Source organism: Pseudophryne corroboree, chromosome 7 (genome assembly GCF_028390025.1).
Source record: "Pseudophryne corroboree isolate aPseCor3 chromosome 7, aPseCor3.hap2, whole genome shotgun sequence".
NCBI lineage: Eukaryota > Metazoa > Chordata > Amphibia > Anura > Myobatrachidae > Pseudophryne > Pseudophryne corroboree.
This window is the reverse complement of record NC_086450.1, coordinates 277151259-277223347: the sequence shown is the minus strand read 5'-3', so window position 1 is coordinate 277223347 and position 72089 is coordinate 277151259.

Here is a 72089-nt window from a genome sequence, read left to right as displayed (position 1 = left end):
GTAGGCTGAGGTTCAACGCTCAGAGATATATATATATTTGATATTAAAAGGGTATGCATACAATATAACATATATACAGTATATCATTCAGTTATAACATATATATATATGTAGTTACTGAGTTACAATTACATAAGCAGCAGATAGTTACATAAGGATCAGTTACAGAAAGCATACTTCACCCTATTTGCTCAATGCCCAGTCGTCTCCATCTCAGCAAGCAACCAACAGAGCTTCCTGGGTGAGGGGAAATAACTATATATTGTGTATTGTGGGAGGTACGTGTCTGGGGCTGAGTCTTCTATTATTGGTCCAGGGGAGGGAGGTCTCTCATTCATGATGTGTTATTGGTCAGTTCATATGCAAGCAACGTCCAGTTTGATGATGCAATTATAGGGGTTAGCCACTGGTTTCTTTCTGCACGCATGCTGTCTTTCAGGAAATCCTTTGATTCACTTTAGAATGTGGCTTCATAGTCATACATTTAATCATAACTAATCATTGCAATGTGCTACAATCTACCCATAGCTATCAAATTAACACACACATTCTCCTGTTCATTTTGACACTAAGCATGATATGTTTAACTTGTTCCGTTCCAATAATATATATATATATATATATATATGATGTTACACTCTATTATATAATTTAATACAAAATGATGATTAACATGTTTTGTCTATGTGTTGTATGAATATGTTGTATATGTCTTTGTGGCTTCTCTGTGCGAATGTGTATGCTACCGTATATGAGCAAAATGCACGAACAGAGACCCATCTGTTTGGAGTTTGCATGTGGTGTGTATGTAATATTTTTTGACTTCGACAGTCCACCCTTCGACAGTAGACAATAACTGTCATAACTGTCACACTAAACATAGGGGGTGATTCTGAGTTGTTCGCTCGCTAGCTGCTTTTAGCAGCATTGCACACGCTAAGCTGCCACCCTCTGGGAGTGTATCTTAGCTTAGCAGAATTGCGAAAGAAAGATTAGCAGAATTGCGAATAGAAAATTCTTAGCAGTTTCTGAGTAGCTCGAGACTTACTCACAAATAGCGATCAGTTCAGTCAGTTTCGTTCCTGGTTTGAAGTCACACACACGCCCAGCGTTCGGACAGCCACTCCCCCATTTCTCCAGACACTCTCGCGTTTTTCCCTGGCACGCCTGCGTTTTTCCGCACACTCCCAGAAAACGGACAGTTTCCACCCAGAAACACCCACTTCCTGTCAATCACACTACGATCACTTCAACGATGAAAAATCTTCGTTCGGGCATGAGTATATCTACTAAGTTTTGTGTTAAAATACTAACCGCATGCGCACTGCGAACCATGCGCATGTGCATTTTTGCCTTAATTGCTCCGTTGCGAAAATCGGCAATGAGCGAACAACTCGGAATGACCGCCATAATTACAAAAAATATTTCAAACAATAATCGGTGACCTAGACACACGTATGTATTCATTTCACAAATCAGACATTGACTATATTTGTGGAAGACAGAAAGAAGGACGGGATATCCTCTATATGCACTCGGCGGTCACGGGACCACTGGTTTGGTGTGGGATGACATTCAACCTATAGAGCAGGGGTGGCCAAACAGTCGATCGCGATCGACTGGTCGATCGCGGACATGCGACCAGTCGATCGCGATCCGCCGCCCAGTCACCCGAAGCCGCTCCTCTCCTGCCTGCCGCTCTGCCTCCTCAGTGACGGCAGAGTGTATAGCTCAAATCAGGTGCTGGTTCGTTAGCCAATGAGAGCTCGCGGACCGGCGCCTGATTTGAGCCATACACGCTGCCGTCACCGCCGGAGATTAGACTGAGAAGCAGGGCGGGCGGAAGACAGGAGAAGCGCGCGCTGCGCTCTCCACTCCGGTGAGCTCTACTATGGGGGCATATCTGGCATTGTGGCACATGGCTCAGTGGGGGCATATCTGGCAATGTGGGGCATATCTGGCACTGTGGGGTCATATGTGGCACTGGGGGCATATCTGGCTCTGCGGGCACATGGCACTGTGGGGGCATATCTGGCACTGTGGGGGCATATCTGGCACTGTGGGTACATGGTACTGTGGGGCATATCTGTAATCTGGCACTGTGGGGGCATATCTGGCACTGTGGGCACATGGCATTGTGGGGGCATATCTGTATCTGGCACTGTGGGGGCATATCTGGCACTGTGGGCACATGGCACTGTGGGGCATATCTGTAATCTGGTGCTGTGGGGGCATATCTGGCACTGTGGGCACATGGCACTGTGGGGGCATATCTGTATCTGGCACTGTGGGGGCATATCTGGCACTGTGGGGGCATATCTGTATCTGGCACTGTGGGGGCATATCTGGCACTGTGGGCACATGGCACTGTGGGGGCATGTGTATCTGGCACTGTGGGGGCATATGTGTTTGAGGTTTTTACCTGTGGGGTCCAATGTGTTATTTTGTGTGAGGCAGTCATTACACTCTGTGCAGCAAGGCTACGTCCCTTTTTTTGTTATACCACGCCCACTTTTTGTTATACCATGCCCACTTTTTATACCACGTCCCTTTTCTGCGCGCGCGCCTGCGGCACACGCTATTATTCCTCCTAGGTAGATCGCAAAACCTATTTAGCTTTCAAAGTAGATCGCCAACTCCAAAAGTCTGGCCGCCCCTGCTATAGAGTATGCTGGGACAGTGCTATGGCCTATGATGTCTGATTCGAACGAACGTTGCACACATACATGTACCTACGTCTTTGCACACTGATGTTCAGATTTGATAGAGGTTTTGCTGGGTAGAGGGAGAAAACACAAACAAATCGTGAAAGAGACATATAAAATTTTCATGGTATATATTCTTATCACTCCCTGAACATTGTTTCCATTTCTGGATCGTATGCTAGGTCTGTTTCATCATTGAACAAGGGTTGTTATTTCAGGTAGTGTCCTTTCTAGATAACATAAACCTTCGGAGTTCAGGGAGAGCCACTCATAAACTTTTCTTCCACACATATTAATGAGCTCTTTATCTGCTATGTGTGAATAAACCATTTTCTGATTGTTCCTGATTACCTCCCAATTTCCTGATTTCCTGAAATTGGGGAGATTTAAACATACCAGGGATTTATCTATGGTACTGGTGGATCTTAAGACTAGGGGGTCTAGTTATATTATATTCCTTGTCCACCCCCCACCCCCTCCTCCGTGTAATTCAAGTACCTCAGCTAACTCTAAAGAATATGGCACTAATCCTGCATTATTTTGTCTTAGAGGTACCTGTGAGCACATCCAACATTCTGTTTGGTTTAGGACCTTACCCACTAGTGAGTGGTAATCACTCAAGAGGTGTCTGTCAAATGCTGCCTTATTGCTAGACTGACATCTCTGGATGCACTCACCTTCAATTATGGGGTCACAATAACTACAAAATACAGTATTCCTCAGACAATAGCCTATCACGTTACCTCCGAACTCCGTAACTACTAGACCTTTGATTTTCTCTGGCTTTAACAAAGTGATAGGCTGATCCTGGGATCCTATAAAGACATCACTCCTTTCTCTAGAACCAGTTCCAGTCCCACACTCGACTCCTCATGAAACTTCACAAAAATAGAATGTCCTGAAAAAATATGTTTGTCAATGAGGAAAAAAAAGGATAGAGCAAAACAAATCTTGCTTATAGCAAATCCATTACAACAACTGGTCTTTCTGTAATCCTTTAGTACGCTCAGGTAGTTTTCAACAGTGCCACCTCTCAGTCTTCACGGAACAGACTCTCGGGTGATACTTCTGTGACCTCACTCCATTTACGAGTTCCTTCCGGACTACCAACTTTCCTGCGATGGGAATCGTGGACCCAAGTCTCTCTCTCGGCTACTTTCACTGGGATCATGCTGTCAACAAAACTTGGTATGGTCATTCCCACCTGTCTATTAGGCAACCTGAGCATAAGAACAATCACACAGTCTCTTGGTTCACAATCAAGACAGTTAGTAGTTGGCATATCAGGAATCAACAGTTTCAAGTTCTTTTGTTAAGTTCTCAAATGCTGGCTCATCTCGATAAGGTACTGTACTGTCACATCATTGGTGTATTTCTGATCATGGTGCTGGTCGAACATGACATGAGGTTGTCTTCCAAGAAAAGCAAAAAAAAAAACAAAACAAAAATTTCAAGGAGGGTGATTCATTAAGTGGGGATCTGGGAGTGGTTCCGATGCTACATAACACTAGTGGCAGTGTCTATGACCACAATAGTCCAGTTTCATGCTATCACTTTGCTCCTACTCCTAAGGATACCATATCTACACACAAATTCCTGCACAATTTTCTTTGCGGTAAACACAGCAGTATTTGTGGCGGCAGGAAATGCCTTTACCCAGTTTGAGAAAACATTAGTGCACACCAATACATATTTCAAATTCCTACAGGGTGTTAACTGTACAAAGTCAATTTGTATTACCCGAAAAGGTCCATCTGTAGGAGGGATATGGGATGGCTCTGTTAGTACTACCTTACCAAATGTTCTTCCTCATGCAAGTAAGACAGGTCATTGCTTTCCTGCTTGCCTGAGAAGAGAACCCTGGTGCACGCCAGTAAGCACTTACCAATTTGCACATACCTTCCTTACCCTAGGTGAGTCAGACCATGTGCCGCCTCAGCTAGGCCTGGGAGATACATCCTGGGAGCCTCTTGCTTACCTTGTCCATCTCTCCAGAGTCCGAGGACTCCTGACCATACCCCTTCACCTTCTAGACCTCCTTTTCCTGTAGGAAACACAAATTTGCATCTCAATTTAATTGTTTTGTGTTTGCAATGTAGAGTAAAAACATTTCTAGAGGAGGGAAAAAAATATCAGGTCTGCGTTAACTAACGGGCTGTCACTTATGTCTGGTCTCGTAGTAAAGGTCTGATTCAGATATTCCATACCATCATGCATATCAGTGTCTATACAAAATTTCTCTTCACCAGTATTCTCATCCTCCACTCTTTGTGCATGACAAGGACACTGCAGTAATGTACTGGTGCCATCGTGCTGATGAGACATACCGAGTTCAGGCAGAACTTTGAAGGACCAATACGGCATGTGGTGTATGAACTGTCAAATCATGTACCAGTACTACGTCCTAGGTATTTGACCCTTGTCCTACACAATTGCAGTTTATCCCTTGAGACCTTGTATCTTGTCTGGAAGAGAAGAAACACACATTTTTCATATATGCCAGGGACGACTCAAATGAATCAGCGCACAACAAGTCATCAACATATTGTAACAGCACCGACCCATTCTGAGACTGAAAGGACTGTAATCAGTCATGTAGGGCTTGGGGAAAAATACTCAGGCTGTCACTTGAAACCTTGGGAGAATCGGGTCCATGTATTGTACCCCCTTTGTGAACGCAAAGATGAAGAGGAAACTGTGAAGAAAACAGAATAGATGTTGGTGACAGTAAAGTTTGTAGAGGTGGAGAGGATTTTATTAAAATGACAACTGGATTGGGCACTACGGGGAATTGATTAACTACTTGGTCTACCCCCCTTAAATCCTGTGCTTGCTGTGTCACTACTGGGACTTTCTCAGCCATCAATCCAGAGTCCTGTCCATCCTTAGTTCATAGGGAACCCGGTGTCTGTGAGATAACTTCCTCTACCTGTGATGGACATGAATCTAGAACAGTGGAATGCAACATTAGTCTTTGAGGAGTATCTAACATAGCTTGTACTTCCTGAGCGGGAGTACAATATATGTATTTCACATGTAAATTTACACGACAAAATCTCTGTTGATTAAGTTAGTCAGGGGCCACTGCTGTTAGGAAAAAAAAAGAAAAGGTTTTAGCATCACAGAGGCCCAATCGTAACTTCAGCAGCTTTTGTCAAATGGTAATGTTGCACTTCTCTTGTTACTCCCATTTGCCGAATTAGTGTTTACCAGTGGTCTTATCCTAACAGAGAATTTTCTAGTACTACAAAAGAAAACAAGCTTCTAGGTCATGCGAAGTATTCATTCAATCCTTCTCATCCCGTATTAAGGGTCTGTACATGGTCCAACAAACATTTCTGAGCTTATCTAGACAAGGGCATTCCTAGAAATAGTTAATAAAAAGTACCCTGAGGGTTACCCCATCTCTGTCCACTTTCCTACTGGGAAATACTAATGTGCGGACAGGAAATTCTCCATTTATGACATTACTTTCTTGATTTTTTAATTTTATTTTTGGGTTTTACTATACATGTACTTGAATGGCTCCATACTTACCAGTTCCACTGGTCTCAGCCACTTCCCCTGCAGGCTACAGCTCCTCTTTTACCGGTTGGACAATTCTCCTCTGAGTGCATGAGAAATGGCTGAAACCAGAGTCGGGTCACCTTCTCCTCCTAAATAAAACTTTGACATTCATTAGTACATATATAGGTAACATTCATAATTTTCATATTTTTTATTTTTTTATTATTTTCTATAGTTTGTATACTGGCTGTAACTGCTTCCACATCCACATATGGCGGTGTGCTTGCTTTATCTTTTTACTTATTTATTGTTGCTATGAGTTCAAACAGTTATTATGTTTTCGTTTTTGTCTTATATGACTTTGGTTAAACATACTACCTGCAATACCTCAGGATCAAAACCACCAATTACTGGAAATTATATTGCACCATTCATACGTACTCAATCATTACAAAAAGCCTCCGTGTAGGGACCATACTTCCTACTCATAATATACCGAGCGCACCCTCTTGGTCTCTGCTTCTCAGCCTGAACCCTAGCTCCTGAACGCCTCTCGCATGCCCATTTGGCTCCCATTGTTGTATTTTTTCACAACACACCAAATGGCCCACACGAGACGATGGTGAGAAGTTCCTTACCGGGCACTTTTCACCTGCTCCTGTCTCTGATGGCCAGTACCATGGTCCACTCCAGTAGTGATTGCCCCGCTTACCCAGACTAGGCCCCTACCAGACCCCTCAGCACTGGAAGTATTGAAGTATTAACAGCAATAAATTAATACCCCACCTTTTTAAGTGGAGGTTACAGGCCTCTACTTTTGGGTTTCTATCCACTGAAATTTTGTTGGGTGAGAAACACTTTATCGATCCCCCTTTTGAATGAATGACTAAAAGGATCATCAATAATCATTTTTACCAGTGATTGATTACATCCCCTTAGGGGTATTACACTTTAAACAAAGTATTATAGTAATGTGATTTAAAATCGGATAGTTAATTGTTAAAGTGTGTTTTATCCCACATTAACAATCAATTTCTATTATGCGGCTAACTTCCGCTTGCGTAAAATATGCACTCACGTTTCCCGCCTGTGCGTCCACATGTGTACCCGTGCGTCGCTATATACACGTCCACGTACTATTGTACTATGACACGTGTATACTTGCGAACGCAAATGTGTATAGCTGCGTACCTTTGCACGCAGCTTGCCACAGTCTGTTACCCAACTCTAGTAATACAATAAAAATAAAAATAAACACTATTTGTATTGTATTGTAGTAGTTAGATAAATGCTTCCACGTTCCCTTTGAGCACCGGAAATCCCCTGCCGGAAAGTAAAACTAAACTTTTAGGCAGGAACGGAGCTTCACTAATGAAATGCAAATAGTTTGCGAATTTTCGTTAACAATAACACTTTAACAATCAATTTTAAAACACTTCAATATAATATGGCTATTGACTATAATTTTAATGCTATGTTTCAGACTGGATAGCTATCTTGCAGAACATACACTGATATAAATATACATATATCCATATAATAATATATATTACAGTATATATATATCTATATATCTATACTGTATATATATATATATATATACATTATTTGACTCTCATAAAACCCCCACCAGCACATGTATTAATTAGTGATGTGCACCGGAAAGTTTTCGGGTTTTGTGTTTTGGTTTTGGGTTCGGTTCCGCGGCCGTGTTTTGGATTCGGACGCGTTTTGGCAAAACCTTACCGAAAATTTTTTGTCGGATTCGGGTGTGTTTTGGATTCGGGTGTTTTTTTCAAAAAACCCTCAAAAACAGCTTAAATCATAGAATTTGGGGGTCATTTTGATCCCATAGTATTATTAACCTCAATAACCATAATTTCCACTCATTTCCAGTCTATTCTGAACACCTCACAACTCACAATATTATTTTTAGTCCTAAAATTTCCCCCGAGGTCGCTAGATGGCTAAGCTAAGCGACCCAAGTGGCCGACACAAACACCTGGCCCATCTAGGAGTGGCACTGCAGTGTCAATCAAGACAGGATGGCCCTTCCAAAAAATACTCCCCAAACAGCACATGATGCAAAGAAAAAAAAGAGGCGCACCAAGGTCGCTGTGTGACTAAGCTAAGCAACCCAAGTGGCCGACACAAACACCTGGCCCATCTAGGAGTGGCACTGCAGTGTCAGACAGGATGGCACTTCAAAAAAATAGTCCCCAAACAGCACATGATGCAAAGAAAAAAAGAGGCGGACCAAGGTGGCTGTGTGACTAAGCTAAGCGACACAAGTGGCCGACACAAACACCTGGCCCATCTAGGAGTGGCACTGCAGTGTCAGGCAGGATGGCCCTTCAAAAAAATTGTCCCCAAACAGCACATGATGCAAAGAAAAATGAAAGAAAAAAGAGGTGCAAGATGGAATTGTCCTTGGGCCTTCCCACCCACCCTTATGTTGTATAAACAGGACATGCACACTTTAACGAACCCATCATTTCAGCGACAGGGTCTGCCACACGACTGTGACTGAAATGACTGGTTGGTTTGGGCCCCCACCAAAAAAGAAGCAATCAATCTCTCCTTGCACAAACTGGCTCTACAGAGGCAAGATGTCCACCTCATCATCATCCTCCGATTCCTCACCCCTTTCACTGTGTACATCCCCCTCCTCACAGATTATTAATTCGTCCCCACTGGAATCCACCATCTCAGGTCCCCGTGTACTTTCTGGAGGCAATTGCTGCTGGTGAATGTCTCCACGGAGGAATTGATTATAATTCATTTTAATGAACATCATCTTCTCCACATTTTCTGGAAGTAACCTCGTACGCCCATTGCTGACAAGGTGAGCGGCTGCACTAAACACTCTTTCGGAGTAGACACTGGAGGGAGGGCAACTTAGGTAGAATAAAGCCAGTTTCTGCAAGGGCCTCCAAATTGCCTCTTTTTCCTGCCAGTATACGTACGGACTGTCTGACGTGCCTACTTGGATGCGGTCACTCATATAATCCTCCACCATTCTTTCAATGGTGAGAGCATCATATGCAGTGACAGTAGACGACATGTCAGTAATCGTTGGCAGGTCATTCAGTCCGGACCAGATGTCAGCACTCGCTCCAGACTGCCCTGCATCACCGCCAGCGGGTGGGCTCGGAATTCTTAGCCTTTTCCTCGCACCCCCAATTGCGGGAGAATGTGAAGGAGGAGCTGTTGACGGGTCACGTTCCGCTTGACTTGACAATTTTCTCACCAGCAAGTCTTTGAACCTCTGCAGACTTGTGTCTGCCGGAAAGAGAGATACAACGTAGGTTTTAAATCTACGATCGAGCACGGTGGCCAAAATGTAGTGCTCTGATTTCAACAGATTGACCACCCGTGAATCCTGGTTAAGCGAATTAAGGGCTCCATCCACAAGTCCCACATGCCTAGCGGAATGGCTCTATTTTAGCTCCTCCTTCTATGTCTCCAGCTTCTTCTGCAAAAGCCTGATGAGGGGAATGACCTGACTCAGGCTGGCAGTGTCTGAACTGACTTCACGTGTGGCATGTTCAAAGGGTTGCAGAACCTTGCACAACGTTGAAATCATTCACCACTGCACTTGAGTCAGGTGCATTCCACCTCCTTTGCCTATATCGTGGCCAGATGTATAGGCTTGAATGGCCTTTTGCTGCTCCTCCATCCTCTGAAGCATATAGACGGTTGAATTCCACCTCGTTACCACCTCTTGCTTCAGATGATGGCAGGGCAGGTTCAGGAATATTTGGTGGTGCTCCAGTCTTCGGTACGCGGTGCCTGAACGCCGAAAGTGGATCGCAATTCTTCGGGCCACCGACAGCATCTCTTGCACGCCCCTGTCGTTTATTAAATAATTCTGCACCACCAAATTCAAGGTATGTGCAAAACATGGGACGTGATGGAATTTGCCCAGATGTAATGCACGCACAATATTGCTGGCGTTGTCCGATGTCACAAATCCCCAGGAGAGTCCAATTGGGGTAAGCCATTCTGCGATGATCTTCCTCAGTTGCCGTAAGAGGTTTTCAGCTGTGTGGCTATTCTGGAAAGCGGTGATACAAAGCGTAGCCTGCCTAGGAACGAGTTGGCGTTTGCGAGATGCTGCTACTGGTGCCGCCGCTGCTGTTCTTGCTGCGGGAGGCAATACATCTACCCAGTGGGCTGTCACAGTCATATAGTCCTGAGTCTGCCCTGCTCCACTTGTCCACATGTCCGTGGTTAAGTGGACATTGGGTACAACTGCATTTTTTAGGACACTGGTGAGTCTTTTTCTGAGGTCTGTGTACATTTTCGGTATCGCCTGCCTAGAGAAATGGAACCTAGATGGTATTTGGTACCGGGGACACAGTACCTCAATCAAGTCTCTAGTTGGCTCTGAATTAACGATGGATACCGGAACCACGTTTCTCACCGCCCAGGCTGCCAAGGCCTCAGTTATCCGCTTTGCAGCAGGATGACTGCTGTGATATTTCATCTTCCTCGCAAAGGACTGTTGGACAGTCAATTGGTTACTGGAAGTAGTACAAGTGGTCTTCCGACTTCCCCTCTGGGATCAAGATTGACTCCCAGCAGCAACAACAGCAGCGCCAGCAGCAGTAGGCGTTACACTCAAGGATGCATCGGAGGAATCCCAGGAAGGAGAGGACTCGTCATACTTGACAGTCACATGGCCTGCAGGACTATTGGCTTTCCTGGGTAAGGAGTAAAAATTGACACTGAGGGAGTTGGTGGTGTGGTTTGCAGGAGCTTGGTTACAAGAGGAAGGGATTTAGTGGTCAGTGGACTGCTTCTGCTGTCAGCCAAAGTTTTTGAACTTGTCACTGACTTATGATGAATGCGCTGCAGGTGACGTATAAGGGAGGATGTTCCGAGGTGGTTAACGTCCTTACCCCTACTTATTACAGCTTGACAAAGGCAACACACGGCTTGACACCTGTTGTCTGCATTTGTGTTGAAATAATTCCACACCGAAGAGCTGATTTTTTTAGTATTTTGACCAGGCATGTCAATGGCCATATTCCTCCCACGGACAACAGGTGTCTCCCCGGGTGCCTGACTTAAACAAACCACCTCACCATCAGAATCCTCCTTGTCAATTTCCTCCCCAGCGCCAGCAACACCCATATCCTCATCCTGGTGTACTTCAACAGTGACATCTTCAATTTGACTATCAGGAACTGGACTGCGGGTGCTCCTTCCAGCACTTGCAGGGGGCGTGCAAATGGTGGAAGGCGCAAGCTCTTCCCGTCCAGTGTTGGGAAGGTCAGGCATCGCAACCGACACAATTGGACTCTCCTTGGGGATTTGTGATTTTGAAGAACAGTTCTTTGCTGTGCTTTTGCCAGCTTAAGTCTTTTCTTTTTTTCTAGCGAGAGGATGAGTGCTTCCATCCTCATTTGAAGCTGAACCACTAGCCATGAACATAGGCCAGGGCCTCAGCCGTTCCTTGCCACTCCGTGTCGTAAATGGCATATTGGCAAGTTTACGCTTCTCCTCAGACGCTTTTGATTTAGATTTTTGGGTCATTTTACTGAACTTTTGTGTTTTGGATTTTATATGCTCTCTACTATGACATTGGGCATCGGCCTTGGCAGACGACGTTGATGGCATTTCATCGTCTCGGCCATGACTAGTGGCAGCAGCTTCAGCACGAGGTGGAAGTGGATCTTGATCTTTCCCTTTAACCTCCACATTTTTGTTCTCCATTTTTTAATGTGTGGAATTATATGCCAGTATCTATAGCAATGGCCTACTACTATATTTACTGCGCACAACTAAAAGGCACCACAGGTATACAATGTAGATGGATGGATAGTATACTTAATGGATGACGAGTGACAACACAGAGGTAGGTACACAGCAGTGGCCTACCGTACTGCTATATACAGTATACTGGACCTGGTGGACACTGTCTGCAAACTGCTAAACTAGTCTAAGAAAAAGGCACCACAGGTATACAATGTAGATGGATGGATAGTATACTTAATGGATGACGAGTGACGACACAGAGGTAGGTACACAGCAGTGGCCTACCGGTCTGCTATATACAGTATACTGGACCTGGTGGACACTGTCAGCAAACTGCTAAACTAGTCTAAGAAAAGGCACCACAGGTATACAATGTAGATGGATGGATAGTATACTTAATGGATGACGAGTGACGACACAGAGGTAGGTACACAGCAGTGGCCTACCGTACTGCTATATACAGTATACTGGACCTGGTGGACACTGTCAGCAAACTGCTAAACTAGTCTAAGAAAAAGGCACCACAGGTATACAATGTAGATGGATGGATAGTATACTTAATGGATGACGAGTGACGACACAGAGGTAGGTACACAGCAGTGGCCTACCGTACTGCTATATACAGTATACTGGACATGGTGGACACTGTCAGCAAACTGCTAAACTAGTCTAAAAAAAAAGGCACCACAGGTATACAATGTAGATGGATGGATAGTATACTTAATGGATGACGAGTGACGACACAGAGGTAGGTACACAGCAGTGGCCTACCGGTCTGCTATATACAGTATACTGGACCTGGTGGACACTGTCAACAAACTGCTAAACTAGTCTAAAAAAAAGGCACCACAGGTATACAATGTAGATGGATGGATAGTATACTTAATGGATGACGAGTGACGACACAGAGGTAGGTACAGCAGTGGCCTACGTACTGCTATATACAGTATACTGGACCTGGTGGACACTGTCAGCAAACTGCTAAACTAAAATGCACCATAGGTATAGGAATGTAGATGGATAGTATACTTAATGGATAACGACACAGAGGTAGGTACAGCAGTGCACTCTGCACTGTACTCCTCCTATATAATATTAATTATACTGGTGGTCCCCAGTCCCCACAATAAAGCAGCACACTGTGAGCACAGATATGGAGTGTTTTTCAGGCAGACAAACGTATACTGGTGGTCACTGTCAGCAAAACTCTGCACTGTACTCCTGCTATAGCTGCTCCCCAGTCCCCACAATTAAGCAGTGTGAGCACTCAGCACAGATATATCATGCAGCACACTGAGCACAGATATATGGTATGGAGCGTTTTTTTCAGGCAGAGAATGGATAAAAACTAAACTCTGCACTGTACTCCTCCTAACAGCTGCTCCCCAATCCTCCCCACAATTATAGTCATAAACAAGCACAAGCAATCAAATCAACTGTCTTCTACTAAACGGAGAGGACGCCAGCCACGTCCTCTCCCTATCATCTCCAATGCACGTGTGAAAATGGAGGCGATGCGCGGCTGCTTATAGAATCCGAATCTCGCGTGAATCCGACAGCGGGATGATGACGTTCGGGCGCGCTCGGGTTAACCGAGCCATACGGGAGAATCCGAGTATGGCTCGGACCCGTGTAAAAAAGGTAAAGCTCGGGGGGGTTCGGTTTCTCGGAAACCGAACCCGCTCATCACTAGTATTAATACACACATACTGAATGAATGTAGTTTCTACAGAGCCTCTAATTTGCATCTCAGATGTTCACATGCTTGCTGTTCTAGGGTGGTTGAACAGGTTCATGAACATTTCAATTACCAATCTTGTAGCAAGTAGAGGGTTAACAAATCCTGGAGAAAAAAAACTCTATCAAGCTAAGTGTCATTTTTACATCAAGCTAAGTATTTATCTCACTATTTCTCTCACTAGGCCCAGTTGAAACACTATTTATAATTGACTATGGCATGGGTTAGTTAAATTCATTGGTAGCTTTTAAATGGTGTTGGTTTTGTATATATATTTGTTTATATTGTGACAAAAGCTACAGATTGTTTAACAAACTGAAAGTAAGCTGTTACCTAGGTGGATAGAGAGTGACCTTACATACCTAAAATGCCTAAAATGGCCACTGCTCCTCCCCCCGTCCCAAGCCATGTGCTTGGATAAAATGGTGATCACATCATGCGGCCAGGATGCAAACAAGCTCTTTTGTCACAAATAAATCCCAAGTTATACAAGCACCAGAAGTTTGTTACTTCAGGCCTGCGTTAACAGTATGTGAATAGGCCTCAGCATGCTAACACAGCTATATCCATACTATGCACCAACTTTTAAATGCTCTTTAAATTTACTTAACAGATAAACAATCTAATCTGAATCAAACACAATATGACTTCTTGAACCTCATTTAGCAACAATAAAAATATGCTGTAGCATTTCTAATATTGTGTGTTTTTGTCACACTCACAGCAACAAAGAAATATAATGTCCCTTGATTCATATCAGCACCTTACTGATAACACAAAAAAATGGATGTGGTTCAGCAGCATCTAGATGCGTCCATCCTTAGCTGGTAGACCACAGCAGCATCTGTACTGCGCATCATTAAGTACGTGATATCGCGGACGGAGCCCCCAACTGTAAAGTTAAAATTATTTTTCTTAAATATTTAAAATGCCAGCGTTAATATATGCTGCGGACGCAAGGCGCATCTTATTACCATATACGATAAAAGTGCACTGTACTTCGCAAACACTACATCCCTTAAGAGAAAGCAAGCAGTCGGACACATTGTAGGCTGAGGTTCAATGCTTAGAGATATATATATTTGATATTAAAAGGGTATGCATACAATATAACATTACATATGTACAGTATATCATTTAGTTATAACATATATTATATGGTTACAAAGTTACAATTACATAAGAATTAGATAGTTACATAAGGATCAGTTACAGCCAGCATACTTCACCCTATTTGCTCAATGCACAGTTGTCTTCATCTCAGCAAGCAACCAACAGAGCTTCCTGGGTGAGAAGAAATATCTATATATTGTGTATTGGGGGAGGTACGTGTCTGGGGCTGAGTCTTGTATTATTGGTCCAGGGGAGGGAGGTCTCTCATTCATGATGTGTTATTGGTCAGTTCATATGCAAGCAACATTCAGTTTGATGATGCAATTATAGAGGTTAGCCAGTGGTTTCTTTCTGCACACATGCTGTCTTTCAGGAAATCCTTTGTTCACTTTAGAATGTGGCTTCATAGTCATACATTTAATCATAACTAATCATTGCAATGTGCTACAATCTACCCATAGCTATCAAATTAACACACACATTCTCCTGATCATTTTGACACTAAGCATGATATGTTTAACTTGTTCCTTTCCAATAATACATATATATATATGACCAAAACAAAAAACTGCAACAAACGAGCGCCTAATCATCAAAATAAAAAGTGAAAACCAATACGTGTTTCATAGAATTAAATAATCACAATTTTATGTTCCTGATAGTCTGCGCTTGCCGGAATACTATGTGTAGTATTGTGGTGATAGCATAGAAAAAGAACAAACGGCTGCGCTGAATATCAGGAACGAAACATAATGTACAGAGAGCCAACGTAAAAAATAACAATGTTTATTAATAAAACATATAAAAAGATTAATTATCAAATAACCGCCCCTATCCACACTCAGCTCAGGTGAAATCTTCCAGGTGTTCCTTGGTCCCCGCTGCACCCTCCGTCTACAGCATCCGACATCAGCGGCTTCAGCGCACACGCCGCCACGACCGGGTTGTGAGAGAGACGGTCCATTCCTTTCCGCTGCACAGCGTATATGGGCATTGCAGGACATTGAAGCCGAGGACGCTCGGCTCTTACCAGCCCATTTTGGAAAGGTATTGAATATCAATTTCAACTGAGGGACTTTTAATTCATTAGGATCCTACCAACACACCTGGTATTTATATACTATCTAACAAGTGAATCACGGAACTTTTCACCCCAATAAGCTGAGTTATTACAATATACCACTAGTTCACGTCTAGTGATTGTTCTTATATATATTTATATATATTATTCACCGGTTATTTGATAATTAATCTTTTTATATGTTTTATTAATAAACATTGTTATTTTTTACGTTGGCTCTCTGTACATTATGTTTCGTTCCTGTTATTCAGCGCAGCCGTTTGTTCTTTTTCTATATATATATATGATATTACACTCTATTATATAATTTAATACAAAATTATGCTAAACATGTTTTGTTTATGTGTTGTATGAGTATGTTGTATATGTCTTTGTGGCTTCTCTGTGTGAATGTGTATGCTACCGTATATGTGCAAAACACATGAACAGAGACCCATCTGTTTGGAGTTTGTATGTGGTGTGTATGTAATATTTTTTTACTTCGACACTATTGTGTGGCCATGCCCCTTTTTTGGCACACGTGACTTCCATATTTTAAATATGGGTGGGAACCAGTCCCTTACTTTTATCTAGACCCCTAGATACACCCCTGACCATATGTAATGTACTCCCCATAGTCATTGCTGGATTTTTCAGGGCTGGTGCTAGAGTGTTTGATGTCCCATGCAAACCATTCATTTCTGCCTTCCTCCAAAAGGAGAAGAGCCACCTTTCTCCCCATACCCTACAGGAGCCAAAATACTCTATTAAGGAGAAAAGGAAATCTTCAGATCCCTCTTTGGCTAAAACTAGGGAGGACCCCTTGGATCCCCAAATCCCTGTAGCCAAAACACCTCTTAATGGAAAAGCTCATACAAGATAGCAAGTTTATGCAGCTATCTAGTACATGGGAGTAGATGTGCCAGAAAAAGCATGCTTATGCAGCTACCCATCACATGGGGAAAAGGTAAAAGGAAAAAAGTTAAACACTAGGGGTACTTTATATCACACACAATTAGGATTAGGGAAACTGTATATATTTTTTCTAATTAATAATAATAATAATAATAATAAATGAATGATAAGTATTACAATATACGTGTGTGTGTGTGTGTGTGTGTGTGTGTGTGTGTGTGTGTGTGTGTGTGTGTACAAGACTAAAAGTCAGTGCACTAGTCCGTAATTTATCGCAGTTGGTCACTATCATCAAAGTCTGAGTTGCTTGTATAGTAGTATTTTTCGGCACACTTTCTCCACTGTGGCTCTGTGGATGGCAGCTCAATTCCTCAAAATGCCACTAGGTCAATCGCCAAATTAATCTGTAAATAACTGAGATGGAACAAGCAGTCCAATATTGTAGTAATTCCTGAAACAAAATATTCACACAGTACAGATAGGTAGTCTGCGTAGCAGATGTTCGATTTTCACAGGCACATCAAATGAAAATTTCATCCTCTCCGCTGCCATTAGCCTTAAGTCCCAAGGGTCAAAGGTCACCAGAAAAATATGTAAATAATAGGCATGGAACAAGTGCCTAATAGTGTAGTATTTTAAGAGTTAAGGTAATCACACAGTGTAACATATAGGTAGAGATGCCTGGCTCGAGAGATTGCGTGCCCGGCCCTCGAACGTCACAACAAGCCTGGGAGCATGCAAGAGGCTGAATGTCATCATCCTGCATCGTATTTCTTGCGAGACTCCGAGTCTATAAAGGCTCGACATCCCGCGCCTCTGCGCCATTTTCCTGCTCACTTCTATGCTTCAAGGAGCTCTGTTGTGGGATGCTGTCAGTCTGTCCTTTTCATGGTGGGCTGCCAGAGTCTCTGCTGTCACTGGCCATCAGGGTCTGTCAGGGTCAATCAGGGCTGTGTCAGAAGGGAAACGTCCATCACGGTGCTGTCAGTCAGTGGACATCAGGGTCTGTCAGGGTCAATCAGGCTGTGTCAGTGCATCCATCAAATTGATATCGGGGTGTGTCAGGGTCAATCAGGACTGTGTCAGACGTCCATCACAGCGCTGTCAGTCAGTGGCCATCAGGGTCTGTCAGGGTCAATAAGGCTGTATCAGTGCATCCATCAAATTGATATCGGGGTGTGTCAGGGTCAATCAGGGCTGTGTCAGACGTCCATCACAGCGCTGTCAGTCAGTGGCCATCAGGGTCTGTCAGGGTCAATAAGGCTGTGTCAGTGCATCCATCAAATTGATATCGGGGTGTGTCAGGGTCAATCAGGGCTGTGTCAGAAGGGAAACGTCCATCACGGTGCTGTCAGTCAGTGGCCATCAGGGTCTGTCAAGGTCAATAAGGCTGTGTCAGTGCTTCCATCAAATTGATATCGGGGTGTGTCAGGGTCAATCAGGGCTGTGTCAGAAGGGAAACGTCCATCACAGCGCTGTCAGTCAGTGGCCATCAGGGTCTGTCAGGGTCAATCAGGGCTGTGTCAGTGCATCCCCCCAAAAATAAAACAAAAATCTTTTATTTTTGCTCTTCTTTACATTGTTTGTGGTGTGCACAATAAATGCACACTAGTACACCATAGTTACTTGTATTTAGTACCGTGTGTTTAAGCGGTCTGACTCAACGCAGTGTGGGACAAGCTGCGTCCCCCCAAAAATAAAAATCAATTATTTGCTCTTTACATTGTTTGTTGTGTGCAATATAATGTACACTAGTACACCATATTTACTTGTATTTAGTACCGTGTTTTAAAGCGGTCTGAATCAACACAGTGTGGCACAATCTGCGTCCTCCCCAAAAATAAAACAAATAAAAATAATTTGCTTGCTCATCTTTACATTGGGCCTAATTCAGAGTTGATCGCAGCAGCAAATTTGTTAGCAGTTGGGCAAAACCATGTGCACTGCAGGGGGGGGGGGGGGGGCAGATATAACATGTGCAGAGAGAGTTAGATTTGGGTGGGGTGTGTTCAAACTGAAATCTAAATTGCAGTGTAAAAATAAAGCAGCCAGTATTTACCCTGCACAGAAACAAAATAACCCACCCAAATCTAACTCTCTCTGCAAATGTTTTATCTGCCACACCTGCAGTGCACATGGTTTTGCCCAACTGCTAATCAATTTGCTGCTGGGATCAACTCTGAATTACCGCCATTGTTTGTTGTGTGCACTGCACCCCTGATTTGGGAATTGTGATCTATGAATTAAAAAATGGATACCCAAAATAGAAAGATAAATCCAAAGTTCACAATTAATGTTACAATGGGCAGCCGTCACACAATAGAAAGGGAACACCACATCCCTAGATAAATACCGAACAAAAAATTATATTGTGTGCATAGGTGCCCTTGTGACAAAGATGACAAATGGCATAAAAAATGTTTATGAATAAAAACACAAATTTATTAATACAATAGTGACATAAAAACATGAAATATAAATGTATTGCACTGATCCCAAATGGTTTCTCACCCTCTTTGTAATTTGCGATGGGCAGATGGCTTTTTCAGCAAAAAGCAATCAAGTCCCGGTGGAATTCAGATGGCACCACCGCAAAAAGCTTTTTCTTTAAGAGGCTGAGTAGGGAATCCAGCAGTGCACTCACAAGAGGATAAAAAGAAAATATACTGGCGCCGGCTGTTGGTCAAATAATGAAATTACAATATATAAAATATAACACTTAATTTAATAATACATTAATAAAAATGCAAAATGAAATAAAAACTCCCATTCCTCTAAAAGGGAAAATAGTATAAATATAGCAATTGCTGAGATTCGTGAATCTAAAAATGCAGGATAGCACTATTTTTTGTTATTGGTTATATATAGTGTCCACGGCTTCTGGCTAAGACTCTTATTTCCACATTGCTCACAAGTCATTAAATGATACAATTTGTTACCAGACTTGCTCCCGGATATAAGTCCCCCTAGGTGTGGCACTCTGCAGGACCACTGGCATTGGACACACCTTAATAGATTCCCTGGCGATATATGGACTCTCTGCATCCACTGGATAAGAATCCAAGACAAGTCCATTACAGACCCGGATTTTTCCCTGTTGCCATCTGGATCTTATTTGCACAAGATACCTAGGGGGACTTATATCCGGAAGCAAGTCTGGTAACAAATTGTATCATTTAATGACTTGTGAGCAATGTGGAAATAAGAGTCTTAGCCAGAAGCCGTGGACACTATATATAACCAATAACAAAAAATAGTGCTATCCTGCATTTTTAGATTTACGAATCTCAGCAATTGCTATATTTATACTATTTTCCCTTTTAGAGGAATGGGAGTTTTTTTTTTTTTTTTTTTTAAACACATTTTATTGGATGGATCATAAGATAAGTACAATGATAACATAACAGAACACCCGAACATCTTGGGTGCTTAAAGAACAGACATAATTAGGGTGAATTGTTACAACAACAGAGTAGATCCGATTTTTGTTTTTGTGTTTTCCCATGTTTAGAGATTCAAGTCAGAGCATAAGAGATGGGGAACTCTCGGCAACGGAGTGGCCTTCCGTCATAGAGAGTCAGCAGAAGAGATGAGAGGAGGAAAGTGCTCAGATAGCGAGCAGGAGGGAACAGGAAAGCATAGGAGGCCGGGCTCCTCCAGTTGAAGAGAAGAGGTGGGGGAGTAGAGAAAGGGTGATGGGGTGGAGGGGTAGCCCTCAGGGGCAGGAGGTGAATAGGGCCTTGGCATGTCGTGTCAGGTTATAAATGGAGACGGAGCCTGTTGCAGGATTAGCCACGGGGACCATACTTTATCAAATCGCTTCGAAGTGTTACGAATGACTGCGGTCATGTATTCCATTTTGTGGACATACCATATCCGGGAAATTATCACCGGCATTGGTGAGGGGGTCGGGTTCTTCCAGTCTGTGGCAATTTGGCAAGTCATTGCCGAAACTATGTGTCGGAATAGTTTGTTTTGGTGTCTATTGAGGGTGGGAAGGGTCATGGGGAGCAAGAAGTATTGGGGATCAGGGGAGATGGAGGTGTCAAATAGGCGTGAAAGCAAAGTGATGAGTTCACCCCATATTTTATAGATTTTGGGGCAAGCCCACCATATGTGTAAGAATGAACCACTGTCCGTACAGCCCCTCCAGCATCCATCTGGGGTGCCGGGGAACATAGTATGCAGACGGGACGGGACATAGTACCATCGGTAGAGTAATTTATAGATATTTTCTTTAATTCTCACACATATGGAGCTGGAAGCGGCATTGTCCCATATATCTACCCAGTCTTCATTGTCTATAGTAAGTCCCAGTTCCTTTTCCCATGCTGATTCGTGAGGGGCCCGGGATGTTGTGGGGAGGTCGTCCAGGAGGGCGTAGATATCTGATATGAGGCCTTTAGTGTTGGTGCGTTTCCAGCTAATGTATTCGAAGGGGGATAGATGTCTGTGGAGAAGAGTAGTGGTGGTGGTGGAGTGGAAATGTCTAATTTGCAGATAGCGAAAGAAGTCCGATGAGGGGATTACTGTTCCTTCACGGATATCTGTGAATTGTGGGAAAGTAGCTGTGGAGGTGATATCATTAACATATAGTATACCACTCGAGCGCCAAGATGTATGCGTGGCTCCACTCATACCTGGCGGAAAGGCTGGGTTGTGAAACAACGGGATTAGCGGGGACGGGTATGGGGCCAAGCTGAACCGTCTGTTTGTCAGGTCCCAAGTCGCTAGGGAGCGACTTACTACAGGGTGCGATAGGGCCGCACGGGGATGCCGGTTCCGGTGGAGCCACAATAGAGAAGATAGCGTGGCTAGGCCCGTCTCCTCCGCCTCAATCCCCACCCAGACCTTCCCTGTCCCGCCCTCGTTGCACCATTGTGCACATTGAGCGAGTTGCGCGGCGTAAAAGTATTTCTTAAAGTCCGGGATACCCAGGCCGCCGCCTCTGGAGGGGCGTTGGAGCAGTTTAAGTCTGACTCGTGGGCGTTTGTGGTTCCAAATAAAAAGGGAGGATTGGCGTTGTAGGGTCTTGAAGACGTAGGTAGGGACGTAAATCGGGAGGGTCTGAAATAAGTACAGGAGTCGGGGGAGCACGCTCATCTTAACGGAGTTGATTCTGCCTATCCACGATATAAAATAACTGGACCAATCCACCAAGTCCTCCTTAATTATCTGTAATAAACGGGGATAATTTGCTTGGAAAAGTTGGTGGTGATGATGAGTCAAGTACACACCAAGGTATTTAATTTTCTTGGTATGCCAGTTACAGGGGAGGGTAGTTTGAAGGCCCTGTTTAAGAGCTGCCGGGATATAAAAGTTGAGGGCCTCTGTTTTGTTCACATTTATTTTATAGCCAGAGAGCTGTGAGTATGAATTGATCTCGGATAGAAGAGCAGGGAGAGATTGGGCTGGGTCAGTGAGAGAGATCAGGACGTCGTCGGCATATAGCGCTATCTTGTGTTCGGAAAGGCCTGTGGGTATTCCATGGATTGCACTGTTATTACGGATCCTTGCTGCTAGGGGATCCATGACTAGTGCAAAAATTAAGGGGGAAAGGGGGCATCCCTGCCTGGTACCATTGGTGATTCCGAAACTGGAGGAGGAGACACCGTTAACCATGACCAGGGCTGACGGGGAGCGGTAGAGTGCTTTGATTCCCTCCAGAAAGTTTCCGGAGAATCCCATTTTGTCAAGGACTGCAAAGGCAAAAGACCACGATATGCGGTCAAAGGCCTTCTCCGCGTCGAGAGCCAAAATGAGAGAGGGAAGTTTCCGTTTTTGGATTGAGTATATTAGATCTATTGCCCTTCTGGTGTTGTCAGACGCCTGGCGTCCAGGGATGAAGCCGACCTGGTCCGGGTGGACCAGGCCGGGCATCAAGGGACCCAGACGGTTAGCTAGTATTTTCGCGTATATCTTCAAGTCAACATTCAGTAATGAGATTGGTCTGTAGTTTAAGCAACTAGTCGGGTCTTTGTCAGGCTTTGGGATTACCACTATGTTGGCCCGGGTTGTCTCCGGCAGGAAGGAGGCTCCCTCGAGGATACCGTTAAATAAGGAGGCTAGGTGTGGTGCCAGTTCCTTCGCGAAGAGTTTATAATATTGGGCTGTGAAACCTTCCGGCCCTGGAGCAGCCGACGAGCGCATAGATCGTATGGTGGCTATTGTCTCCTCCTCCGAGATTCGACTGTTAAGGGCTTCCAATTGATTGTCAGATAGGGTTGGGAGGGGGGTATCAGATAAGTATGAGCGCACTCCCCCAGATCCGTCAGGAGACAGCAGGGGCGGGTCAGGTAGGTTATAAAGGGAGCTATAAAACAGGCGAAAATCTTCAGCCATCAGTTCAGGGTCATATGTATAGGTTCCCCTTTGTGACGAGTACAATTTATCTATTGCGCCCAGCGCCTGCTTACGACGGAGTTTGTTGGCTAGTAGGGTATCTATTTTATCCATTTTGTCGTAGAAGCGTTGTTGCAGTTTCCGAAGTATTAGTGCCGCACGGTTGGATAGGAGGGTGTTTAGCTGTCCCCGGAGGGAGTCTATCTGAGTGAGTAAAGAGGGATCGGGGGATACTTTATGTTTGGATAGTAAGGTGGCTATTTCTGATTCCTGTGCAGCTTTTTTCCTAATTGCCGACGATTTTGCTAACAAGGTGCCGCGGATCGTGGCTTTGTGAGCTTCCCAAAGGATATTAAGTGGGATGTCAGGGGACATATTTTCGGTGAAATAGTGTGCGATCGCTAGTCTAGTTTCCTCTAGTGCAGAAGGGTGTTGTAGAAGCGAGTCGTTAAGGCGCCATTTGTATTTCCTATGAGGCGCTCGGTGTATATCTATGAGGAGGTAGACCCCAGCGTGGTCCGTCCAAGTCAGTGGTGTGATGCCCGTATCCGAGATCAATGGCACTAGGGCAGAGGATATGTGGATCATGTCAATCCTGGAGTAGTGTTGATGTGGAGCAGAGAAGTGCGTAAAATCTTTGATGTGGGGGTTTTGGGAACGCCAAGTGTCACAGAGGCCGTGGAGTTTCATGGTGGCGGTGAGTGTGCGGGAAGCCCGGGGGAGAGTCGTTATAGAAGCGTGGGGCGGAGGACTGGATCTATCTAGCAAGGGGTCAATTATGGTATTAAAGTCGCCACCAATGATAATGCTTCCCTGTGCTTCTCGTGATAGGCGTTTAGAGAGAGAGTCAAAAAACAAAGATTGGTCTTGATTGGGGGCGTAGACGGAGACCAACGTGAGAGCCTTAGAACGGAGGGTACCCATTACCATAAGGAACCGTCCATCTGGGTCTATCACTGTCCTGGAATGGATAAACGGGATATTACGATGAACTAAGATGGCTACACCCCGTTTTTTGCAGTCTGCTGAGGCAAAATAGGACTGGGAGAACCATTTGCCCAGAAGCCGGGTGTGGGGACCGGTGAGGTGTGTTTCCTGTAGGAATGCTACGTCAACTTTCTCACGTCTGCAAGCACTCAGGAACACGGTACGCTTCCTAGGGGAGTTCAGGCCATTTACATTGACCGAAAATATTTTAAGAGACATGTTTATTTACGTGGGGGAGTATGGCGTTTTGCCGGGTATAGTCCAGCAAGGTACAATTAATGCCAGGCGAAGGCCACCCCTCCAGGCCAAGCGAGAGAAGGAGCGGGAAGGTCGAGCAGAGGCCACAAGAAAAGAGAGAGAAAGAAGAACATAGAGAAGAAGAAGAAGTACCCCAAATGGGGAAACATCCCTGTGTTTGTGGGTCCCATTCAGGGGCCGCACGGGAAAAGCATCGAATAAGTAACATTATTAACAACAGTAAGGGATTATGGGGGGGTAACTGAGCTACCATGTGGGAGGAAATGAGTCTCCCGGGCCACAAGGGCTGAGGGTGGCTATAACCATTTTACATTTATGGCAGACATAATATAATATAGGACTCTGAGAACTGTGTCCTAGCAACAAAAATGCAAACATAAAAACAAAAATAGGGAGGGGGAGGGGAGGGGGGGGGATTGGGCAAGAGGGAAGGGGGAAGAAAGAGAGAAAAAGAGGGGGGGAGGGGGGGTGAAGGAGAGGGGGGGGGGAATACCACAGGGGTGCAAACAATCATAACTTAATTATAACAGCATTAACCGAGGATAGTTACGATACTGGTATTTGAGCTGAGGTCGAGTTCTCCACTGCTCCCACTCGTTTCGAGTCGTGGAGGCGTTGCATCGTCAGTTCGTGCACTATACACGTCGGGGGGGTTTCCCCAGTTCAGGGAGGATCCTTGTCCACATTGCGCTGTCGGGTCACCCGTGTCCAGTCAGGAAGAGGGGGCTGAGGGTGTGGCGGTTTAGATGCTGAGGCCGCCATGTCATCTTCAGCTGATGTTGGGAGGAGATCTAGCTTTGCCAGCAATTCCTGTCCTTGGGTTAGGGTCTTGACCGAGTGGACAGAGTTATTAACCGAAACGTGTAAATGGAAGGGGAATCCCCATCTATATCTGATCTGGTGTTGTCGTAGGATCCGGGTGACCGGTTGGAGGTCTCGCCGTTTTTGGATGGTGGAGGGTGCCAGGTCCTGAAAAATCTGCAACTGCGTGCCTTTGAACAGGATCTCCGATGAATCTCGAACTGAGGACAACATTTTTTCCTTCGAGCGGAAGTAATGGAAACGGACAATAACATCCCTGGGTGGTTGGGCGGGAGACGGTTTTGCCCGGAGTGCTCTATGTGCCCTGTCGCAGAGACATTCTTCGACCGTAAGGTCCGGTACCAAGTGTGTGAAGAATTCTCTCAAGAATGTTGGTAGCGATGGGCCGAGGACCGATTCTGGAACGCCGCGTATGCGAAGATTATTTCTACGCGAGCGATTTTCTTGGTCCTCTTGTCGCTCCTTGAGGGTCTCCATTTCCTCGTGCAATCTAGCGAGTTCACTGTCAATGCGGTGTTGGGAGCGGCAGAGATCGTCTGTCTTTGTTTCCAATGCGTCCGTCCGGTTACCGAGATCTGTAAGATCCGATTTAAATTCAGCTATAGCGTTCGAGAGTTCCTGTTTGAACGCGGACTGCACTCCCTCCAGTAGGCTCGACATGACCGCCTGTATCTGGGGATCGATACCCGCTTCTGAGAAACACGGGGAGGGGGGGGAGCTTGCGGCCATGGTGGGGTTCTGTGGGCCTTTAGTCTTTGAGCCAAAGAAGTTAGTCGGAGCTTGCGTTGCTTTTTTGTTTTTGGACATAGTGGTATATATCAAAAAAAGGGAGGATAGGAGTGGTGGTAAAAAAGGAAAAAGGGAAGAAAAATTATTGATAGGACACAGGTCAGAGTCCGTTTAATGAGCAAGTAATCTGGTCAGGTCTGATCCTCCAACCGCGGGGCTGGGGGTAGGGTGCCAGAGTGTTATATATGGAGTCCAACCATTTAGCTATGGCACATGTAGTATATTATTATTTTGCGTTAAATCATCTTGCGAGTCGTCTTAACGATAGGTCTGGGATGTATGGATCCGAGTGTCATAACGCTGAGACCGCGTCTTTTCCAGGCGCCAGCTCCGCTGTCGGGGCAGGTCGCAGTCCAACCCCCTATTCAGTGGCCCGGTCACTCATGGTTGGTATTAAAGCACTTCCATAGCCGTCGCCGGAGCCGGCGGTGGTGTAAACAGAATCTGGACTCTTACAGAGGTGAGGAGTGTGTGGTATAGTGCGGCTTTTCTTTACTCTGGCTGGGTGCCAGAAAGTAAAATGGCGACTCTGGGTTCCTGTCGTGGGTTTCTATGGAGCAGGGGTGCAGATAAGAAATAGGTGCTGTGGAGACAGCGGGTACTCACAATATTGCAGGTTGGCTGGATGCTGCAGGCCCTTTTTCTTTTTTTTTTTTTTTTCTTTTTGGCTGTGCTGCAGAGACTTCTAGGACGGCAGGTGTGCACAGCCTTTTCCAGTTAAAGCTCCAGGATTCCAAGATGGCCGCCGCAGCATTTATAGAGCAGCTTCCCTCCTCACTTTCACCCCTTGTGGGGCTGCCTGTGGCACAGAGGCTCCCTGAGGGTGTTGTGGGGCGTCCAGCCACACATATAGTGAAGATCCGAGGTCTCTGGGAGCCCGTCGCGGCCGCGCTCCGCTCCCGGAGCTCACGGCCGGGTCTTCCCCGAACTCTAGGCCCCGGCTTTAGGACGCGTGGTAGGCCGCGGCGGCCGGAGATAGCAGGGGGGCCGCAGGCCCGTTTCAGCTGCCGGACGGCTCCGCCGGAGGATCCACAGAGGGGATATGGCCACCGTAGGCCGTTACCAACGGTCCGGAAGGGGGGAGATGAGCGTCCCAAGTCCCGCGGACGGCTCCGGAGCCCTGGCCCGCGACGTGCCGAAATCGAGGCCCCGGCTTCACGGGAAGGCCGCAATCCGCAAGGGCAGCCAAGGCCACCCTCCGACTCCGCAGCACGTTTCCCCTGGCCGGGTTGATATGAACAGAGGCAGTGGGGTAAGTGCAGGGGACACCAGGGCACCAAAAGGGATATATTTAGGGTTTATATCGGCCAGTTAGCAGGAGCCCATAGAAAATGCCTCCTCTCCCATTGCCAGCTAGGCCACGCCCCCGAGGAATGGGAGTTTTTATTTCATTTTGCATTTTTATGAATGTAATAATAAGTTAAGTGTTATATTTTATATATTGTAATTTCATTATTTGACCAACAGCCGGCGCCAGTATATTTTCTTTTTATCCTGTATATCTGTTTTGGGGAACTGACCTTCCCTATACAGGCTGCCGTTGACAGCGCACTCTTTCATTCTTTCACTCACAAGAGGATATCCATATGATCCAAACGACGCATTTCGGAGCAAAATCTCCTTTTTCAAGCTTGGATGATATGGATCTCCATAAACCAGATATATATACCCTTACTAATTGATACAATTGTTCAATTAGACCACTTTCATTTCCGGATTCGTCGACCGGAAGTGACGTGTGCATTTCATTCAAGTCTTCCGGTTGCGTTCCATTCAATATATCCTCTTAAAATGCATAATGCATATTATCCCTGGTATCCACTCCTTAGATTGCATGGTTCCATTAGTGCTAAAAAAACATTATAAACTCCGGAATCAGGAAAAGCCGAACTTCACTTCCGTTTTCGCTGACCGGAAATGACGTATGCGTTCCACCGCTGCGTTCCATATAGCGGCCATTTTGAAAAGTATTTTCAATTCATTCAGGTAATACAAAATGCGTTCCACTGTAGATATCCATATGATAGTGATCTTATTCAAAATAATATTATTTCCACTGAATTGGATCCATCTTTTACTGTCATATGGGGGTTTCATTCAATATATGGATAATTCTGATGCCATATCTCCTCACCCCTTCTTTGCCGTACTTTGTATTCCGGGCCAGTCCATCCCTAATACCGGGAGATAGGCATCTCGCCATTCCCATATGTATCCTCGCACCAATATTTGGCTCAAAAAGAGGGGAAAGAAATAAACAGTTAGAAAAGGTTCCACATAAAACGTATAGATACTAAAAAATAAAGCATTCAGAATGTGAATAAAATCACAAGGAAGAAAAATCACTCTAAAAACCACTTTAACTCAAAATCAGAGTTATGTCCTTCAGGTTGTAAAGTATTCAGATTAAAAATCCACCTCATTTCGCTCTGTGCAAGTTTCTTTTCTATATTTTTATGTTTCCAATTGCCCCTAATCAATTGGATACCTAGGAATCTTTTGATTCCTTTTTCACATTTGTTATGAACCAGAGAAAAATGCTCAGATAGCAGATGGGTACTAAGACCCTTTTTGATGTTATAAACATGTTCTGCATTTCTCGTTTTAAGGCTTTTAGTAGTCTTGCCTACATATAGTTTACCACAGTTACATTCTATGAGGTAGATTACATTGCGTGAGTGACAAGTAATAAATTCTCTTATTTTGCATTTTTTTCCTTGTATTTCGAATTATGTAGTTTTTCTTTCTATTCCGTTTTTTTGTGGTAGATTTACACATAAGGCACGTTCCACAATGATGGAATCCAACACTTCGTTCACTGGCCCCCTTTTCATTTTTTAGGGCACTTTGTACCAAAATATTCTTTAGAGAAGGTGCCTTTTTGTAAATAAACCTAGGTTGACCAGGTATAATATCACATAAAATGGGGTCATCTTTTAAGATCCTCCAATTTTTCCTTATGATACCATCAACCTTCTTATGATGGGCTCCATATTTCGTAATATAGGCCCATTCATACCGAGTGTCCTTTTCTGTAGGTTTAGATTTTTCTTTTAGGAGTTCTTTTCTGTCTATAGTTTGAACTTTCTGTCTTGCAGTTTCCAAAAGATGTTCTGGATATCCTTTTTGTTGGAAACGTGCAGTCATTTCATTCGTTTGTTCATGTAAAGTGCTTTTATTAGTGCAGTTTCTTTTTAGTCTTTTGAGCAGGCCCAACGGAATATTTTCCAACCATCTTTTATGATGTTCACTTGATACCTCAATTTATGAGTTGGAGTCCGTGGGTTTTCTATGTGTTTTGGTGCATATTTGGCCATCTTCTATATATATGACCAAATCTAAAAAGGCTATGAAATCTGCACTTTTATTAAAAGTCAGTTCAATATTAAACAAATTTTAATTTAGACTCTCACAAAACAAATTTAGTTATTCTTCCCCTCCCTGCCAGATAAAAAAAACGTCATCTATGAACTGCCACCAGCATACCAGGCTTGTCCCCAGAGTGGGTGAATGAATAGTATTCATTTCCCAGTAGGACATAAATAAATTAGCGTAACTGGGGGCAAACCTGGTGCCCATGGCGGTTCCCCTTATTTGAAGGTAATAAGATCCGTTAAAATAAAAATAATTCTTTTTAAGAATAAAATCTATAGACTCTATGATAAAATCTTTAAGATCTTCTTAATAGTCACTAGTATTTAAAAAATGGGTGATCGCTTCTTTACTTTTTTTCCATTCAATGATCGGATATAAACTAGTGACATCAGCACTAACTAAAGTGCAATTTTTATTCCAGGATATGGCTTCCAGCTTTCTTAAAACATCTCATGTGTCTTTTAGAAAGGAGGCTGTTTTAAAAACTAGTGGTTGCAGAAAAAAATCTACCATCGCTGATAGATTGGAGGTGATACTATTCACCCCCGCGATGATAGGTCTCCCTGGCGGTTTCGTGGGATGTTTGTGCACTTTCGGGAGTACGTAAATAATGGGAATAGCTGGATCCTGGATACATACATAGTCCATTTCATTCTTAGATTAAATACCTTTATTACAAGCCTTATTTGTCAGTTCAAAAAGCTGGTTAGTGATATTTGGGGTGGAGTCACTCCTTAATTTTTTATATGTATGCTGGTCTCCCAGTTGTTTATTAATTTCCTGTAGATAATCTACTTTATTCATAATAACAACCCACCCCCCTTATCTGCTGGTTTAATAATGACTTTGTCATTATTCCTTAAAGACTCTATAGCGGTAAATTCCTTCTTAGTAAGATTTTTCTTTTTAACATTAGTGAGTTTTTTAAGCTCTTTAGTAACAATAGAATTAAAACAATCTATATTCCCATTTTTGATGTGTTTAGAATAAAACTTGGATTTTGGTTTGAACGGAGTAAGAGCATCTGTAGTTATACTTTCCTGATTCCCATTACCTTTTTGTTTAAAAAAACTTTTTTATACTAACCTTCCGAACAAATTTCTGCAGATCTAAAAACATCTTAAATTAATTAATCTGAGATGAGGGAGCAAACTTGAGTCCCTTTTCTAAAACTAATCGTTTGTCCTCTGTTAGAGGGTAATTACTCAAATTAAAAACCTTACCCTTTCCTTTCTTCCCCTCTGTTTCAATATGTTTTTTTTTTCTTTTTGTAAGTTTTTTTACCTCCTCTTTTTCCCCTATGGGTCTTAAAGACCACATTAGGGGTTCCTACTCTCTCCTTGGTGTCCAAGGATCCCAGTTTAAAAAAGAAGAGGAATTCGAACCTTGTTTCATATGTGGCAGGTCTTTCCTTAGGAGATTAAACCTATTTCTAATGGGTACATTGAAGTCCCTTTCTCTATCTTCAAATCTTGGATTTCTCTTCCACGTGGATTGGTTTCCTCCTCTCTGTCTAAGATGATTACCCCCATGTTCATTAGATTCTCTTTGATGGTAATTTGTTCTTGGATACACATTGGGGGTTCTCACAGGCTCTCGTCTGGAATACCTTGTATTATTTTGGAGCCTGTAGGAGTTATTTGTTTGATAGGGGTGAGAATGTTTAAAATTCTTTCTAACATTCTTAATCACCTTATAGGTTACGGGGGTAGTACTTAAAATTTCCTCCACTTCTTTATGTTCACCCTTTACCTCTTTAAGGATCTCTAAGTCCCTTTGGAATTTCTTTTATTTTTTGATTTTTAGATCTCTAGAACTTCTCTCTAGCTTGGTTATAATTTCCTTATCTTTTTGTTTGACCTCCTCTAAATCTACAAAAGGCTCAATATAAGTTTTCAATTTCTCTATGTCGTAATTTATATCCTTATATCTTTTTGTCTTTCTTTTAGAATGAGTTCTATTAAGGATAAAGAACAATTGTGTAATATCCTACACCATTCATCTTTAAAATCCCTTGTGGCTGTTTCAAAGGAGGCAACCTTCTGTATTTGAAGGTCCTTAGGAATAATTTTATTTTTATAGTAGTGTTCCAAGCTAGCAACCTCCCACCACAAACGTTTTTCTTTCAACATCAATTTTTCAAGCTTATTTAATATGGTACTGAGATCCTCATCCTCTATATCTATGTCATTAGATTCTTGAGAGGACAGGAAATTCATAACCATATTCTTCCTTTGATCTCTATATGCGAACATCTTTGCTGCACTTTGATAAATAATTGGTGTAATAAGCGTATACCCAAAATAGAAAGATAAATCCAAAGTGCGCAATTAATGGTTTTTAGTGGTTTCTAGAGTGATTTTTATTCCTTGAGATTTTATTTGAACCTTTTCTAACTGTTTATTTCTTTCCCCTCTTTTTTAGCCAAATATTGGTGCGAGGATACATATGGGAATGCCGAGATGCCTATCTCCCGGTATTAGGGATGGACTGGCCCGGAATACAAAGTACGGCAAAGAAGGGGTGAGGAGATATGGCATCAGAATTATCCATATATTGAATGAAACCCCCATATGACAGTAAAAGATGGATCCAATTAAGTGGAAATAATATCATTTTGAATAAGATCACTATCATATGGATATCTACAGTGGAACGCATGTTGTATTTCCTGAATTAATTGAAAAGACTTTTCAAAATGGTCGCTATATGGAACGCAGCGGTGGAACGCATACGTCATTTCCGGTCAGCGAAAATGGAAGTGAAGTTCGGCTTTTCCTGATTCCGGAGTTTATAATGTTTTTTTGCACTAATGGAACCATGCAATCTAAGGAGTGGATACCAGGGATAATATGCATTATGCATTTTAAGAGGATATATTGAATGGAACGCAACCGGAAGACTTGAATGAAATGCACACGTCACTTCCGGTCGACGAATCCGGAAATGAAAGTGGTCTAATTGAACAATTGTATCAATTAGTAAGGGTATATATATCTGGTTTATGGAGATCCATATCATCCAAGCTTGAAAAAGGATGATATGGATATCCTCTTGTGAGTGCACTGCTGGATTCCCTACTCAGCCTCTTAAAGAAAAAGCTATTTGCGGTGGTGCCATCTGAATTCCACCGGGACTTGATTGCTTTTTGTTGAAAAAGCCATCTGCCCACCGCAAATTACAAAGAGGGTGAGAAACCATTTGGGATCAGTGCAATACATTTATATTTCATGTTTTTATGTCACCTTTGTATTAATAAATTTGTGTTTTTATTCATAAACATTTTTTATGCCATTTGTCATCTTTGTCACAAGGGCGCCTATGCACACAGTATAATTTTTTGTTCAATTAAAAAATGAATAACAATAAGTTTACCGAACCAAATACTAGAGCTCCAGATGCTTCCACCAGTCATGATGCCGTTTTAGTGTCATCTAGTACTAAAGCTGATGCTCAAGGGCATAGACAGTTTACACAACTGGTAATGAAAAAAGACCTCAAGCAGTAAGAAAAAGAAAGTTGGTTCATGCAGAAAAACTTAAAATTGCCAACATGCCATTCACATCACGCAGTGGCAAGGAAAGGCTCAGGGCTTGGCCTATATTTATGATTCTGCAACTGTTAGGCATCTTCTGCCTCTCGTGATAATAAAAGTCTTTATCACTCAGACTTTAGAGGTGGAAAAAAACTTAAAACAACTAAGACAGCAAATCAAACTGTGCGAACTTCATAAACAGAAATTTAAAAAAATCCATGAGGAGACTCCAATTGCATCCCCAAATCCTATGTGTGAGCCTAAACTCTCAGAGAAGCTGCCTTCCACCACTACTACTCCCTCTGTATGTGTGGAGATGAGCAGCATAAGTATTGCTGGTGACCTAGTTGTTGAAGATGCCACTGTGGAGATACAGAGGATGAGGGGAATATTTGTGTAGCAGACAATGGCACTAATGAGGATGCCATCATCTTTAAGGATGAGAATGAGGATGTTGTGTGCATAAGTCAGGCACAAGTGGAAGCATCTGTTGGCCATGATAAGACAGCCATTGTAATGCCTGGGCATTGGACACACAAACCCACCTCCTATGTGTGGAATTATTTTCACCCAAATCCTGACAATATTTACCAAGCCATCTGTAGCCTTTGTGAAAACAAAAAAATTAGAGGTAGGGATGTTAAGCATTTAGGAACCTCCACCCTATTATGTCATCAGCAGCGAGCTCATGGCAGGTGTAGGGTGTCAGAAACTGATGCTAAGAAAATAACAACAAGCAGTCCAGCAGAAAATGTCTCCCTTCTCTCTACTAGAACCCACACCTGCGATCTCCACCACCAACACCTTCATCCTCAACCTCAATATACTCAGTTTTGACCAAAGATGGTTGTGAAACCAATTTGTTAATACTAGGTGAGTCCTCCCCTTTCCAGGATTCCGCAGAAGAATCCTTAAGCACAAGGCCTGCTGATGCAGGTTCTGCTGCTGCTGCTGTTGGGGGTAGTTCATCATCCCAGAAGTGGACCAAGAAAACTGCTAGTACTAGTAGTATTTACCAAAAACAATTGACTGTTCAGCAATGCTTGGCAAGGATAATCAAGTATGTCAGTTCTCACCCAGTCGCACAGTGTATCACTAATGCCATGACTGCTTGGATAGTAACAGATCTGCGCCCAATATCTGCCATCAATTCAGTAGGATTTATTCAGTTAATGGACGCCGCATGTCCACGGTACCAAATTCCATCTCGGTTCCATTTCACCAGAAAGGTCATTCCTCGGCTGTACTAGGATGTTAAGAAAAACCTCATTTTCACCTAAAAAAATGCCATTGTAGCCAATGTCCACCTAACCACAGATATGTGGACAAGTGGGAGTGGGCAAACTAAAGATTATATGAGTGTGACAGCCCACTGGGTGGTTGAATCACCTTTAGCAGCAGCAGTACTATCTAGCAAACATTGCCAGCTCATTTAAAGACAGGCTACTCTGTGTATCACTGGCTTTACTAAGAGGCATACCACTGACAAACTCTTAGAGAAACTAAGGGATGTGATAGCGACATGGCTTAACCCACTTGGACTCTCCTCAGGATTTGTAATTTTGGATAATGCCAATAATATCGTAAAAGCATTACAGCTGGGTGAACTCCAACACATCCCCTGTTTTGCAAACACGATAAACTGGTGGTTCAGCGCTTTTAAAAAAATGACATGGGCATGCAAGAAATGCTGTCTGTGGCCCAAAAGATTTTGGAGCATTTTTGTCATTCTGCAGCAGCATGCAGGAGATTGCAGCAGCTACAAAAAGAGTTGAATATGCTCTTCCATCAACTGAAGCAAGAGGTGGTGACAAGGTGGCATTCCACCCTTCAAATGCTTCAGCGGATGGAGGAGCAGCATAAAGCTATTCATAGCTGTACAACAAGCCATGACTTTGGTAGAGGATGGGGTGGTATGTTCCTCAGCCCAGCACACTAGAAATTACTTTCTGTCTTGTGCAAGGTGCTCAAACGCTTAGAAGTAGCCACCTGGGAAGACAGATCAAACACTGCTAGCTTAAGCCAGGTGGTTCCCCTAATTAGGGTTTTGGATAATCAACTGGAGAAATTGAAGGAGGAGATAAAACAAGGCGAATCTGCAAAATATGCCAGACTTGTACATCAAGAACTTTTTCCGCTAAGCAAGGATACAAGGGTTGACAATATCTTGTTGTCTTTCTTTCCAAATGACACAGATCTTAAGAGATGTAAAGAGCTCCTGGTGAGCAAGTTGGCAGCTGAAGTGATGTCTCCTCCTTCAATTTCTTCCGAAACAGCCAGGAAAAAACTACATTTTCCCAAAAGACCTAGTGGGGATGCAGAGCAGTCCAAAGACCATTTTGACATCTGGTTGGGTCTAGATTAATTTCTCAGTAGTGACACCTCTACCGTAACTCCATCTGAAATGGTCACCGTCTAAAGAATGGTGGAGGATTACTTTCACGACCCGTAAAAGCAGACATGTCACAGAGTCCCTTGGTGTACTGGAAGGAAAAAAAACTCAATATGGAGGCCCTTGTACAAACTGACTTTGAATTCCTTAAGCTGCCCACCCTCCAGTGTGTACTCGGAGAGAGTTTTCAGCACAGCTGGGAACCTTGTGAGTTAAATATGTAGAAGGCTACTTCATCAAAATGTGGAAAAGATGATGTTCATCAAAATTAACTGGAAATTCCACTCGGAAGACTTGTCCCAGCAATGACATCGAAATACAGAGACATCTGTAATGGGGGGTTCCAGCGGGGAGGAATTAATATTGTATAATGATGATGAGGAGGATGTACACACTGATGAGGATGGCAGTGGCAATTACATCTTGTAGACACTTTAGAGCTGTTGCTTTAAGGCAATTGGTAGCTTGTTTTTTTGGGCCCAAAAAAAAAACAATAATTTCAGCCACAAGTGTGGCAGTCCTTGTCCCTGAAATGATTGGTTTGTTAAAGTGTGCATGTCCTGTTTAATATCCAATGTAAGGGAGGGTGGAAGGGCCCAAGGACAATTCCATCTTGCAGCACCATTCATTTATCCCACTGCTGTGTGGCAGTGTTTCATAGATATGCTACAAACTGACGTCTGTTTGTGCCACTGCTCTGTCACCTAGTAGTAAGTAAACCAGCCAGCTGGCTGCAGACTTTGACCTAAAGTGTCTGAAAACAACATTGGAGGTCATTCCGAGTTGTTCGCTCGGTAAAAATCTTCGCATCGCAGCGATTTTCCGCTTAATGCGCATGCGCAATGTCCGCACTGCGACTGCGCCAAGTAAATTTGCTATGCAGTTAGGATTTTTACTCACGGCTTTTTCATCGTTCTGGCGATCGTAATGTGATTGACAGGAAATGGGTGTTACTGGGCGGAAACAGGCCGTTTTATGGGCGTGTGGGAAAAAACGCTACAATTTCCGGAAAAAACGCAGGAGTGGCCGGAGAAACGGAGGAGTGTCTGGGCGAACGCTGGGTGTGTTTGTGACGTCAAACCAGGAACGACAAGCAGTGAAATGAACGCAGATGCCGAGTAAGTCTGGAGCTACTCAGAAACTGCTACGAGGTGTGTAATCGCAATATTGCGAATACATCGTTCGCAATTTTAAGATGCTAAGATTCACTCCCAGTAGGCGGCGGCTTAGCATGAGCAAATCTGCTAAAATCCGCTTGCGAGCGAACAACTCGGAATGAGGGCCATTGTGAGCATTAAGGTGGTCAAAATTGTCTGCAAATGCCTGGAAATTAATGTTATTGAGGTTAATAATACTCTAGGGCCAAAAGATACGCACAAATTATGTGATTTTGCCCTTTTTTGTAAATTTTGCAAAAAAATCCAAATCCCATCACGGCAGTTTGCTAAATCCAAATCCAAATCCCGCCGATTAATCCAAATCCAAATCTTCGGGGCCGTCACACATCTCTACGTATAGGTAATCTGCATACCAGATACTAGATTTTCACAGACACATCAAAATGGGATTCTCGTCCTCTCTGTCCTCATTAGCCTCAGGTCACAAAAGTCAGAGGGTCTTAAAATCTGTCTGCATCTCACTAATCCTAAAAGTTTATGACACAGATGTGGCTGCTCTCATCATACCCACAAACCGTTCCTATGAGCAGCTGTAATGCAATTGTGATTAGCTGTAGCCCATTCGCAGGAGTGTAAGCACCATGTAATCCTACAGATCGCATGTGCTTGTACAGTGCATGTGCACACCCTCGGCCACTCTATTCACTGTAAACAAGTCATGAGTAAGATCAGAAATGAAACATAAGAAGGCTAGAATTAACTAATCAGTGAAGGAGAAGAAGATGAGACAGAACAGAGAATGCAGCTGGCCAGTGAGCATAGATCATGAAGGGACGGGAGGAGAGGTACCTCAGCCTACCTATCATACAGTATGACAGGAGTGGTTGTAGGCAAAGTGGTGAAAATGCCTTTCCAGCCCGGCACCCCCCCCCCCCTGTAATGTGTTCTAATGCTACTGGGGCTGTACATACAAGTCTGTCATTTTTGGACAGAGTTTGTGTGATGAGGGTGCATAACTAATGGTAGCTCCAAACCATATGCATCTCAGTGACATCTCCACTTGCATCTGAATGGGTGTAACTTTGTGCTCACACTTAGGCTATGTTTTGTGAGGTTGTGTCTAGAGCATGTGGACAGAATTGCAAGCTACTGTATGCTAGGTTGTGCACATGAAGAGATCTTCCTGTTTTTAGATGAATCTCCTGTACCAAGGGTCTTGTTATGATTGCTGTCAATATTGATACCATTGAAAGTGAAAATGTCAACAACATCATATGGTCAGGAGAATGCCATGGAGGTAGTGTTATTTAAGGCATTTTATCTGTGTTGGCATTATAACTGGGCAGTACGGATGGTGTAATGGTTAACATTACTGCCTCACAGCACTAAGGTTATGGCTTCGATTACCACCATGGCTGTAACAGAGTTTTGTGTATTTGCGTGGGTTCTCTCCAGGTACTCTGGTTTCCTCCCACAATCCAAAAATATACTGGTAGGTTAGTTGGCTCCCAACAAAATTAACCCTACGGTGAATGTGCATGCATGTACATGTGATAGGGAGTATAGTTTGTAAACTCCACTGGGGCAGGGACTGATGGGAATGGCTAAAAAATTATCTGCAAAGTGCTACTATATATATAACTGGCAATATATAAAGAAATAAATAAATAAAATAACTTTAAACATGATGGTAAAGTATCATGTTTAAAGTTATAATGCAAAAATAACAGTAAGTTAAACAGCCATTTTCTATTACGAGCTCTTTTAAAAGAAAGTGAATAATAATCTTCTTTTTGGGTATTACAGTATCACACTATGGAATGTTTTTCTGTTTTTTTGAGCACTGTTGCAGAACCATAGTTACCGGAAGGACCAGATCCTAATAATCATTGTAACTAGAGATGAGTGGGTTTGGTTCATCGAGATCTGAACCCCCCTGAACTTTACGTGATTTACACGGGTCCGAGGCAGCCTCGGTTCTTCCCGCCTAAGACGCAAAACCCTAACGGGGGAAAATGTCATCATCCCGCTGTCGGATTCTTGTGAGATTCAGATTCCATATAAAGAGACGCACGTCGCCGCCATTTTCACTCGTGCATTGTTGATTGAGCGGAGAGGACGTGGCTACGTTCTCTGCCTGAAAAGCTCAATATCTGTGCTCAGTGTGCTGCATTGTGGTGACCACCAGTACATAGTAGTACAGTACAGTAGGCCATTGCTGTATCTTGAAGCTCCGTGTCAGACTCAGTTCTAGTATCCTGATCAGTGCTCAATCTGTGCTGCATTGTTGTGACCAGTATATAGTAGTACAGAGCTGCATTGTGGTGACCACCAGTATATAGTAGTATAGTACAGTAGTCCATTGCTGTATCTTGCAGCTCCGTGTCAGACTCAGTTCTATTCTCCTGATCAGTGCTCAATAGCAGTATATAGTAGTACAGTGCTGCATTGTGGTGACCATCAGTATATAGTAGTACAGTACAGTAGGCCGTTGCTGTATCTTGCTGCTCTGTGTCACTTCTATTCTGATCAGTGCTCAATATCTGTGGTAACCACCAGTATATAGTAATACAGTATAGTAGTCCATTGCTGTATCTTGCAGCTCCGTGTCATACTCAGTTCTATTCTACTGATCAGTGCTCAATATCTTGCTGATCTGTGTCACTTCTATTCTGAAATGTGCTCAATATCTGTGCTGCATTGTGGTGACCACCAGTAAATAGTAGTACAGTGCTGCATTGTGGTGACCACCAGTATATAGTAGTACAGTACAGTAGTCCATTGCTGTATCTTGCAGCTCCGTGTCAGACTCAGTTCTGTTTTCCTGATCAGTGCTCAATATCTGCTGCATTGTTGTGAGCAGTATATAGTAGTACAGTGCTGCATTGTGGTGACCACCAGTATATAGTAGTATAGTACAGTAGTCCATTGCTGTATCTTGCAGCTCCGTGTCAGACTCAGTTCTATTCTCCTGATCAGTGCTCAATATCTGCTGTATTGTTGTGAGCAGTATATAGTAGTACAGTGCTGCATTGTGGTGACCATCAGTATACAGTAGTACAGTACAGTAGTCCATTGATGTTTCTTGAAGCTCCGTGTCAGACTTAATTCTGTTCTCCTGATCAGTGCTCAATATCTGCTGCATTGTTGTGACCAGTATATAGTAGTACAGTGCTGCATTGTGGTGACCACCAGTATATAGTAATACAGTATAGTAGTCCATTGCTGTATCTTGCAGCTCCGTGTCAGACTCAGTTCTATTCTCCTGATCAGTGCTCAATATCTGCTGCATTGTTGTGACCAGTATATAGCAGTACAGTGCTGCATTGTGGTGACCACCAGTATATAGTAGTACAGTACAGTAGGCCATTGCTGTATCTTGCTGATCTGTGTCACTTCTATTCTGAAATGTGCTCAATATCTGTGCTGCATTGTGGTGACCACCAGTAAATAGTAGTACAGTGCTGCATTGTGGTGACCACCAGTATATAGTAGTACAGTACAGTAGTCCATTGCTGTATCTTGCAGCTCCGTGTCAGACTCAGTTCTGTTTTCCTGATCAGTGCTCAATATCTGCTGCATTGTTGTGAGCAGTATATAGTAGTACAGTGCTGCATTGTGGTGACCACCAGTATATAGTAGTATAGTACAGTAGTCCATTGCTGTATCTTGCAGCTCCGTGTCAGACTCAGTTCTATTCTCCTGATCAGTGCTCAATATCTGCTGTATTGTTGTGAGCAGTATATAGTAGTACAGTGCTGCATTGTGGTGACCATCTGTATATAGTAGTACAGTACAGTAGTCCATTGATGTTTCTTGAAGCTCCGTGTCAGACTTAATTCTGTTCTCCTGATCAGTGCTCAATATCTGCTGCACTGTTGTGACCAGTATATAGTAGTACAGTGCTGCATTGTGGTGACCACCAGTATATAGTAGTACAGTACAGTAGTCCATTGCTGTATCTTGCAGCTCCGTGTCAGACTCAGTTCTATTCTCCTGATATTTGCTCAATATCTGTGCTGCATTGTGGTGACCACCACTATATAGTAGTACAGTGTTGCATTGTGGTGACCACCAGTATATAGTAATACAGTAGTCCATTGCTGTATCTTACAGTTCCGTGTCAGACTCAGTTCTATTCTCCTGATCAGTGCTCAATATCTGCTGCAATGTTGTGAGCAGTATATAGTAATACAGTGCTGCACTGTGGTGACCACCAATATATAGTAGTACAGTACAGTAGTCCATTACTGTATCTTACAGTTCCGTGTCAGACTCAGTTCTATTCTCCTGATCAGTGCTCAATATCTGCTGCAATGTTGTGAGCAGTATATAGTAGTACAGTGCTGCATTGTGGTGACCACCAATATATAGTAGTACCGTACAGTAGTCCATTACTGTATCTTACAGTTCCGTGTCAGACTCAGTTCTATTCTCCTGATCAGTGCTCAATATCTGCTGCATTGTTGTGACCAGTATATAGTAGTACAGTGCTGCATTGTGGTGACCACCAGTATATCGTAGTACAGTACAGTAGGCCATTGCAGTATCTTGCTGCTCTGTGTCACTTCTATTCTGATCAGTGCTCAATATCTGCTGCATTGTTGTGACCAGTATATAGTAGTACAGTGCTGCATTGTGGTGACTACCAATATATAGTAGTACAGTACAGTAGTCCATTGCTGTATCTTGCAGCTTGTATCCTGAACAGTGCTTAATATCTGTGCTCAGTGTCAGTGCTGCATTGTGGTGACTAAAGTATAGTGTCTTGTGCTGCATCTTGCTACTGTAGGGTGCTGTGGTAGTGTCCTGTCACTGTGCATAGGTCATCACCATTCCAGTTACAGTGGTATCTAGTATCTATCTAGTGGTATCTAATTCCAGACATTACTGACATCTAATTCCAGATATATTACTGGCATATAATTCCACACATTAAAAAATGGAGAACAAAAATGTGGAGGGTAAAACAAGGAAAGATCAAGATCCACTTCCACCTAGTGCTGAAGCTGCTGCCACTAGTCATGGCAGAGATGATGAAATGCCATCAACATCGTCTGCCAAGGCCAATGCCCAATGTAATAGTAGAGAGCACGTGAAATCCAAAAAACAAAAGTTCAGTAAAATGACCCAAAAATCTAAATTAAAAGCGTCTGAGGAGAAGCGTAAACTTGCCAATATGCCATTTACGACACGGTGTGGCAAGGAACGGCTAAGGCCCTCTCCTATGTTCCTCATGACTAGTGGTTCAGCTTCACATGAGGATGGAAGCACTCATCCTCCTGCTATAAAAATTAAAAGAGTTAAGCTGGCAAAAGCACAGCAAAGAACCGTGCATTCTTCTAAATCACAAATCCCCAAAGAGAGTCCAATTGTGTTGGTTGCGATGCCTGACCTTCCCAACACTGGACAGGAAGAGGTGGCTCCTTCCACCATTTACATGCCCCCTGCAAGTGCTGGAAGGAGCACCCACAGTACAGTTCCTGGTATTCAAATTGAAGATGTCACTGTTGAAGTACACCAGGATGAGGATATGGGTGTTGCTGGCGCTGAAGGGGAAATTGACCAGGAGCATTCTGATGGAGAGGTGGTTTGTTTAAGTCAGGCACCCGGGGAGACACCTGTTGTCCATGGGATGAATAAGGCCATTGACATGCCTGGTCAAAATACCAAAAAAATCACCTCTTCGGTGTGAAATTATTTCAACAGAAATGCGGACAACTGGTGTCAAGCCGTGTGTTGCCTTTGTCAAGTTGTAATAAGTAGGGGTAAGGACGTTAACCACCTAGGAACATCCTCCCTTATACATCACCTGGAGCGCATTCATCAGAAATCATTGACAAGTTCAAAAACTTTGGGTGATGGCGGAAGCAGTCCACTGACAACTAAATCCTGATAATGTCGATTTTATCTTTAAACATAAAGCTATACCTTTAAATACACTTTTCCCATGGAGCCGCTGCGGCCGCTAGACTTAATATGCACTCTACGTACCTTTTACGCTATTTGCGTAAATGAGTCCCGTACCATGTACGGACTTTGAGTACAAACACCGCACTGACGGTACAAAGCACTTGCAGCGCGTACACACCCAATTAATATGCTTTTACACCTTATACAGTTAGGCAATGCAATACACTTTAAACCTTAGCAGGGAAAATAGGACACAACTCCGATTTGTAGTTAATCACTGGGTTCCGACACCACAGAGTAATATTTCTGAAAGGGGGTTAACAATACAAATTATGCACTACAATAAAACAGAGTAAATGGCTACAGTCAATGTACATACGTGAGAATATTTGCGTGCGCTTCCCGGTCCAGTCCTCCGCTATCAGGTTGATAGCGTTGAGAGTCTTGTCCCCGGCCAGGCTGCAACAGGCTTTATTTATACAATTCTTCCAAAAGCAATACAATGGATACTGTAATCTCTTTGTCCATTGGACACAGGAATGCACCTTTACAGTACAGGAGAGGTCATAGGTCGATTTGAAAAGGTAGGCAATGTCTTTCCCAACTGCTCTTCTGGGTGGTCTCCTCTGGATTCCCGCCGCATACATAATATACAGTAAATACAGTTTATATCTATATTCTGCTTCTGCACCTAACTATCCGCAGGAACATGCGATCTTCCGCAAACCAACACCGGAATGTTACCCTTAAAATACCCTACATTTGGATACCAAACACCACCTTATAACCTTAGTCTGTCTCCTCTTATCCTGTAAAGGTGAATCCCCTTGTTCTGGAATCATTTAAACTGTTGATACTTTCTGATGTGGTGCAGGGGGACTATGTGTACAATGTGCACTATTTGGATTAAATATGTAATGTTTTGATAGCTCTCCATGCGTTCACAAACTCTGCCGTAAATACCCACACCACGCGCAGGACCGCGGGAGCGACCATACGCAAATTGCGGATATGTGCACGCACGGCAGAACAAGTACACGCGCAGTGGGCATGTGTGTTCAGTTTATACGTGCTGTGTGTTCTTCAATATTTTTCGACTTTGACAGTCCACCCTTTGGCAGTCAACAGTAACTGCCACTATCGAATCACTAAACAGAAAAATATCAATACAATATCTACAGACGATTGGATGGTCGGAGGAGAGTTGTAAGCGGGAAATGTATGACCTAGTGGGATAGTAAAAAGCATGTATGTATGAATCCATGTCTGAGGGGCATGTATCATCGTGCCATATATGTTCTAGATAAGCTTTGAGGTATTGCGAAGTATACATTAAATCCTTCTTATCCCGTATTAAGGGTCTGTAAGTGGGCCAACAAACACTACCGAGCTCTTTCCGGCTTCTTGTTCCAACAAATGGGGTGCACATTTAGTTGATGATACATGGATGGGGAACATATGTGAGTGCTAGTACATGTGGATATCACCTGTCGACTATGTGTGTCATTAACTAAAGGTTGTAGAGATGAAGATAAGACACATATCTAAAATACATTCACATAACATTTTCATAAACATTCTTGGGTATGGTCGATGTCTTTTCTGGATGGGTGTATCTGGGCAGAGGAGGAAACAAAGGAAAAACGGGTGAAAGAAACAGGCCATGGAATTCATTTGCAATCCTTATCCAAACACTGTCTCTATGGATGCGTCGTAAATTAAATCTGCTGCTGTAACAGCGCCCCCCCTCCTTAGACTCATCAATTTTGTGCCGTGCATGCGCCGCGTTAGAATTCGAACACACCTAAATATCAAGCCAATAATTATGACGACTCCCAGGATACAAAGGAGAAACTTCCCTAAACTCATAATAACATTTTGAGCCCACTCTCCTAATCCTGAGAACCAATTTCGTGGGTTCAACCATGAGACCCAGCGGTCAGCTCATTACCCACAGCGGTCAGGGTAAGGTTGTGTCTCCTCCGGAACTCCCACTTCAACTGCAATATATCATCCATCTTTTGATCGATAATCTCTGTGGGGTTGTCAGTGCTGTTTGTAATATACGTACAGCACTTCACACCATACTGAGTTGCCAAAGTGACACAGTACCCACCCGTCACGGCTGTGATATAATTGAGGACCATCCTGTGCTGGATCAGTTCTGTCTTGTAAGCTTGTAACTCCCTTCCCGTATACCTGAAGGTGTCGTCATACATCTCAGTGATATTATCTATCAAGTTCGCTAGCGCATGGATATACCTATAATTTATAATTCCTCTGGCAGTACGGGTGATGTCTAATGCGAGAAGGAATTGAATCCCGGTGGATTCGTGGATCAAATCAGAGGCTACGTGCTCAGTCCTCTCTATGAGGTGTTCTTGACGATGTGTTCATAGTGAGTATGAGTATAAGGAGCCTGAGCACTGCGGTGAACCTCTTTCATCTTATCAAGGGTTATGGTCATGACCTCTGGCAACACTCTTCCAATATAACACAATCCTTCTGAGCTCGGGGCAAGCCACTTGTACGCCTTCCTCCCACATATGAAATAGGCATCATCGGGGAGAACATAGGGGACAGAATATGACATTACCATATTACAAACTTTCCAAGTGAAAAACCCAATCCCTAGTTCTCCCATCTGCTCAGTACAAGTATCGGGCTGGATGATATGAGCACAGTACCCTGGTGATACTTCTCCAACCCACATGGTCTTGCTTCCTCGAGTATACCTATGCCGAAAATACCTTCCACTGTTGGCTATTTGGCGTACAAGTTGCGAGTCTATGGGTATCCTATCAGCTCTGTGTGAAAAGGTCATTGTCTGGTTATTCCACGTCACTTCACAATTTTCCGGTTTTCGGTAATTGGAAATATTGAAACATAATAAGGATCTATCTACATGATACTGGTGGAGCTTCAAGCTAGGGGGCCTAGAAATATTAAATTTCTTGTCCACCGGTCTCCCACCCCGTAATTCGAGTACCTCATCTATTGCTAAAGGGTACGGTACTAATCCTGATTTGCTCTGACCTTGAGGTACTTGTGAGCACACCCAGAATTCTGTCTGGTTCAAGACCTCACCCACTAGTGAGTGGTAATCACTCAATGGAGGACGGTCCATGTTGATATTAAAGCTGGACTGACATCTTTGGATGCACCCATCCTCGACTATATTCTCACAATTCCTACAAATGCAATGTTTCTCAGACAATAACCCTTCACAGTGCCTCCGAGCTCCTTGACTACCAGAGCACTTTCTGATACTCGCCTTTGCTCGATTAGTGTGTTGCTCTTGAGATTCTACAAATCCATCTTCGCCATCAGAACCCATTCCAGATCCTTTCTCAACCTCTCTGGGACCCTCACCGAAACAGACTGTCCTGGTCAACAACAGGATTAACAGGAAAACCCGGAACGCAGTCTCTTGGGGTAAGTCCATCTTGTTAAGGGAAGAGAAGGGAAACAAGAAGGGGGAGAAAGAGAAGGAGAGAAGGAGGGTAGTGGGAGATGGAGAAAATAATTTAAAAAAATTGGTGCGACAACCGCCTCTGGTCTTGTTGTTCTCCACGCTCAGGTGCCGTCTCAACAGTCCTGCCTCTCAACCTTCCCGGAACAGACACTCCAGTGATACGATGTTCTCTACACTCTGCTCTTTGTCACGGGTTCTTTCCGGGTCAGCGACCTTCTTACAGTGGGGCGAGTGGACCCAAATCTCTCTTTCGGCAACCTTTAATGCTGTCGTGCTGGTTAGCAAGACTTGGTACGGTCCTTCCCACCTGTCAATGAGGCAACCTGAGCGTAGAAAATTTCAATTCATTACATAATCCCCAGGTTCAATGTCATGACAATTACTGTTCGGTAGGTCAGGAATCACTAGCTTTAGATTTCTATTTTGACTCCTCAGCTGCTGGCTCATCTTAACCAAATATTTTACAGTCACTTCGTTATTGCATTTCAAATCATCCTGGGGGTCTATCATTACATGAGGTTGTCGGCCTAAAAGAATCTCAAAGGGTGATAGGTTAAGGGGGGACCTGGGAGTGGTTCTGATGCTGTACAATACTAGTGGCAAAGCTTCTGGCCACCACAAACCAGTCTCAACCATCACTTTGCTCAGCTTGTTCTTAATAGTGCTGTTCACTCTCTCCACCTTCGCACTCGCTTGTGGTCGGTACGGAGTATGCAGCTTGCTATTAATTCCCATCAGTTTGCACATTACCTGAAAGACTTCACCTGTAAAATGGGTACCCCTATCGCTTTCAATTATTCTAGGGATACCATATCTACACACAAATTCCTGCACAATTTTCTTTGCAATGAACGTAGCAGTATTTGTGGCAGCAGGGAACGCTTCTACCCAATTTGAAAACACATCAATACAGACTAACACATATTTTAAATTCCTACAGGGTGGTAACTGTATGAAATCAATTTGTATTACCTGAAAAGGGCCGTCTGTCGGAGGGATGTGGGATGGTTCTGTTGGTATTGACTTTCCAATATTCTTCCTCAAGCAAGTAAGACATGTCATTGCTCTCTTACCCGCATGAGAAGAGAATCCTGGCACACACCAGTAGGCTCTCACCAACTTACACATACCCTCTTTACCCAGATGAGTCAGACCGTGTGCCGCCTCAGCTAAGCTTGGAAGATATACTCTGGGGGCCACTGGCTTACCCTGTCCACCTGCCCAGAGTCCTGAGGACTCCTGGCCATACCCTTTTGACCTCCAGACCGCCTTTTCCTGTGGAGAACACAAATTTTGCATTTCACTTAATTTTTGTGTGTTGATTGTGTTGAATGTCATCAATGATGTGATATTCGTTTGTATGGGGGTGCTGGCTGCTGATTTAGCAGCTTCGTCTGCCCGGCTGTAACCAAGTGAAATTGGGTCTTGGTTGTAAGTGTGTGCTTTGCACTTGATGACAGCCACTCTGTCTGATTCTTGTATCACTGTTAGAAGCCTTTTTATGTGGGACGCATGCGCTACAGGTGTGCTAGCTGCCGTCATGAAATTTCTGAGGTGCCATAGTGCCCCGAAATCATGCACTACTCCAATGGCATACCTAGAATCTGTGTATATATTGGCTGACTTACCCTTGGCCAATTCACACGCTCTGGTTAGGGCGACCAGCTCAGCAACTTGAGCTGAGTGCGGTGGGCCAGGGGCTCAGCTTCTATGATACTTATGTCGTCTACAACTGCGTACCCAGTGCACAAGTCTCCCGAGTCCGTCTGTCTGTGGCAACTACCGTCAGTGTAAAAAGTAAAATCTACGCCTTCCAGTGGGTTGTCACTAATGTCAGGTCTTGCAGTGAAAGTCTGGTTCAGGTATTCCATACAATCATGCGTATCAGTGTCTGCACTTAATCCTCCTTCACCATCATTCTCATCCTCCACCCTTTGTGCCTGTCCAGGCACACTAGGCAGATAAGTTGCAGGATTTAGTGCGCTGCATCTCTTTATGGTGATGTTTACAGGGGCCATTAGTGCTAATTCCCACTTTGTAAACTGTGCCGATGAGACATGTCTGGTTTGGGCGGAGTTCAGTAAGGTTGATACTGCATGAGTTGTATGGATTGTCAGGTTGTGTCCTAACACTACGTCTTCGCTTTTACTTACTAGCAAAGCTATCGCTGCAACACTTCGCAAGCATGTGGGGAGAGACCGCGCTACGTTGTCCAACTGTGCACTGTAGTAAGCTAACGGCCTGCTGGCATCACCATGTCTCTGGGTTAGGGCACCTGCCGCACACCCAGCACTTTCCGTACCGTACAATTCAAAGGGTTTCCCATAATCTGGCATGCCTAATGCAGGTGCGTGTGATAGGCAGTGTTTGAGTCTCTCAAATGCCAATTCGGACTCATCTGTGTGCGAGATCCAATCTGGTTTGTTCGAAGAGACCATCTCTTGCAAAGGTAAAGCCAGTATGGAGAACCCTGGGATCCAGTTTCGGCAGTACCCACACATTCCAAGAAAGGTGCTGACCCCCAGGGCCACGGCATGTCAACCTGAACCCTGGTTGGACGTCCCTTACTTGAGCAACTGGCCCCCATAATTTGCAGGTATTGCCCTTTCGGCTAATCCCACAAAAAAACCAAAATACTCAATATAAGGCAACGGTGAAAGTTCTCCGAGTGCTTTCACCCACTCACGCCCACGTTGGCCAGTACTACCATACACTGTTGATAGCGAAGGCAATGTACCCAACCTAGGGCCCCTATGTAACCTCTATTTACTGGAAGTTTCTGGGAATAACTTACCCTTTCCAGTAAATATAGGCCGTTGGAGAATTCCTGAGAGAGGCCAGCGAAAACTCCCTATACCTTTATTATACACAAATCACGCTTGCGTATGCTATATACAGCGCTAATGATACCGCGAATTTACGCAAAGCTCGTAAGACAGGTATCATATTGCGCTAAATATTGTACCCACAAACGGGCGGTCCAATCGCCCAGCGTATAGGTACTGGTTACTTATCTGCCATGCGACCACTGGAATCGAATCACAAGCTGCGAAACCTCAGCTGGAGCGTATCAAAAACTAAATGGGTAAACCTCGCTGACCCCCTGGGCCGCGGTACTCTAACACAATTGCCTACCTTGCTCCTTTGTACTAAAATCTATATTAACATGAGTCAGCTGCCTCACACCACCAAGTCTCCACTCACTTGATGTACCACTCGACGGGATCCCGAATTCCCGGGGTTCATTACGTTCACTGTTACGTTCACCCACTCACGTTCGCTCACTCAAATACACTTTGGTTTTTCTGTACAGAAAATTATCTTTCATTCAGATAAACAGCTTTACTCCCAGAGGCAATACAGTAAAAAAGGTTTTATTTAAACTAAATCTTGGAAACCGAGCAATTTGTGCTAATGTAGCGTGACTACTGTCCCGCCCCTAAACTAAACGATACTATTGTGTAAATTGTACTAAGCGTTCGTACCCTTACGCACGTTGCGTAAACACGCGACCGTGCGTATGTCTTTATGTTGCGTACGCAGTCCCGTACTTTGTCCGAGACACGTGTACAAAAACCGTACGTCCGCAATAGTACAAATCCCACACTACCTATAATCGCTCACTTATCACAACACACTTTCTTTCTGTATAAACCTTTTTAACTAGACCAGACTGTGTTTGTGTTTTACGTTTACTTCCTTAATATTTATTCTATATTTTAACTAAATAGCAACAAATTTCTCCGTTTTTTTTTACACAGGTCTAAATGAATCTAGTAATCAGTACTTATGGCAACAATGTGAGTGGGTATACAGAGTACAGGTGTACGCTTGTGTTGTGTGTGCATTTCTCGCCAAACAGAAATTCACAGACTTTTTTAAATAGCTTTGCATATTTACTTTACGGGTCCCACCAGCATCCCTACAAATCATGCAGAGCAGACGCCATCTAATCAGCAATAAAATAGGGTTTCCAGTGTATCCACCGGCCAGAAAAAGGTTTACGTAGGATACCTGTCCGCCCTTTGCTGATAGATAAAGTCTGCTTTAACCTGCTAGGCTGCGGGTATGTGGAAAAACCGGACGATGCCACCAACTGATAATGTCAATTTTATCTTTAAACATAAAGCTGTACCTTTAAACATACTTTTACCATGGAGCCACTGCGGCCGCTAGACTCAATATGCACTCTACGTACCTTTTACACTATTTGCGTAAATGAGTCCCGTACCATGTACGGACTCTGCGTACAAACACCGCACTGACGGTACAAAGCACTCGCAGCGCGTACACACCCAATTAATACGCTTTTAAACCTTATATAGTTAGGCAATGCAATACACTTTAAACCTTAGCAGGGAAAAGAGGACACAACACCGATTTGTAGTTAATCACTGGGTTCCGACACCACAGAGTAATATTTCTGAAAGGGGGTTAACAATACAAATTATGCACTACAATACAACAGAGTAAATGGCTACAGTCAATGTACATACGTGAGAATATTCGCGTGCGCTTCCCGGTCCGGTCCTTCCGCTATCAGGTTGATAGCGTTGAGAGTCTTGTCCCCGGCCAGGCTGCAACAGGCTTTATTTATACAATTCTTCCAAAAGCAATACAATGGATACTGTAATCCCTTTGTCCATTGGACACAGGAATGCACCTTTACAGTACAGGAGAAGTCATAGGTCGATTTGAAAAGGTAGGCGATGTCTTTCCCAACTGCTCTTGTGGGTGGTCTCTGGATTCCCGCCGCATACATAATATACAGTAAATACAGTTTATATCTATATTCTGCTTCTGCACCTAACTATCCGCAGGAACACGTGATCTTCCGATAACCAACACCGGAATGTTACCCTTAAAATACCCTACAGCTGGATACCAAACACCACCTTATAACCTTAGTCTGTCCCCTCTTATCCTGTAAAGGTGAATCCCCTTGTTCTGGAATCATTTAAACTGTTGATACTTTCTGATGTGGTGCAGGGGGACTATGTGTACAATGTGCACTATTTTAATTAAATATGTAATGTTTTGATAGCTCTCCATGCATTCACAAACTCTGCCGTAAATACCCACACCACGCGCAGGACCGCGGGAGCGACCATACGCAAATTGCGGATATGTGCACGCACTGCAGAACAAGTGCACGCGCAGTGGGCATGTGTGTGCAGTTTATACGTGCTGTGTGTTCTTCAATATTTTTCGACTTTGACAATCCCTTCCTCCTCTTGTACCCAAGTTCCTGCAAACCACACCACCAGCTCCCTCAGTGTCAATTTTCTCCTTTGACAGGAATGCCAATAGTCCTGCAGGCCATGTCACTGGCAAGTCTGACGAGTCCTCTCCTGAATGGGATTCCTCCGATGGATCCTTGAGTGTAACACCTACTGCTGCTGGCGCTGCTGTTGTTGCTGCTGGAAGTCGATCATCATCCCAGAGGGGAAGTCGGAAGACCACTTGTACTACTTCCAGTAAGCAATTGACTGTCCAACAGTCCTTTGCGAGGAAGATGAAATATCACAGCAGTCATCCTGCTGCAAAGCAGATAACTCAGGCCTTGACAGCTGTGTTGGTGTTAGTCATGCGTCTGGTATCCACCATTAGTTCACAGGGACTTAGAGAATTTCTTGAGGTAGTGTGTCCCCGGTACCAAATACCATCTAGGTTCCACTTCTCTAGGCAGGCGATACCAAGAATGTACACAGACGTCAGAAAAAGAGTCACCAGTGTCCTAAAAAATGCAGTTGTACCCAATGTCCACTTAACCACGGACATGTGGACAAGTGGAGCAGGGCAGACTAAGGACTATATGACTGTGACAGCCCACTGGGTTGATGTATTGCCTCCCACAGCAAGAACAGCAGTGGCGGCACCAGTAGCAGCATCTCACAGACGCCAACTCATTCCTAGGCAGGCTACGCTTTGTATCACCGCTTTCCATAAGAGGCACACAGCTGACAACCTCTTACGGAAACTGAGGAACATCATCGCAGATTGGCTTACCCCAATTGGACTCTCCTGTGGATTTGTGACATCGGACAATGCCACCTATATTGTGCATGCATTACATGTGGGCATATTCCAGCACGTCCCATGTTTTGCACATACAATTAATTTGGTGGTGCAGTGTTTTTAAAAAAATGTCAGGGGCGTGCAAGAGATGCTGTCGGTTGCCAAAAGAATTGCAGGCCACTTTCGGCATTCAGCCACCGCGAGCCGAAGACTGGAGCACCAGCAAACACTCCTGAACATTCCCCGCCATCAGCTGAAGCAAGAGGTGGTAACGAGGTGGAATTCAACCCTCTATATGGTTCAGAGGATGGAGGAGCAGCAAAAGGTCATTCAAACCTATACATCTGCCTACGATATAGGCAAAGGAGGGAGAATGCACCTGACTCAAGTGCAGTGGAGAATGATTTCAACGTTGTGCAAGGTTCTGCAACCCTTTGAACTTGCCACACGTGAAGTCAGTTCAGACACTGCCAGCCTGAGTCAGGTCATTCCCCTCTTCAGGCTTTTGCAGAAGCAGCTGGAGAGATTGAAGGAGGAGCTAGAATGGAGCAATTCCGCTAGACATGTGGGACTTGTGGATGGAGCCCTTCATTCGCTTAACCAGGGTTCACGGGTGGTCAATCTTTTGAAATCAGAGCACTACATTTTGGCCACCGTGCTCGATCCTAGGTTTAAAGCCTACGTTGTATCTCTCTTTCCGGCAGACACAAGTGTGCAGATGTTCAAAGACCTGCTGGTGAGACACTTGTCAAGTCAAGCGGAACGTGACCCGCCAACAACTCCTCCTTCATTTTCTACTGCCACTGGAGCTGCCAGAAAAAGGATCAAATTTCCAAAACCACCCACTGGCGGTGATGCAGGGCAGTCAGAAGTGAAAACTGACATCTGGTCCAGACTGAAGGACCTGCCAACGATTACTGACATGTCGTCTACTGTCACTGCATATGATTCTGTCACAATTGAAAGAATGATGGAGGATTATATGAGTGACAGCATCCAAGTAGGCACGTCAGACAGTCCGTAAGTATACTGGCAGGAAAAAGAGGCAATTTGGAGGCCCTTGCACAAACTGGCTTTATTTTACCTAAGTTGTCCCCCCTCCAGTGTGTACTCCGAAAGAGTGTTTAGTGCAGCTGGTCACCTTGTCAGCGATCGGCGTACGAGGTTATTTCCACAAAATGTGGAGAAGATGATGTTCATCAAAATGAATTATTATCAATTCCTCCGTGAAGACATTTACCAGCAATTGCCTCCAGAAAGTACACAGGGACCTGTGATGGTGGATTCCAGTGGGGACAAATTAATACTCTGTGAGGAGGGCGATGTACACAGTGAAAGGGGTGAGGAATTGGAGGATGATGATGAGGTCGACATCTTGCCTCTGTAGAGCCAGTTTGTGCAAGGAGAGATTGATTGCTTCTTTTTTGGTGGGGTCCCAAACCAACCAGTCATTTCAGCCACAGTCATGTGGCAGACCCTGTCGCTGAAATGATGGGTTCGTTAAAGTGTGCATGTCCTGTTTATACAACATAAGGGTGGGTGGGAGAGCCCAAGGACAATTCCATCTTGCACCTCTTTTTTATTATTTATCTCTGCATCATGTGATGTTTGGGGCCAATTTTTTTAAGTGCCATCCTGTCTGACACTGCAGTGCCACTCCCAGATGGCCCAGGTGTTTGTGCCGGCCACTTGGGTCGCTTAGCTTAGTCATCCAGCGACCTCAGTGCAAATTTTAGGACTATAAATAATATTGTGAGGTGTGAGGTGTTCATAATAGACTGGAAATGAGTGGAAATTATTGTTATTGATGCTAATAATACTATGGGATCAAAATTACCCCCAAATTCGATGATTTAGGCGGTTTTTGAGAGGTTTTTGAAAAAAAACACCCGAATCCAAAACACACCTGAATCCGACAAAAAATTTTAAGGGAGGATTTGCTAAAACACGTCCGAATCCAAAACACGGCCGCGGAACCGAATCTAAAACCAAAACACAAAACCCGAAAAATTTCCGGTGCACATCTCTAATTGTAACCATTGGAGATTCCTGTTTATTGGTCCTTTTTATTGGTTACTATTAGCACCTGTAGATCCATTGGTGATTTTACTGCCTCACGTACCAAGTATAGCGCAGGTACAGTTAAGCACTGATAGTGAGGTCAGCTAGAAACCATGCATATGTTGTGGCTATATAGATGTGTAAATCTCAACATATAGGCAAATTTATGCATTTATTTCTATGTGGATATTGTAAAAAGGAAAGCCAGGGGTAAAGTTTAACTATACTTTGTTTTGTAAATTGGATTAAGTATTCCAACCAATCAAAATACTTATTCAGTACAGTCCAAGGGGTAGATGTATGAAGGGTTGGTATTGGGGGAAAGAGGTATCAGTGCACATAATGGGTCTAATTCAGACAATTCAGACCTGATTGGTGCTGTCCATTTTCGCACAGCAGCCGATAAGCTCTGAACTGCGCATGCATCGGCATCGCAGTGCACCAGCACATGTAAGACAGCCGACGGCTGTCTCAGCCCTGTGATCGCCTCTGCCTGATTGACAGGCAAAGGCAGTCCCTTGGCTGGAGGGGACGGGTCGGTGGCATTTGACCTACTTTTAGGGGGTGCGGTCCGGGCAACACAGGCGTGCTCGGACCGTGCGGGGGGGGGGCAGGCCGTGGCAGCTGCTTGACATCACACGCAGCCACTGCAACCCTCACAGCAATGGGTAGCTCCCTGCCAGTGAGCAGGAGCTGCGCTGGTGGGGAGCTACTCTTCAAGTACAAAAGCATCACCGCCGTGCAATGCTTTTGTACATATGCGATAGAGCAGGGCCTGACATGCTGGGCGGACAAGCCCTGTGCTGGGCGTCCCGCCCCCTGCCCCTACCCCCCCCCCCCCGCCACATGTCAGGGCTAAATTTAGAACATCTACGATCAAGTCTGAATTAGGCCCAATGTGCGCTGATACTGCTTCCCTCCCATGTATTTTCCTGGCAGACAAGATGGTAATAAATCTTGTCGATGTTCCTTCCTACTTCGTCTCTGTAATGATCAATACTGCTATTATACATCTCCCCCAATGTCCCAACTATTACAAATTAAAGAGCTGATAGCTGTTTTTTTTATTTTCTCTTATGTCCTAGAGGATGCTGGGGTCCACATTAGTACCATGGAGGTATAGACGGGTCCACCAGGAGCCACTGGCACTTTAAGAGTTTGAGTGTGGGCTGTCTCCTCCCTCTATGCCCCTCCCACCAGACTCAGTTTAGAAAATGTGCCCGGAGGAGCCAGTCACAGCAAGGGAGCTCTCCTGAGCTTTTCTGGTAAAAGTTATTTTTAGAGTTTTTTTATTTTTACAGGAGGCTATTGCTAACAGCCTGCCTGCAGCGAGGGACTAAGGGGGGGATCAGTGTCCACCCTGTGGGGTCTGAGCCACTGAGTCTGCTGACTGGACACTGAGCTCCAGAGGGGTCTGATCATTTTCTGCCACAGGGGACCGCTCGCCCCAGCAGCATGCCACCAACCCCTTACAGAGCTGAAGAAGTGGTGAGTTAGTCACCGACCTGCCTAGCAAGCGGGGGACCGGTGTGAAGATGGCGGCAATGGGGCGGGAGAACAATATTTACTGCGCTCCTGTGAAGGTTCAGAGGCACATAGTGCGGTGCTGTGAGGGGCGCCCTGAGCCAGCGCTTACCCCCACACTGGTCCACAAGTCTGTCGGGGCCCGCAGATCTCAGCGAGCAAGTTTTACCTCAGGCCAGTATAATCTATGAAGAGCAGGCAGACAGCACCATTAAGGGCAGAGCTTCTCCTCAGAGCAGACCCAGCAGCATTCCAGCACCATTTTCCTGCCTGCACAGTGCTGCATGGAAGAACAGGTCCTTCCACAGCAGTTCCAACTGTCAGTACACGGTACCAGGGGGATTCCTCAGCTGCTGGCTCATCTTAACCAAATATTTTACAGTCACTTCGTTGTTGCATTTCAAATCATCCTGGGGGTCTATCATTACATGAGGTTGTCGGCCTAAAAGAATCTCAAAGGGTGATAGGTTAAGGGGGGACCTGGGAGTGGTTCTAATGCTGTACAATACTAGTGGCAAAGCTTCTGGCCACCACAAACCAGTCTCAACCATCACTTTGCTCAGCTTGTTCTTAATAGTGCTGTTCACTCTCTCCACCTTCGCACTCGCTTGTGGTCGGTACGGAGTATGCAGCTTGCTATTAATTCCCATCAGTTTGCACATTACCTGAAAGACTTCACCTGTAAAATGGGTACCCCTATCGCTTTCAATTATTCTAGGGATACCATATCTACACACAAATTCCTGCACAATTTTCTTTGCAATGAACGTAGCAGTATTTGTGGCAGCAGGGAACGCTTCTACCCAATTTGAAAACACATCAATACAGACTAACACATATTTTAAATTCCTACAGGGTGGTAACTGTATGAAATCAATTTGTATTACCTGAAAAGGGCCGTCTGTCGGAGGGATGTGGGATGGTTCTGTTGGTATTGACTTTCCAATATTCTTCCTCAAGCAAGTAAGACATGTCATTGCTCTCTTACCCGCATGAGAAGAGAATCCTGGCACACACCAGTAGGCTCTCACCAGCTTACACATACCCTCTTTACCCAGATGAGTCAGACCGTATGCCGCCTCAGCTAATCTTGGAAGATATGCTCTGGGGGCCACTGGCTTACCCTGTCCACCTGCCCAGAGTCCTGAGGACTCCTGGCCATACCCTTTTGACCTCCAGACCGCCTTTTCCTGTGGAGAACTCAAATTTTGCATTTCACTTAATTTTTGTGTGTTGATTGTGTTGAATGTCATCAATGATGTGATATTCGTTTGTATGGGGGTGCTGGCTGCTGATTTAGCAGCTTCGTCTGCCCGGCTGTAACCAAGTGAAATTGGGTCTTGGTTGTAAGTGTGTGCTTTGCACTTGATGACAGCCACTCTGTCTGATTCTTGTATCACTGTTAGAAGCCTTTTTATGTGGGACGCATGAGCTACAGGTGTGCCAGCTGCCGTCATGAAATTTCTGAGGTGCCATAGTGCCCCAAAATCATGCACTACTCCAATGGCATACCTAGAATCTGTGTATATATTGGCTGACTTACCCTTGGCCAATTCACACGCTCTGGTTAGGGCGACCAGCTCAGCAACTTGAGCTGAGTGCGGTGGGCCCAGGGGCTCAGCTTCTATGATACTTCTGTCGTCTACAACTGCGTACCCAGTGCACAAGTCTCCCGAGTCCGTCTGTCTGTGGCAACTACCGTCAGTGTAAAAAGTAAAATCTACGCCTTCCAGTGGGTTGTCACTAATGTCAGGTCTTGCAGTGAAAGTCTGGTTCAGGTATTCCATACAATCATGCGTATCAGTGTCTGCACTTAATCCTCCTTCACCATCATTCTCATCCTCCACCCTTTGTGCCTGTCCAGGCACACTTGGCAGATAAATTGCAGGATTTAGTGCGCTGCATCTCTTTATGGTGATGTTTACAGGGGCCATTAGTGCTAATTCCCACTTTGTAAACTGTGCCGATGAGACATGTCTGGTTTGGGCGGAGTTCAGTAAGGTTGATACTGCATGAGGTGTATGGATTGTCAGGTTGTGTCCTAACACTACGTCTTCGCTTTTACTTACTAGCAAAGCTATCGCTGCAACACTTCGCAAGCATGTGGGGAGAGACCGCGCTACGTTGTCCAACTGTGCACTGTAGTAAGCTACCGGCCTGCTGGCATCACCATGTCTCTGGATTAGGGCACCTGCCGCACACCCAGCACTTTCCGTACCGTACAATTCAAAGGGTTTCCTATAATCTGGCATGCCTAATGCAGGTGCGTGTGATAGGCAGTGTTTGAGTCTCTCAAATGCCAATTCGGACTCATCTGTGTGCGAGATCCAATCTGGTTTGTTCGAAGAGACCATCTCTTGGAAAGGTAAAGCCAGTATGGAGAACCCTGGGATCCAGTTTCGGCAGTACCCACACATTCCAAGAAAGGTGCTGACCCCCAGGGCCACGGCATGTCAACCTGAACCCTGGTTGGACGTCCCTTACTTGAGCAACTGGCCCCCATAATTTGCAGGTATTGCCCTTTCGGCTAATCCCACAAAAAACCAAAATACTCAATATAAGGCAACGGTGAAAGTTCTCCGAGTGCTTTCACCCACTCACGCCCACGTTGGCCAGTACTACCATACACTGTTGATAGCGAAGGCAATGTACCCAACCTAGGGCCCCTATGTAACCTCTATTTACTGGAAGTTTCTGGGAATAACTTACCCTTTCCAGTAAATATAGGCCGTTGGAGAATTCCTGAGAGAGGCCAGCGAAAACTCCCTATACCTTTATTATACACAAATCACGCTTGCGTATGCTATATACAGCGCTAATGATACCGCGAATTTACGCAAAGCTCGTAAGACAGGTATCATATTGCGCTAAATATTGTACCCACAAACGGGCAGTCCAATCGCACAGCGTATAGGTACTGGTTACTTATCTGCCATGCGACCACTGGAATCGAATCACAAGCTGCGAAACCTCAGCTGGAGCGTATCAAAAACTAAATGGGTAAACCTCGCTGACCCCCTGGGCCGCGGTACTCTAACACAATTGCCTACCTTGCTCCTTTGTACTAAAATCTATATTAACATGAGTCAGCTGCCTCACACCACCAAGTCTCCACTCACTTGATGTACCACTCGACGGGATCCCGAATTCCCGGGGTTCATTACGTTCACTGTTACGTTCACCCACTCACGTTCGCTCACTCAAATACACTTTGGTTTTTCTGTACAGAAAATTATCTTTCATTCAGATAAACAGCTTTACTCCCAGAGGCAATACAGTAAAAAAGGTTTTATTTAAACTAAATCTTGGAAACCGAGCAATTTGTGCTAATGTAGCGTGACTACTGTCCCGCCCCTAAACTAAACGATACTATTGTGTAAATTGTACTTAGCGTTCGTACCCTTACGCACGTTGCGTAAACACGCGACTGTGCATATGTCTTCACGTTGCGTACGCAGTCCCGTACTTTGTCCGAGACACGTGTACAAAAACCGTACGTCCGCAATAGTACAAATCCCACACTACCTATAATCGCTCACTTATCACAACACACTTTCTTTCTGTATAAACCTTTTTAACTAGGCCAGACTGTGTTTGTGTTTTACGTTTACTACCTTAATATTTATTCTATATTTTAACTAAATAGCAACAAATTTCTCCGTTTTTTTTTTACACAGGTCAAAATGAATCTAGTAATCAGTACTTATGGCAACAATGTGAGTGGGTATACAGAGTACAGGTGTACGCTTGTGTTGTGTGCGCATTTCTCATCAAACAGAAATTCACAGACTTTTTTAAATAGCTTTGCATATTTACTTTACGGGTCCCACCAGCATCCCTACAAATCATGCAGAGCAGACGCCATCTAATCAGCAATAAAATAGGGTTTCCAGTGTATCCACCGGCCAGAAAAAGGTTTACGTAGGATACCTGTCCGCCCTTTGCTGATAGATAAAGTCTGCTTTAACCTGCTAGGCTGCGGGTATGTGGAAAAACCGGACGATGCCACCAATTGATAATGTCAATTTTATCTTTAAACATAAAGCTATACCTTTAAACATACTTTTACCATGGAGCCACTGCGGCCGCTAGACTCAATATGCACTCTACGTACCTTTTACACTATATGCGTAAATGAGTCCCGTACCATGTACGGACTCTGCGTACAAACACCGCACTGACGGTACAAAGCACTCGCAGCGCGTACACACCCAATTAATACGCTTTTAAACCTTATATAGTTAGGCAATGCAATACACTTTAAACCTTAGCAGGGAAAAGAGGACACAACACCGATTTGTAGTTAATCACTGGGTTCCGACACCACAGAGTAATATTTCTGAAAGGGGGTTAACAATACAAATTATGCACTACAATACAACAGAGTAAATGGCTACAGTCAATGTACATACGTGAGAATATTCGCGTGCGCTTCCCGGTCCGGTCCTTCCGCTATCAGGTTGATAGCGTTGAGAGTCTTGTCCCCGGCCAGGCTGCAACAGGCTTTATTTATACAATTCTTCCAAAAGCAATACAATGGATACTGTAATCCCTTTGTCCATTGGACACAGGAATGCACCTTTACAGTACAGGAGAAGTCATAGGTCGATTTGAAAAGGTAGGCGATGTCTTTCCCAACTGCTCTTGTGGGTGGTCTCTGGATTCCCGCCGCATACATAATATACAGTAAATACAGTTTATATCTATATTCTGCTTCTGCACCTAACTATCCGCAGGAACACGTGATCTTCCGATAACCAACACCGGAATGTTACCCTTAAAATACCCTACAGCTGGATACCAAACACCACCTTATAACCTTAGTCTGTCCCCTCTTATCCTGTAAAGGTGAATCCCCTTGTTCTGGAATCATTTAAACTGTTGATACTTTCTGATGTGGTGCAGGGGGACTATGTGTACAATGTGCACTATTTGGATTAAATATGTAATGTTTTGATAGCTCTCCATGCATTCACAAACTCTGCCGTAAATACCCACACCACGCGCAGGACCGCGGGAGCGACCATACGCAAATTGCGGATATGTGCACGCACTGCAGAACAAGTGCACGCGCAGTGGGCATGTGTGTGCAGTTTATACGTGCTGTGTGTTCTTCAATATTTTTCGACTTTGACAATCCCTTCCTCCTCTTGTACCCAAGCTCCTGCAAACCACACCACCAGCTCCCTCAGTGTCAATTTTCTCCTTTGACAGGAATGCCAATAGTCCTGCAGGCCATGTCACTGGCAAGTCTGACGAGTCCTCTCCTGAATGGGATTCCTCCGATGGATCCTTGAGTGTAACACCTACTGCTGCTGGCGCTGCTGTTGTTGCTGCTAGAAGTCGATCATCATCCCAGAGGGGAAGTCGGAAGACCACTTGTACTACTTCCAGTAAGCAATTGACTGTCCAACAGTCCTTTGCGAGGAAGATGAAATATCACAGCAGTCATCCTGTTGCAAAGCAGATAACTCAGGCCTTGACAGCTGTGTTGGTGTTAGTCATGCGTCTGGTATCCGCCATTAGTTCACAGGGACTTAGAGAATTTCTTGAGGTAGTGTGTCCCCGGTACCAAATACCATCTAGGTTCCACTTCTCTAGGCAGGCGATACCAAGAATGTACACAGACGTCAGAAAAAGAGTCACCAGTGTCCTAAAAAATGCAGTTGTACCCAATGTCCACTTAACCACGGACAAGTGGAGCAGGGCAGACTAAGGACTATATGACTGTGACAGCCCACTGGGTTGATGTATTGCCTCCCACAGCAAGAACAGCAGTGGCGGCACCAGTAGCAGCATCTCACAAACGCCAACTCATTCCTAGGCAGGCTACGCTTTGTATCACCGCTTTCCATAAGAGGCACACAGCTGACAACCTCTTACGGAAACTGAGGAACATCATCGCAGATTGGCTTACCCCAATTGGACTCTCCTGTGGATTTGTGACATCGGACAATGCCACCTATATTGTGCATGCATTACATGTGGGCATATTCCAGCACGTCCCATGTTTTGCACATACAATTAATTTGGTGGTGCAGTGTTTTTAAAAAAATGTCAGGGGCGTGCAAGAGATGCTGTCGGTTGCCCGAAGAATTGCAGGCCACTTTCGGCATTCAGCCACCGCGAGCCGAAGACTGGAGCACCAGCAAACACTCCTGAACATTCCCCGCCATCAGCTGAAGCAAGAGGTGGTAACGAGGTGGAATTCAACCCTCTATATGGTTCAGAGGATGGAGGAGCAGCAAAAGGTCATTCAAACCTATACATCTGCCTACGATATAGGCAAAGGAGGGAGAATGCCCCTGACTCAAGCGCAGTAGAGAATGATTTCAACGTTGTGCAAGGTTCTGCAACCCTTTGAACTTGCCACACGTGAAGTCAGTTCAGACACTGCCAGCCTGAGTCAGGTCATTCCCCTCTTCAGGCTTTTGCAGAAGCAGCTGGAGAGATTGAAGGAGGAGCTAAAATGGAGCAATTCCGCTAGACATGTGGGACTTGTGGATGGAGCCCTTCATTCGCTTAACCAGGGTTCACGGGTGGTCAATCTTTTGAAATCAGAGCACTACATTTTGGCCACCGTGCTCGATCCTAGGTTTAAAGCCTACGTTGTATCTCTCTTTCCGGCAGACACAAGTGTGCAGATGTTCAAAGACCTGCTGGTGAGACACTTGTCAAGTCAAGCGGAACGTGACCCGCCAACAACTCCTCCTTCATTTTCTACTGCCACTGGAGCTGCCAGAAAAAGGATCAAATTTCCAAAACCACCCACTGGCGGTGATGCAGGGCAGTCAGAAGTGAAAACTGACATCTGGTCCGGACTGAAGGACCTGCCAACGATTACTGACATGTCGTCTACTGTCACTGCATATGATTCTGTCACAATTGAAAGAATGATGGAGGATTATATGAGTGACAGCATCCAAGTAGGCACGTCAGACAGTCCGTAAGTATACTGGAAGGAAAAAGAGGCAATTTGGAGGCCCTTGCACAAACTGGCTTTATTTTACCTAAGTTGTCCCCCCTCCAGTGTGTACTCCGAAAGAGTGTTTAGTGCAGCTGGTCACCTTGTCAGCGATCGGCGTGCGAGGTTACTTCCACAAAATGTGGAGAAGATGATGTTCATCAAAATGAATTATTATCAATTCCTCCGTGAAGACATTTACCAGCAATTGCCTCCAGAAAGTACACAGGGACCTGTGATGGTGGATTCCAGTGGGGACAAATTAATACTCTGTGAGGAGGGCGATGTACACAGTGAAAGGGGTGAGGAATTGGAGGATGATGATGAGGTCGACATCTTGCCTCTGTAGAGCCAGTTTGTGCAAGGAGAGATTGATTGCTTCTTTTTTGGTGGGGTCCCAAACCAACTAGTCATTTCAGCCACAGTCATGTGGCAGACCCTGTCGCTGAAATGATGGGTTCGTTAAAGTGTGCATGTCCTGTTTATACAACATAAGGGTGGGTGGGAGAGCCCAAGGACAATTCCATCTTGCACCTCTTTTTTATTATTTATCTCTGCATCATGTGATGTTTGGGGCCAATTTTTTTAAGTGCCATCCTGTCTGACACTGCAGTGCCACTCCCAGATGGCCCAGGTGTTTGTGCCGGCCACTTGGGTCGCTTAGCTTAGTCATCCAGCGACCTCAGTGCAAATTTTAGGACTATAAATAATATTGTGAGGTGTGAGGTGTTCATAATAGACTGGAAATGAGTGGAAATTATTGTTATTGAGGTTAATAATACTATGGGATCAAAATTACCCCCAAATTCGATGATTTAGGCGGTTTTTGAGAGGTTTTTGAAAAAAAACACCCGAATCCAAAACACACCTGAATCCGACAAAAAATTTTAAGGGAGGATTTGCTAAAACACGTCCGAATCCAAAACACGGCCGCGGAACCGAATCTAAAACCAAAACACAAAACCCGAAAAATTTCCGGTGCACATCTCTAATTGTAACCATTGGAGATTCCTGTTTATTGGTCCTTTTTATTGGTTACTATTAGCACCTGTAGATCCATTGGTGATTTTACTGCCTCACGTACCAAGTATAGCGCAGGTACAGTTAAGCACTGATAGTGAGGTCAGCTAGAAACCATGCATATGTTGTGGCTATATAGATGTGTAAATCTCAACATATAGGCAAATTTATGCATTTATTTCTATGTGGATATTGTAAAAAGGAAAGCCAGGGGTAAAGTTTAACTATACTTTGTTTTGTAAATTGGATAAAGTATTCCAACCAATCAAAATACTTATTCAGTTACAGTCCAAGGGGTAGATGTATGAAGGGTTGGTATTGGGGGAAAGAGGTATCAGTGCACATAATGGGTCTAATTCAGACAATTCAGACCTGATTGGTGCTGTCCATTTTCGCACAGCAGCCGATAAGCTCTGAACTGCGCATGCATCGGCATCGCAGTGCACCAGCACATGTAAGACAGCCGACGGCTGTCTCAGCCCTGTGATCGCCTCTGCCTGATTGACAGGCAAAGGTAGTCCCTTAACCACCTCAATCTTAAAAAGCGCTATGCTTTTGAGTGTGTCAGCTGTGTAGCTCCTTATAAATACACCTCCTCTCAATTGTGCACTGCTGCTTTCAGTAATGGGTTTGTTGAATCCCCATAGTTTTAAATATAAATCAAGAAAGAGAGTTGAAAGCGCTGTCCACAATAAAAGAGTTTTTTTTTATTTAAAAAAAAAATTATAAAATCACTAATCACAAATAACCTTTATCGATACTGGATTATAGGTTAACACATTAAAACATGTTACAGACCATAGCTGTTTTCAGTGGTACCTCTTAGTGAAACAGTTTTAAACACAGTGAGTAACTTGCATTAGATTGATACACTCTGTAATACAATTATATTAGATGTCATATGCTAATCCCCTCAGTGTTCATTCCTTTTAAATGGTTCACTCCTTTAGGCAGCCTCCTATAAACGTTGCTAGAAGGGTTAATTACTGACAGTCCCAGACTTATCCGGAGAGATATGATCACCACAGTTTTAGATATAAATTATAAATATCCTCCCGCTGGGACAATTATTCACCCAAATCACGAATTGAGGGCACGCCAATGTCAAATTAGGAGATATAGTAGCTACTTTTGCTTATTACAGTCCCTTAATGACGGCTAGTAATGCTGATTAGATTGCCGTTCTGACGGGCGTCCCCGTCTACTATTAAGGTTACTTAGGACAGTAAAAACTCCTATTTGTTAGGTATGCTCCACAGTTCATTCATAAATGGAGGCCGTATGCACGGCTGATCTCACCCCTGTTCTTTAGCGGCTATTGCTCCCTTGGCTGGAGGGGACGGGTCGGTGGCATTTGACCTACTTTTAGGGGGTGCGGTCCGGGCAACACAGGCGTGCTCGGACCGTGCGGGGGGGGGGGGGGCAGGTTGTGGCAGCTGCGTGACATCACACGCAGCCACTGCAACCCTCACAGCAATGGGTAGCTCCCTGCCAGTGCGCAGGAGCTGCGCTGGTGGGGAGCTACTCTTCAAGTACAAAAGCATCACCGCCGTGCAATGCTTTTGTACATATGCGATGGAGCAGGGCCTGACATGCTGGGCGGACAAGCCCTGTGCTGGGCGTCCCGCCCCCTGCCCCTACCCCCCCCCCCCCCCCCCGCCACATGTCAGGGCTAAATTTAGAACATCTACGATCAAGTCTGAATTAGGCCCAATGTGCGCTGATACTGCTTCCCTCCCATGTATTTTCCTGGCAGACAAGATGGTAATAAATCTTGTCGATGTTCCTTCGTACTTCGTCTCTGTAATGATCAATACTGCTATTATACATCTCCCCCAATGTCCCAACTATTACAAATTAAAGAGCTGATAGCTGTTTTTTTTATTTTCTCTTATGTCCTAGAGGATGCTGGGGTCCACATTAGTACCATGGAGGTATAGACGGGTCCACCAGGAGCCCCTGGCACTTTAAGAGTTTGAGTGTGGGCTGTCTCCTCCCTCTATGCCCCGCCCACCAGACTCAGTTTAATAAATGTGCCCGGAGGAGCCAGTCACAGCTAGGGGAGCTCTCCTGAGCTTTTCTGGTAAAAGTTATTTTTAGAGTTTTTTTATTTTTACAGGAGGCTATTGCTAACAGCCTGCCTGCAGCGAGGGACTAAGGGGGGGATCAGTGTCCACCCTGTGGGGTCTGAGCCACTGTGTCTGCTGACTGGACACTGAGCTCCAGAGGGGTCTGATCATTTTCTGCCACAGGGGACCGCTCGCCCCAGCAGCATGCCACCAACCCCTTACAGAGCTGAAGAAGTGGTGAGTTAGTCACCGACCTGCCTAGCAAGCGGGGGACCGGTGTGAAGATGGCGGCAATGGGGCGGGAGAACAATATTTACTGCGCTCCTGTGAAGGTTCAGAGGCACATAGTGCGGTGCTGTGAGGGGCGCCCTGAGCCAGCGCTTACCCCCACACTGGTCCACAAGTCTGTCGGGGCCCGCAGATCTCAGCGAGCAAGTTTTACCTCAGGCCAGTATAATCTATGAAGAGCAGGAAGACAGCACCATTAAGGGCAGAGCTTCTCCTCAGAGCAGACCCAGCAGCATTCCAGCACCATTTTCCTGCCTGCACAGTGCTGGATGGAAGAACAGGTCCTTCCACAGCAGTTCCAACTGTCAGTACACGGTACCAGGGGGCTGTAGAAGGGGGAGGGGAGGAAGTAAACCGACTGTGTCTCCTATTAAGGTACACAGTCTGTGCTAACAAGGGGTCTCCCTTTGCTGAAAGCGCTGTGTGTGGGTTGGCTCCGATCTCTGTGTCTCTTGCCGTTCTTGGGGGGGAAACTCTGTCTGCCCCCACCTGTGTGTGTGTGTGTGTGTGTGTGTGTGTGTGGAGTGTTTGATGGTCTCCTTTAGCTATGTCCAGGGACACTGTGTCATATGCTGCAGAGGATTTATCCTCCCAGGATGATCCCATTCCATGTATCTAGGAAACCAGAGTGGTTTTCCTCTAGCAAATCTTGGATTTCTCAGATTTCTTATAGGGTTGCAAGTAATGAATCTGCAACCCAGGTAATACAGAGCTCTATGGCAGTATGGCCTGGTTCTGGTACCTCAGGACGCCCTGTTATATACCCCCACAAACGTGCGCTTGTGCATGTCACACAAGACGACACGGATACCGATTCTGACACTACAGATGGTGATGGGGATGTGTTGCGGGGGTCCACATCTATTGCAAAGGGGGTGCAATTGTTGATAGAGGCTATCAGGGATGTGTTAAATGTTAATGATACCACACCTGAGCAGGTTGAGGAGGCTTTTTTCACTGAGAATAAAAAAGCCTTGCTAACCTTCCCTGCGTCAAAGGAATTGAATGCTATATTTGAAAAAGCTTGGGTAAACCCTGAAAAAAAAATCCAGATCCCTAAAAGGGTCCAGGTGGCATTTCCTTTCCTGAGGAGGATAGGAAAAAATGGGAAAACCCGCCAATTGTTGACGCCTCTGTGTCCAGACTCTCAAAGAAGGTGGTTTTACCTGTTCCAGGATCTACCGCCTTAAAGGAGCCGGCTGATAGGAAAATTGATAACACGCTTAAATTAATGTATACTGCTTCAGGGGCCATATTACATCCCACTATTGCTACTGCATGGATTGCAAAGGCTATAGTAAAGTGGTCGGCTACCTTACTTGAGCATTTGGATACGATGGATAGAGATGACGTTGCATTGTATTTACGCAACATACAGCAGGTTTTATGGTAGAATCCATGAAAGGCCTGGGTTCCATGGCTGCAGGAATATCTTCCATGTCTGTTTCAGCTCATCGGGGACTGTGGCTGCGCCAGTGGACTGCCAACGTGGAATCCAGAAGAAGTGTGTAGTCCCTACCCTATACAGGTCAGGCTCTCTTCGGGGGAACCTCTAGATGAGTGGATATCCCCCGCTACACCGGGTAAGTCTCTGTTTCTTCCCTCAGCAGCACCTGCTCCGAAGAAATCTTTCTCTTCATCTGCAACACAGTCCTTTCGGCCTAACAAGCCTAGAAAGGCCTGGACTTCCAATACTTTCTTTAGGGGAGGTCGGGTTAAGTCCAAGAAACCTGCTGCTGCAGGTTCCCAGGAACAAAAGCCTGCTTCGGGTATGCCAAAGTCCTCCGCATGACAGTGGACTGCACGCCCCGGTGGTGGGGCCAGTGGGAGCGAGACTCAGACACTTCAGTCATGTCTAGGTATCGTCCGGTCTGGATCCCTGGGTGGTAGATGTTGTGTATCAGGGATACAGGCTGGAATTTCAAAGTCTCCCTCCTCATCACTTTTTCAAGTCAGGCTTGCCAACTCTGTTGGAGGACAGCACTGTACTACAAGACGCTGTCCAAAAGCTGGTAGAGGTACAGGTCATTGTGCCAGTACCACCTCACATGCTGAACAATGGTTACTGTTCGAACCTTTTCGTGGTACCAAAACCGGATGGTTCGGTCAGGCCCATTCTGAACCTAAAATAATTGAACCCCTTTCTAAAGGAGTTTAAGATAGAGTCTCTCAGAGTTGTGATATCCGGCCTGGAAGAAGGGGATTTCCTGGTAACCCTGGATATCAAGGATGCGTACCTCCACATTCCGATCTGGCTGCTGCATCAGGCTGATCTCCGCTTCGCATTGCTGGACTGTCATTTCCACTTCCAGGCACTGCCATTTGGCCTCTCCACAACACCAAGGGTGTTTACCAAGGTGATGGCGGAAATTATGATTCTCCTCCGCAAGCAGGGTGTTAACATCATTCCATATCTGGACGACCTGCTGATAAAGGCATCGTCCAAGGAGAGGCTGCGGCAGTCCATTGTCCTCACAACGTGACTGCTCCAGAGTCACGGATGGATTCTGAACCTTCCAAAGTCACATTTGGAACCAACTCAAAAGTTGTCATTTCTGGGAATAATCCTGGATACGGAAGTGCAGAGGGTGTTTCTTCTGCAGGAAAAGGCGTTGGTGATACAAGCCATGGTCCAGGATGTCCAGAAGCCACCTCGGGTGTCGGTTCATCAATGCATTTGCCTATTTGGAAAAATGGTGGCCTCTTATAAGGCTCTCCGGTATGGGAGGTTCCACGCTCGGACCATCCAACTGGATCTCCTGGACAAGTGATCGGGATCTCACCTCCACATGCACCAGAGAATTTTTCTGTCACCAAAGGCCAGGATTTCACTCCACTGGTGGCTCCAATTGCCTCACCTTCTGGAGGAACGCAGGTTCAGGATTCAGGGCTGGGTCCTTCTAACCATGGATGCGAGCCTTCAGGGCTGGGTAGCAGTCACTCAAGGAGTAACCTTCCAAGGATGGTGGTCAAGCCTGGAAGCCAGCCTGCCCATAAACATCCTGGAACTAAGAGCCATCTACAACGGTCTTCTTCACGCAGCCCCTCTTCTGAGAAATTGGGCCATTCAAGTACAGTCGGACAACTTAACAACAGTGGCTTACATAAACTGACAAGGTGGAACGAAGAGCAGAGGAGCAATGTCAGAGGTGACAAGAATACTCCTCTGGACAGAAAAGCACGCGTTAGCGCTGTCAGCCATCTTCATTCCGGGAGTAGACAACAGGGAAGCAGACTTCCTCAGCAGACACGATCTCCATCCAGGAGAGTGGGGACTCCATCCGGAGGTGTTCAAGGAAATAACAGATCTGTGGGGTTTACCCCAAATAGACATGATGGCCTCTCATCTCAACAAGAAGCTTCAACGTTATTGTTCCTGGTCGAGGGACCCATAGGCAGTGGCAGTGGTCGCCCTGGTGTCTCCGTGGGTGTTCCAGTCAGTGTACGTTTCCACCACTCCCACTCATCCCAAGAATCCTAAAGCTCATAAGGAGAACAAGGGTTCAAATTATCCTCATTGCCCCAGACTGGCCAAGAAGGGCTTGGTATGCGTACCTTCTGAATCTACTGCAAGAAGAGATGAGGCCTCTTCCTCTTCGGGAGGACCTGCTGTAGCAGGGGTCGTTCACCTATCAAGACTTACCGCGGCTACGTTTGATGGCATGGAAGTTGACCGACTGATTCTTGCTCGGAAGGGCATTCCGAAGAAGGTTTTTCCTACCCTCATACAGGCTAGGAAAGGGGTAACGTCTAAACATTACCATCGTATTTGGAAGAAATATGTCTCTTGGTGTGAGTCCAAGAAATTTCCTATGGTGGAGTTTTAACTGGGACGTTTCCACCTCTTCCTGCAAGCAGGAGTGGATATGGGCCTGAGTTTGCATTCTGTGAAGGTCCAGATTTCAGCCCTATCCATTTTCTTTCAGAAACAATTGGCTGCCCTCCCTGAGGTTCAAACTTTTTTGAAGGAGGTTCTGCATATCCAACCTCCCTTTGTACCGCCTTGGGACCCTAACGTGGTGTTACAGTTCCTCCAGTCGGATTGGTTTGAACCTCTACAGGAGGTAGAGGTCAAATTTCTTACATGGAAGGCAGTCATTTTGTTGGCCTTGGCTTCTGCTAGACATGTGTCCGAGCTGGGGTCTTTATCCTGTAATAGCCCTTACTTGATCTTCCATGAAGATAGAGCTGAGCTCCGGAATCGTCAGCAGTTTCTTCCAAAGATTGTGTCAGCATTTTATATCAACCAAACTATTGTGGTGCCAGTGGCTACTGACTCCTCAATTACATCAAAGTCCTTGGATGTCGTAAGGGCTCTGAAGATATATGTGAAGAGAACTTCTCGTCACAGAAAGTCGGACTCTCTGTTTGTCCTCTATGAGCCCAAGAAAATTGGGTGTCCTTCTTCTAAGCAGACTATTTCTCGCTGGATTAGGTTCACTATCCAGCACGCTTATTCTACGGCAGGGCTGCCGTGTCCAAAATCTGTTAAGGCCCACTCTACTCGTAAGGTGGGGTCTTCCTGGGCGGCGGCCCGGGGTGTCTCGGCAGTGCAACTTTGCCGAGCTGCAACTTGGTCTGGGTCGAACACGTTTGCAAAGTTTTACAAGTTCGATACTTTGGCCTCTGATGATCTGAAGTTCAGTCAATCAGTTCTGCAGGAGCCTCAGCGTTCTCCCTCCCATTCTGGGAGCTTTGGTACATCCCCATGGTACTAATTTGGACCCCAGCATCCTCTAGGACGTAAGAGAAAATAGGATTTTGTTACCTACCAGTAAATCCTTGTCTCGTAGTCCGTAGAGGATGCTGGGCGCCCACCCAGCGCTTCGTTTTCCTGCAAATGTTATTTGGTTCAGTACAACTTTATTGTAGTTGAGTACTGCATTGTTACTTGGTAAGTAATGTTTCAGCAGTTGCTGAGTAGTTCAAGCTAGTTGACTTGATGTGCCTTGTATGTGTGAGCTGGTATGAATCTCACCACTATCTATGTATAATCCTTCTCTTGAAGTATGTCGTCTCCTCGGGCACAGTTTCTAGACTGAGTCTGGTGGGAGGGGCATAGAGGGAGGAACCAGCCCATACTCTCAAACTCTTAAAGTGCCAATGGCTCCTGGTGGACCCGTCTATATCCCCATGGTACTAATGTGGACCTCATCATCCTCTACGGACTACGAGAAAAGGATTAAGCGGTAGGTAACAAAATCCTATTTTTTTTTCATTTCAATTATTTATTACTGCTTTTGGCATATAATAGCTTCATTTTAAACAGACAATTGAACATTTGTACAAAATAGTGATATTAAAATACTGGGGGGTTTCAGAACTTATCGCTGGGCTGCTAACATTGCTGTCCTGCGTTCAGATAGTCGCCGCCTCCAGGGAGAGTGTAAATTTGCTGTGCTAGTGTGCGATCCCATGCATACACTGAGCTGCAAAAATCCACTGTGTGCAGCCTCTGCGAAGCCCAGTACTTACTCCTACAGTGTGATAGGAAGAGGCTGATCAAGAGGCTGATCAATATTAGCGCCCAGGATTGCATTGCAAAATGTGATAACATTGGATGAATGTACTGTCATGCACCCACCCACAGGGACAGGGCTCTGAAAGGTGTGTTGTAAGAGCTGACAGGGCTTTTTCGACCTTGGCCTGCATTTGTGAATGTTGCATTCTAAGGGGTAAATTACTAAGCTCCCACATTTCAGCCGATTTCATCCAAGATCAATTTCGGCTGACATCGGCCATTTACAAATGCAACTTTTTGAAAACAAATGCACTAATTTACTAGACTACCATGTTTGCTCAACATAGTTTTACAGTGTCAGTGTCATTCGTACTGCAGGGCAGTGTGTTATGGGGAAGTTTTGTAAAACATTGACGATTAAAACACAATGAAGCCCGACTGGATCATTGAGATCTGTGCAAAGCTTCATTCTGTAAAGTGTCTGAAAAAGTAAAAATCTGAAAAAAACATGTGGGGTGTTCCCCCTCTTAATCATAACCAGCCATGGGATCTTTGAGCCAGTCCTGGTTGTTAAAATACCGGGAACAAATTGCACAGGGGTTCCCGGCATTTTAAAAACCAGCACCGGGCTCTTGGACTAGTCCTGGTTCCAAAAATATGGGGAGGGGAGAACATATGGATCCCCTATATTTTTTAAACCAGCACAGGGCGCCACTAGTCATGGAGATAATGCCACAGCCGGGGACACATTTATATAGGTCCCTGTGGCTGTGGCATTACCAACTCAACTAGTCATCTCTGCCTGGGGTTCCCTGGGGGAGTGGGGACCTCCCTATAAAGGCCCCCCTCCAGGCACTTAAGGGCCAAGGATGAAACC